Consider the following 72,089-nt stretch of genomic DNA (forward strand, 5'->3'; position numbering starts at 1 on the left):
AAAGCACCAGAATGTTGACCCAAGATTTGGCCAACTGACACGGAGTCAAAATATGCTTGATATAAATGAATATGTAGAGAAGAAATTAATGACAAAAAGTAGTAACAACACGATATTTTTATAGTGGTTCGGCCCCAGGATCTGGTAATAACCTACGTCCACTTAGATTGTTATTGATATGAGAATCAATGGAGTGATCAAAGAACAAGGGTTCAATGAGTTTCACTAACCTCTCAGGAACAATACAATATCACTAGGAGAAGTACTATAGTCTCAAATGATTCAAAAGTCAAAAGTCCCTTCCTTGAGCTATCTCTTGCTATTTATAGGCTCAAGGGGGATTACAAAAGATTGTTACAGATATTCTTTCCTGAATTATCGGATACTCAGGAGATTGTGTGAGTTAAATTAAGGATTTACAAAGATCTTCTCATTAATGTTGCTTTGTATGCGGAACTATCCACCAGACTGGTCGCAGGTAAGACCAGGCCACTTACTGCTCCTAATGCGTCTTCTGGTCGATACTCTAGCAGAACTTTTCCAGGTGTCAGCCACGTGTCCAGGGACCACTTGCCACGTCATCAATGCTAATTTTTTGGATAACACATTTGTTTTCTAAATAATTATTCTAAATAAAAACATATTATTAAATACAAAAATAAATCAAATGAATAAGAAATTTAGTAATACATTAATATTAAATTCAGATTAATAAAAATGATTATCACAAACACATTTTTTAAGATTCATACAATCTTAAATAATCAAATACAACTCCAAAACATTATTATCAACCATAAACTCATATACATTATCAATATATTATCAAAAAATATAAAATATCTGAAATAATATATATAAAAAAAAATCATGTAAACATCTATTTAACGATCAATATATAGTACAAACCTCAAAACTTTGTATAGAAGCTAAAAATCCATTGAAAAACCTAAACAAAATGGGTTTTTCTAACCACCACATGTCACCATTGTCAAGACACCATTTTTTTTTCCACTCAAAACTGAAAATAACCAAGTTTCTATGATATATTTGAGTTTTCTAGCAATATTGATGGAAGAAAATGAGGGGAAATGGTGTTAAATGGCGAAACTCTCATTTTTCTCACAATGGAAATGGAGGCTTTTGCTCTCTGATTGGGGGGTTTCAGCGTTTCGGAAATGAGGGAGAAGCCGAAGGGCTTTGAATATAAGCACCTTTAACTTCAGTTTTTAGCAAAAAAATCGTAGTTAAACGGTTCCGTCATTTTTTCTTGCAAAATTGCCCCTTCGCCTATTACCCTTTAACTTCACTTTACGTAAATAACCGAAGTAATAGCTTAATTGCTATGAGCGCCAAACGAAAAGGCGAAGTTAAAAGTCTTTTAAAAGCCTTAAGTTCGCTTTTTATGTATTTCCCAATATCCTTCTGTATAAAAACCGAAGTTAAAACCTATTTTTGTTATAGTGAAAACTAAACACAACTAGCACAACCCTAGCCACATGCATGCCCCCCGAACTGTGACCTATACATTATTGTGCCCCCTAAATTTTTTCGGGTCGTTAAAAATTCCCCCCAAACTATTAATACTGATGTAAAGTGAGACTTCTGTTCAGTTTTATGGCTAATATGGCGATTCACTCGCTGATGTGTCATTGTCACATCAGCGCCACATGTGTGATTCAATTTTTTTTTTTTAAAAATCTATTTTCTTATTATAAATTAATAAATGAAAGTCGAAAAACAAAAAAAAAAACCTTTACAATATATTTCAATTTGAAATCCCTTGCCACATAATTAAAAAGAATTAAAAAAAATCTATTTTCTTTATAAACTTAAAATAATTATAAAAATACATTTAAAAACAAAACTAAAAAAACCCTAATTATTTTCTTCCTCTTCTCCCATTCTTCTTCTTCCTCTTCTCTCGATGTTCTTCTTCTTTTTCTCTTCCTGATCTTCTCTCTTCTTTCCCAGATCTCTTCTTCTTCGCAAGTGACACCAATAGAATGGTCAGCTCTTGTAATGACCCAACTATTTCTAAGACCTTGGATCATTAAAACTACTAGACATAACTACTATTTTGGGAAAACATACATTATAATTAACAATAACTTTATTTAAAACCCAAAATATTGTACCAATACAGGATAAGGTAAATCTATAAAATAAAATGTGATATGGTATGGGATCCCATTGTTTATAAAACATAAACTTTAATTGTTTAAATACTAAATTGGGAAATACATAAAGACATAAATAAAAGACTAAAGAAAACATCATCTTCGGTCGTCACGCAGTCCATTCAATCCATTCATCCTCAACACACAAGCCAAGTTGTCATGAATCTTTCCACCTTTCATATCATTTCCCTGCAACAAGAAAAAAATAAAGGAATGAGCCTAATGCCCGGCAAGGAAAATCTACTAACAACATACATTATAAACATAAGACTATGACATAAACATATACTATAGAACATATGACTATAAAAACATGTAACATATATAGGACTAAAATATTGATGGCCATTAACTCATTAACATGGCATGTGATAAAACCATCTAGGTCCTCTGTCTACTAATCGAGGTAGTTTAGATCACATGCATGTATATGATAACCCATCTAGGTCCTCTGTCTACTAATCGAGGTAGGGTAAATCATAACTCTAAACCATGAAAATGATAAAAATTCTTGGGGCTTGCTATCTAAGCAAATCATATGCCCAATGACTACAATACATAATTATACATATTCATATTATAGCATAAAACACATCATAACATACACATATAAGCACATATAATCTATCTTATGGAGACAAGAACGGGATTGGAATACTCCTAAAAACCAACAGTAAAACCATGAGTATTTCTAAAGAATGAAGATGAAAAGAGAACTAAACCATCAAGAAAAAACTTAACGAAGAAGAACCTTAAGTTTCAAGAAACTTAAATACCTAATCAAGAGTCATAAACAAGAGTTAGGATCCAAGAAGAAAATAAAAGAAAACTAAAGAACTATAAAGAACTGAACTTAGGGATAAGAATACCTTGAATGATCTTATGAATTGATCTAAACTTCGATACTGAAATCTCACTATATCTCACTTCCCAAGTGTTTAGAAAAGCTTAGAATGATAAAGCTTTTAACCCAAAAACCCAAGTGTTTCTCTCTATAGTAACACTAGCAACTTGGGGGCTCTGAAGACTACTTGAAGAAAGGTTGAGTACTAGGTCCTATTTATAGATTTCAAGGAGTGAAACTAACCCCCTTTAATTTGAATAAATAAATGAATATAAAATGAAAAAGATTTGAATTTTCGTTCAACAGACGCCCAGAACTCAGTCAAAATCGTTCAAAGGCAGGTCTAAGTGGTTAAGGCTATTTTTAAATTTTAAAATCACAAACTTTCAAAAATGAAAGTTGGAGCCGATATATTGCCCCCCTATAGGTGATATATCACCTCCCTCATATTCCCGAGCCCCGTTCGATTGTTCGTCCGAAGTTGACGTGTTTTCCGTATCTTCCGTAGGCGATATATCAACCCCTATAGCTGCGATATATCGACATACGTTGATATATCAAACACGTATTTGCACTTTTTCAACATATTTTGAATTGATAAAACAGTTTTGACTAAGTCTAAACTTGATCCTAACAGTTTCTGGAAGGTTCTAGAGCTTCTAGATCTTTCTTTTATTTAAACTATTCATCAAAAATACTTAAATCTTTAATAAACATGATTATGACAAGTGTCATATTCTTAATAATTCTATCTAAACCTTAGGCTATAATAAATATATTTCTAGGACTAGCAATATTAATCAAACCTTATGTTATAATTAATATTTCTAAACTATAGGTTAAACTTATAAAATCCATAATTGTTGCTATGAGTTTCCAACTAAGTCCCGGCTTGAACCAAAATCTACGGAAACTTAACTACTACTACTACTACTACTACTACTACTACTAGATGATGAATGGGCTTCGGGGTGACGAGATTGAGGGATTTGGGTACGAAAGCACTTGGGTCCTGCTGGGTGACGAAGATGGCTTGGAAAATGCAATTTTTCAGGAAGGTAGTTGGAAGAAGGGCGGAAAGATGGCGATCTATGTTGTTAAAAGATTTGAGTTTTTGTTTTCCAAATATGAACTTTTTTTCTTCAGATTTGGGTTTTGTTTATTGATTTTTGGATTTGGTTTTTGTATTTTGGTGAGATTTGTAGATTTTTTTTACCATTGTATATCTAGATTTGAGAGATTTTGACTGAAAATCAATATATATGAGTTTATTGTGTTGAACATTTTGAATGGATCTAGAGTAATGTTTATTTATAATTCATTGGAAGAAAATGATGAATATTTTTTTTAAAATTGGTCGAATGTTTTTACATGTTCTTCATTTTTTTCAAATTTAGTTTTTTAAATTAATTAAAATATGATTTAAGTTTTAATAATTGTAATAGCACGGTTGAATGGTTTTTTAAAAAAATTGTTTTATTTTTTTATATTAATTTTTGTATATCAAAACTTTGATTTAATATTAATTTTAGTTTATTTTTAGGGATTTTAATTAGTTAGGTTTATTTTAATAATCTAAATGATAATGTTTATTAAATCATATATCATTGGGATTTATAAGAATTTTTTTAATTTTTAATTTAAGCATATTTTTTTTAATTTAAAATTATTGTTTATTTTAAATTATACGTGTGGCGTTGACGTGACAATGAAACATCAATGACTAAAGAGTCACATCAGCATTCTGTTAGCCACATGGATGAAACTTAACAGAAGTCCCACTTTACAAGATAGAATATTTCAGGGGTAATTTTTAACGACCCGAAAAAATCAGGGGCACAATAGCGTATAGTTCATAGTTCAGGGGGAAAAAATCCTAATTAGCCTAAAATAAACTTCAAAAACCAACAAAATAACCTATACAACCAGATCTAACATCAATAATAAAAAACAACTCAAAAACCAACCAAAAACTCTACCTTTGTACTTCTAGCTTGGAGATGAGATTCTTAGCTTTTCAAACTTCCTCCTTGGATTCTATACACTCAAACCGATCCCCAAAGGTTCAACATGAAGATTTTTAAAAGAGTATTTGGGTAGAAGATGGAGATGAGTAGAAAAATTACCAAAACTCTAAAATCCATTCCTTTGTTCTCACTAAAACATCAAAAAGATTCAAATCTTGAGATCTTCTTAGAACAACATCCCTTTAGATCTAGAACACAAGATCCCTGTCATGCTTGGATATTAGAATCACATGCATGCATAGTAAAACCCCTTAGGATTTCGGGTTTAAAAAAAAAAGGAAAATGAATGTACTAGGTTCGAAACTTACACTTGCCTAGATATCTCTTGAGTTTCTTCCTTCTTCAATGGGGAGAGAGTGTTCTTGCTCTTGGAGAGAAAATGGAAACAATGGAGCGTGAGGAGGGACTAGGGCTTCAGTTAAGGGGAGTGTTATCCAGATTTCCGGATAGCGTTTAGATTGATGTCCTCGGGGAAGCAGAATTATCGATGTCTTTCACGGTAGGTGACCAGAGCTCGCGGATGGACAGAAAGGCTTCGCCTCTCCTGTTTAGTGTCCGGATTACTCTTCCAAGCAAACACAACACGGAAACTCGTCAACTCTCCCGGACTCCCGAAGGGGTATCCTTCGGGGAAGCCCCTTCCAGGAGAAGCTCTTCGAGTGGTCTCCGCAGAAACAGTTCCGTGCCTCGCACGGAACAAAACCAAACGGTCGAGTCCTGGAGGAGGCATATTTGGAATGATATCCGCCTGACACAGGATCCCGCCTGACGCGCCCGTCAGGTCAAAGCCGCACACATCCCAGCACGCCTAAGGTTACCTTTTCGCCTACTGTTCCGCTGACAACTTGGAAAAGACGGCTGACTTTGTGTGTTCCCCATACTTTCACGTAAATATACCCACATAGAGTCTTGTAGCCATGCTACTACAGTAATTGTATCCCCTATTTATGGCTGGTGTAATTAAGACTCATATACGTAGAGAAAAACCCTAATCCGAAACCCTAGCTATAAAGACCCCTTCATTTTACAAGAAGAGGGAGGGCCAACAGATCACATAGCAAAAACTCTACTAAAATCTCTCTAGCCTCATCTTCTTCAAGAGAACCCGAGAGAAACACTGTGAGTGTGTGAAGTTCTTGTACACCAGCCATCTTACTGTAACCTTTTCCAAGTATAATAACATCGACTCGTGGACTAGGGCTTGTTAACGCCTGAACCACGTAAAAACACTGTTTGTTTAGTTACATTTCAGCACTTCTACAGTTCTTATCTTTTTATTATTCTGTTTGTATTCGTTTCCGAAAAACTCAGTAAACATTTTGGTGCTTTCATTGAGAGCTGTAGGAAGTTGTTAGTCAGCTCTTTTTCTGTGTACGTTTTTTGTATTCACTTCGTGCTAAAGAGATGGTGACTACGAGAAAATCCGTTGTTGACAAAAATGCTACGGTCAACCCCGATACCGTGATGGAAGATGCGGTACAAAACGAACCCTTGGACTACCAAGGTGAAGGCCCGACGTCCCGCCAGGATCGGGTCAGTACTGAAGATACGACATACTTAGAAGACGAAGAAGAGTATGTCCAAGACGGTTATTACAAGGACGGCTGCTACTATGAGAAGGACCCAGAACTGGTCCAAGTAGCCGAAGAACTGGAGGTCACCAAAGCCAAGCTTGCTGAGCAGGAGCGCCTCTCCGAAAAAATGCAGCGCATGATGGAGCGCCTCCAAAGCAAGTTCGGAGACCTAGGCGACTCGGACGAGGACGCCTCTGTTTTAGGTGGTGCTGATGCCGCTATGCCGGATCCAGCCGCTGCTGGACCATCCAAAGCCGCCCCTAACAAGGGCAAAGAAAAAGTTGGAGAGCCTGTACGCGCTGACGCCCCTGCACCTCCTAAAGGCGTGAATCACCAGGCCGACTGCCCCCCCCCCCCCCCGCGCGCAGAAGGTCTCTGGCTCTCCTAAGCCCAGACGTCCTTCAGCCCCAAGGGGGCACTCCGTGCCTAAAGGGCCCGGTGCTAAGACACCCAGGCCTAGGGGAAGGAACAACCGCCCCAGTGATTCCGTCAACCAGGACGGTCGGGCTGCGAACTCGCACTCCGAAGATAGCTGGTCCACGGTGGACCTAAGAAGAAGGTTGGAGGCCAAGTATGAAAAGGCCAAAGGAGAAAAGGCCCGGCCTCACGGAGATGACCTCCGAAATCATATTAATGACAAGCTCCAGGGACGTGACCTCCCGGAGAGTGATACGAAGAGGCTCGAGGAACAGATTGCTGCCTTGACCAAGCTGGTCCGGAAGCAAAGTGGGGCCCTGTCGGACTCTGAGGAGGAAGACCCGGAACCATGTATTCGGAGGATCGCGGAAACGTCCCTCCCGGATAACTTCAAAATGCCTCACATAGAATTGTATGATGGGAGGACAGACCCGCGTACCCACCTAGCTAAATACAACAAAATGATGCAAGTGGCGCGTGTCAGTGAGGACGCCAAATGCATGTGCTTCTCACTCACCCTTACCAAGTCCGCGGAGGACTGGTGGAACAGATTAGCTCCCGGATCAATCCACAGTTGGAAGGAGCTACAGTCCGCGTTTAGGAGGCAGTTCATTGCCGCCCGCGACCACGACATCGAGGTTGGTTCCTTAACCAACATCAAGCAGCAGCCCAATGAGAACCTCAAAGCTTTCATTCAGAGAATGATGGAAGCTGCTGCAAAGACCAAGGTCAGCGATGACATGAAGCTGATCGCCCTTCAATCGGGCATTACTGTCGGCTCCCTGCTATGGGGGGAAATGCAAAGGAGACGGGCAGAAACGCTGTCCGAATTCATGTCAAAAGCTCAGGGAATCATCAACCTCGAGGATGCCTACCAGCAGGCCTTTGGAGTTCCCCCGGCTCCAACGCCTTCCGTGACTGCGCCGAGCTTTGCTTCGCAAGCTCCCGCACCAGCCCTCACGCTTCCAGGAGCCCAATTCACTCAAAGTGTGTATGGGCCTTCTGCGTCTGCTCAGACGCCGAGTCAAACCCATTTCTCTGGGTACGGAGCTGTACAATCCGGATGTAGTATCGCTCCTGGCATGCCGCAGCCGCAAGCGGAAGGCCCAGAACGAAATTTGAGCCAATCGCGGAGCAAACGAAGCGGAAGAAACTCCAACCGGGGAGACCATTCAAAGAAACCCCGGAACGACTATGAGCCCAAGTTCACAGAATATACCAGTTTGATAGACTCGCGAGAGAATGTCTATCGGGCGACCTGTAATATGGTCAACTACAGGAAGCCCCCGAAAGTGTCTCACGGAGGAAGGCGTCCGCGAGACTCCAATAAGAGGTGTGAGTTCCACGGAGACGTGGGGCACACCACGAATGAGTGCCTTCAGCTGAAGGATGAGATCGAGTCCCTGGCAAGAGCGGGACACCTCGGTCAGTGGGTGAGGATACCCATTATCTATCCCGGACAGGGGGTAGTTCACGGAGCTGCATATTCCCCGGGACAGAGGGGGACCGCTAGCGCTCCTGGAGCCGGTCACCCCTAAGCTCTCGGGTCTCAGTTCCCAGCGCTTCCTGCTCCACCCGCTCCGGCACCCATTGCCTTGTTGGCTCCAGGACCGGGCAACCCATATCCGCCCGGCCTTGCTCCGCCACCCGTTGACACACACGTAGCCACCATTTTCGGAGGACCGCACCTTGCCGGAAGCACCCGCAACTCCCAGAAGAGGTACTTGAGGGAGTTAGAACACACCGGGGAGATGTGCGCCTTGGTTCAATCACCTGCTCAACGTCCCCGAATGATGGACCTTCCCATCACCTTCACGAAGGACGACGCTCGACATGTGCACTTCCCCCACAACGATCCCCTCGTGGTGGAAGCCCAGATTGCCAATAAGAAGGTCTCACGGATCTTGGTCGATAACGGAAGCTCCGTAAACATCCTCTTCAAAGCGGCCTTCCAAGCGATCGGATTAACCGAGACAGACCTGGCCCCATGCCCCATCCAGCTTCAAGGGTTCAATGGGGACACACTCATGCCATTAGGAAAAATTCAACTTCCAGTCACCCTCAGAGGAGAAAGCGACGCTTGTGCTTTCAAGCACAGCACATTCGTGGTGGTCGACTGCCCCACGGCCTATAATGCCATCTTAGGCCGACCGGTCCTAATCGATTGTGGGGTCATAACCTCGATACGCCACTTATGCTTGAAGTTTCCATGCGACGATGGGCGTATTGGCACCCTCCGAGGAGACCAACGAAGTGCACGGAGCTATTATAACGTCTCCGTCCGATCCGTCTACACGGTCCAGGAGACGTTTGCTGCCATTTCTTTGGCAGAAGAATTACCAGAAACTCTGGGTGCTCAGGAGGCATACTTTGACGAACTCGACCCAAGAGTGGGAATCGAGAAAGCAATAGAGCCGATGGAGGAAGTCGAAGAGGTGATCCTCAACCCGGGAGAACCCACCAAAGTCATTCAGGTGGGGAAAAACCTGCCATCGGCCATTCGAGATAAAATCGTGGCCACTGTGAAGAATAATCAGGATATCCTGGCATGGTGCCACGCTGATATGACGGGGATTAATCCTAATGTTGCGTGCCATGCACTCAACATAGACCCATCTGCAACTCCAATTCACCAAAAGAGGAGGCCGTTAGACCCAGTGAGGGCCGAAGCCGTCAAAGCTGAAGTGGACAAGTTAATGTCCATAGGCTTTCTCCAGGAGTCGCACTATCCCGTGTGGTTGGCCAACCCAGTTCTGGTCCCGAAACCCGATGGGTCCTGGAGAATGTGCATTGACGTCACGGACCTAAACAAGGCCTGCCCGAAAGATTGTTTCCCTCTTCCGCGAATCGATCAGATGGTAGACGCTACTTCTGGGTATGAACTCTTATCCTTCATGGATGCGTACTCCGGATACAACCAGATCAAGATGCATGTCGCGGACCAGGAACACACCAGCTTCCTCACGGACAAGGGTGTCTACTGTTACGTGGTCATGCCTTTCGGTTTGAAGAATGCTGGGGCGACGTACCAGCGTCTAGTAAACAGAATGTTCAAGGACCAACTGGGGAGGAACATGGAGGTGTACGTGGACGACATGTTGGTAAAGTCCAAGACCTCCAGGGACCACAGTGACGACCTTGAGGAAGCTTTCGCCGTGATCCGAAAGTACGGGATGAAACTGAATCCAAAGAAATGTACTTTCGGGGTCTCGTCTGGGAAGTTCCTCGGTTTCATTGTCAGCTCCCGCGGAGTGGAAGCCAACCCTGAGAAAATAAAGGCATTCATAGATATGCCTTCCCCCCGGAAACATAAGGATGTCCAGAGCGTTACCGGAAGGATAGCTGCTCTCAGCCGCTTCGTATCCAAGGCCACTGACAAGTGTATCCCCTTCTTCAATGTGTTGCAAGGAAACAAGAAGTTCGAGTGGACCCCCGAATGCGAAGCAGCCTTCCAACACCTCAAAGAACATTTAACCCGGGCTCCCATTCTGTCCAAACCTGTCGACGGAGAGGCGTTGTTCTTGTACTTAGCTGTGACAGAGCACGCAGTGAGTGCCGCTCTTGTCCGGGAAGATGGCCGTATCCAGCTCCCTGTGTATTACGTAAGCAAGAGGTTATTGGACGCCGAGTCCAGATATTCACTGATCGAAAAACTCTCCCTCTGCTTTCTAATTGCTTCGCGGAAGCTGAGGCCATATTTCCAGGCGCACACCATCAAAGTACCCACCAATCACCATCTCCGACAAGTCTTGCAAAAACCCGAATCTTCTGGCAGATTGCTTAAGTGGGTCATGGAACTGAGCCAGTTCGACATCCATTACCAACCACGTGTTTCCATAAAAGGTCAAGCTCTCGCGGACTTTATCGTGGAATGCTCGGGAATGAATGACCTCCCGAAAGATCCTGTCCCAGAACTTCCCACCTGGAAGGTCTATCTAGACGGAGCCTCAAATGAAAAAGGAGCAGGAGCAGGGGTCATCCTAATATCCCCCCAAGGGCACCAGCTCCAGAGCGCCATCCGTTTCGCGTTCCCAGCATCCAACAACGAGGCAGAACACGAAGCCATGATAGCTGGATTACGACTGGCCAGAGAAGTCGGAGCCCAAAAAATCGAAGTATACAGCGACTCCCTACTTGTGGTGAACCAAATATCCGGGGAATACCAGACGAAGGGCGAAAAAATGGCTGCCTACGTGTCTCTCTCCCGCGGCCTACTGCAGCATTTCAAAGGCTACCAAATCCGCCAGGTCCCCCGGGACCAGAACTCACTCGCGGACACGCTGGCCAAGCTTGCAACGGACCCGGAGATTGAACAGTATGGCCTAGTCCCCATCGGGCACTTAGAAGCCCCCAGTACTGAGACACGAAGGATAAACGCCATCATCGACCATTCCCACTCCTGGATAGGACCCATCCTCAGATTTCTCACCACCGGAGAGCTCCCCACTGATAAAGCTGACGCAAGGAAGCTCCAATATCAAGCTCCCCGATACGTGGTTATGGATGGAAAGCTTTACCGCAGGGGGTTGTCCATACCCTTCCTTAGGTGTGTTGCCGGAACCGAAGTCAACACCATCATCCATGAGGTTCATGGAGGCTTCTGTGGCGATCATACCTCCGGGCTGAGCCTCTCCAAAAAGATCCTTCGACAAGGATACTTCTGGCCCACCATGAAGAAGGATTGTGTGGATTATGTCAGGAAATGTGAGCAGTGCCAGAGGTACGCCAAGGTTCCGCGAGCGCCGCCTACAGAAATTACCCTAATGACCAGCCCCTGGCCATTCGCCATTTGGGGCATTGACCTAGTAGGTTCCCTCCCAACTGGAAAGGGTGGAGTGAAGTATGCCATAGTCGCGGTAGACTACTTCACCAAATGGGCTGAAGCTGAACCTATGAACACGGTCACATCTAAAAAAGCACTGGACTTTGTAATCAGGAATATAGTGTGTCATTTTGGGCTTCCACGAAAAATTGTGTCCGACAACGGAAAGCAATTTGACAGTGAACACTTCACGAACTTCTGTGCTTCGCATGGAATTATCAAAAGCTTTTCCGCAGTCGCCAGACCCCAGGCTAATGGGAAAGTGGAGGCTGTAAACAAAATATTAAAGACCACGTTGAAGAAAAAACTCCAAGCCTGCAAGGCTCACTGGCCGGAAGAACTTCCGCGAGTACTTTGGGCCTATCGCACAACAGAGAGAACTTCGACGGGGCACACGCCTTATTCCATGACCTTCGGTTGCGAGGCCGTTATCCCAGTAGAAACTATGATCCCCTCTCACAGGCAAGATACCTACGACCCTACCCGGAACCATGCCCTTCTCCAGGAGTCCTTGGACATGATGAGGGACTAGGGCTTCAGTTAAGGGGAGAAACAATGGAGAGAGCTATTTTCTTGAGGAAAATAAAATATTAAAAAAAAAATAATTGGATGTGTAAGAGGGAAATGATTGGGGGTTTAGCCAATGGATGGGTAGGTCTCTTACTCTTCCTAGGGTCGGTGTAGATGCTTGAGTACACTAAGGCATAGCCTAGCCATCCATCACACCCTCTCTGACCTTTGGAAATTACTAAAATGCCCTTGTTCCTTTTAACTCACTTCTAATGCACTGAAGGGCCCTTTGGTAATTTCACTCTCTAAATTTAACCAAAATTTTACCCTATAGTTTTCAAATATCTCCAAGCTAAATTAAATAAAATAGATGTGACCAAAAATAAAATTTTGTCACATAACACATAATTTTGGTAATTTACTTAAATTGACCAAAATACCCTTAGAGGCTCAAGCAAGAATTTCCATTCTTAAGCCCGGTTGATTGGAATTAAATCCTCAATCAATTTTTCTTAATTTTATTGGCTTAACTATACAATCCCAGTTGCCAAATATTTTTATGCCATAGTATTCCTCATTTTACCTAATCCAAGATTTCTTTACCGTTATTAGGGTTTGCCCCTCGGTCCAAGACCAATTTTCTTTGCAAAGGTCTAAACCCTTTTCCAAATTAACACAATGGCTATAAAATTCACGAAATAACATAATTTCACATATTATTATTTATCGAAATAATATTTCACATAATTCTTCACTGGCTACTAATGGGTGTTCAAAACATGGGATGTTACAGTGGGTACATAAAGAACATGGGTTTGTAATTTTGGAATCACAAGTATTTCTCAACACATGAGAACTTGGATTATGGTCTGAGAATGACTAGAATAAAGAAAAAGAAGAAGAAGAAGAAGAAAGTTTTTTTCTGACAAAAAATCTGAGAACTATTCTGAATTGTGTATTGTGATGTTATTATTCTTCTTATTAATCTATAATATATATAGATTTCTATAACCTTATTATTCCTAATAATAATAGTAATATAATAATAATATCATAATGATGATAGGATTTTATTTAGGTAAATATCTAACTTACCGAATTTGAAAAAACTATTTTCAAATTATTAATTAATTAAATAAATAAAATAAAAACAACACTGATACAATATCAGTGCAGTTGGTACACACATGGCACAATCATTGGACTGTGTCATGCGTGTACTGCTATATAAATTTCAACCATATTGCATTTTTCTTTTATTTATTTATTTAACTAAATCAATGTCCCACAAAATAAGGTATTTATCTTTTTAAGGAAAAGATGACAACCATATTTCAAAATATAAATTCAAAATTCAAATTGATGATCATCACTATCATCATCTTTTAAAATTCAATAAATCAAAAATTATTTTTGACTTTCCAATTTTATTTTCTCCCACTCAAATAAAATAAGTAATTTCAAAATATTTATTTATTTATATATATATATAAATGAATTTCAAAAATTATATATTTAAATTAATAAATATATTTTTCAAAAATTAATAATTAATTATTCAGCCTCAATTATCATATAATTGTATACATGACCCGAAGAATAAAATTCTTCTCAAATTCCCAAATAACAGTTTTACTCTTGTATCAACTCTTACCTTGATATGGTGTTGATAGAGCCACTCTGAGGACCTATGGACCTATAATATCAAGCTCCAATAAATATTAGATTATTAATCAAAACGTTTTGATTAAATAATCATATCTATTAATCTCATGATTACTCCACTATAAATATGAGATTGAACTCTTGATAATTATAGACATATTGTTGACGGTGAAATCTCGTCAACGAAATTAGATCGGAAAACTCAAAGGTAAGTCAGGTGATGTTTATATCAGAACTAAGAATAAACTTTAAGGAAAAGTAAACACAGATAAACAATGGAGCAAGCCTTGGTATATTTCTCAATAGCCTCTACATATACTGAATTTTCCAACCCCTCATTATGAGGGGTCAAGCTCCTTTTATAGCTGGGCTCTAATGGCCCCTTATACATGGTGGTCCCTTGGGACAAATTAGTACATAAGTACACTGTCAGGGGAGTGGCTTCAGAGGTTGTGGTCGTACATCCAGTACAGGAGCAGATGTCAGGAGGATGTCTCCACTACTTGTCTATACCCATGTCTGATGAGTGGTGGCAGGCATAGTGGCGTAGGTGATAGTGGTGTCGACTCTGACCTTTGGCCGTAGACGTACGGGCCATAACTCTTATCCCAGCAGTCCCACTGGTACTGGTGTCCGTACTCAGTACCAGGTCGTACAAGTATGTCCCATTCGACTCGTACTGGAGCCTCTAAGCATAGGGGTCTCAAGGTGTAAGGAATGGGACCTTCGGTGCATGGCTCCACTCACGTGGCCACTAGGTGACGTAGCTCTCATTACTTCGCGAGGCCCCCTTGGAAGGCTTATTGATGGCGCGGCTCTGTTGGCTGTTCAAGAGGCTGAGTGTGCTGCGGATGTGACCCCCATGAGGCCATGGGCGAGGCCACCATGGGGCCTAGATGGCGAGGCCACCACGGGACCTAGATGGAGAGGCCACTCCGTGGGCGTGGGCGAGGCCACCACGGGGCCTAGATGGCGAGGCCACTCCGTGGGCATGGGCGAGGCCACCACGGGGCCTAGATGGCGAGGCCACTTCGTGGGCATGGACGAGGCCACCACGGGGCCTAGATGGCGAGGCCACCACGTGGGCATGGACGAGGCCACCACGGGGCCTAGATGGCAAGGCCACTCCGTGGGCATGGATGAGGCCACCACGGGGCCTAGATGTCGAGGCCACTTGGTGCGCACGGGCGTGGCCGAGCGAGGCCGCCAGGTGCGCGCGGGCGTGGCCGCCAGGTGCGTGCGGGCGTGGCCAAGCGAGGCCATCAGGGGTGCGTGGGCGTGGCCGAGCGAGGCCGTCAGGTGCGCGCGGGCATGGCCGAGCGAGGCCGTCAGGTGCGCGCGGGCGTGGCCGAGCGAGGCCGTCAGTTGCGCGCGGGCGTGGCCGAGCGAGGCCGCCAGGTGTGCGCGGGCATGGCCGAGCGAGGCCGCCAGGTGCGCGCGGGCGTGGCCGGGCGAGGCCACCTGGTGCGCGCGGGGCGTGGCCGAGCGAGTCCAATAGTGTCCGTGCCTGACTGGTCGAGCGAGGCCATGGCTTCTATGTCGTGTAAATGGGGGCTTCATGGCGTTGATCTCATATTTTCCCTTGGTGAGATTTTGAGCCTTCTCATGAGACAATCTCCTGTATTCAAAAAGGGCCTACAGGCTCGAGTCCAATTGCTTGATTAAGTGGCCTTTATCCCTCTGTTCTAATCAAGGACTAGAGATTTCTTATTTGGTGGATTTTTGGCATCCACACTTGCCTCCCAGTCTATAGGGAGGCCTTTAGGCGTTCTTGTAGACTCTTCCGTTCCCTTTTATTATTCTCTTATTCTTCTTCTTCTTCTTCTTCTTCTTCTTCTTTTTTTATCATGTTCGAGGTCCTTTGGAACCCACACAAAAGGGGGTTTGGTAGGTCTCTCTGTGGTGCGCCTTAGTTGCACCTATAAGGATATATTGACCCCTTGGGTTCTAGTTATCCTTTTATATATCTTCGCGCGCGCTTATTATATCTTGCGAGAAGCGTCCTTCTCGTCATTAGGCATAGTACTATTTTTGCAAGCGTCTTCTTTGAGACCCTTTTTGCAAGCGTCTTCTTTGAGACCCTTTTCAGAAGCATCTACTTTGAGACCCTTTTGGATAACGTCTACTTTTGAGAGCCTTTTTGCAAGCGTCTACTTTGGAGACCCTTTTTGGTGGCGTCTACTTGGGAGACCCTTTTTGGAGGCATCTACTTTGGAGACCCTTTTTGAAGGTGTCTACTTTGGAGACCCTTTTTGGAGGTGTCTACTTTGGAGACCCCTTTTGGTGGCGTCTACTTTGGAGACCCTTTTTGGAGGCGTCTACTTTGGAGACCCTTTTTGGAGGCGTCTACTTTGGAGACCCTTTTTGGAGGCGTCTACTTTGGAGACCCTTTTTGGAGGTGTCTACTTTGGAGACCCCTTTTGGTGGCGTCTACTTTGGAGACCCTTTTTGGAGGCGTCTACTTTGGAGACCCTTTTTGGAGGCGTCTACTTTGGAGACCCTTTTTGGAGGCGTCTACTTTGGAGACCCTTTTAGGAGGCGTCTACTTTGGAGACCCCTTTTGGTGGCGTCTACTTTGGAGACCCTTTTTGGAGGCGTTTACTTTGGAGACCCTTTTTGGAGGCGTCTACTTTGGAGACCCTTTTTGGAGGTGTCTACTTTGGAGACCCTTTTTGGAGGTGTCTACTTTGGAGACCCTTTTTGGAGGTGTCTACTTTGGAGACCCCTTTTGGTGGCGTCTACTTTGGAGACCCTTTTTGGAGGCGTCTACTTTGGAGACCCTTTTTGGAGGCGTCTACTTTTGAGGTGATTTCCCCTCGGGTGGGGACTTTCATGGCTTGAGGGTCTTCGTTCGATCTCAAACATGGTCCGCGACCCCTCTAGCATGAGGCCCCCTTCTATATGAAATCTCCAGACGTATTGGTAGTATGGCCACTAGAGGAAGGTTCGCTTTCTTCGACATGGAAGTTCTTATGGCCTTCTTCCACACGTATGTACTTCTGTGCTCTCTCGAAGAAGTCATCCAAATTCGAAACTTCTCTTTTGAGCATGCTCCCCCATAACTTGCTTCCTGGACGAACTCCGGCTGTAATAGCCATCTTGAGCTCCACTTTGGTTAAATCTCCCACCTTTGTTGCCTCCATACTGAACCTATGGACGTAGTCCTTCAGACTTTCATTCTCGCCTTGTTTTATGTTAGCGAGGTTGGTAGTTGGCATGACATAATCACAGGCTGCATGGTGCTATTGAAGAAATTCATCAGAGAATTGTTGCCATGACTCGATTGTTCCTGGCCCTAACCTCTTGAACCACTTGTACGCCACTCCTTTAAGTGTAACGACAAAGAAATGACACTTTGCCCTGTTGTTGACCCCTCTTAACCTCATCAAGTTATTGAAGGAGTCTATGTGATATTTTGGGTCTGTCGTACCCTCGTACGAAGTCATGCGAGGCTCTCTGAAGCTAGTGGGCACTTGCTCAGCCTGAATCTCCCTTGTGAAGGGTGAGTCACGGTCGAATTCTTCGTCATCCATGTGCCCCCCAAGCGCAGTGGTGATCTTGCCCCGAGGGCTTCGCATTTTGGTGTCTAGTCCCCTCCTCTTTTTGCATAAGGAGTCTTGCGGGTTCTTGGGATGATCCCTTGCCTTGGTCGTGTTCCTTGGGGGAACCGCGGGGGGTGCATGTCTTACTTCTGACCTCTTCCCATGGAGCTCTTTTCTTAGGCCAGGGGGTGCCTCTTTTGAGGGGACTTCGGCCTCGTTCTTACGACCATCATCTTCTCTCTGCCTATGCTCCTGGGGACATTTCGTCAGCCTAGGTCCCCCATGGTATTTTGCATGGGGGGTTTTACTGGTGGAAAGTTGGGTTCCCCCATCGTCTATGGGGACAGTGTTTTCCCCTTTTTCATACTCCTTCCATTTACGCTTTGGGAGGGGTATGCTTGACTTCCCTCGCAGTAGGTCGTTTAAAACCTCCTGCATGTTCTCTATCATGGTTTCCAGCCTTCTAGTCTTTTTATGCAACTCGTGAATCTCATCCTTGTAGAAGCGCGTCCTTGAGCTGGAGCTTACCAAGCGTACCCCGGGACCCTTGCCTGGCCAGTACGTCGAGGGACCGGGGTCCTGGTGGCCTGAGCGTGGGGTCAACGGGGGCCGGTTAAGTGGATACACTAGTGGCTCTGAATGACCTCCGTCGGGCTGGATAGCTAGGGGCGATGCTTCCCTCTCCTCCCCTGGGGGAAGAGGTTCTTCTGGCCCACCTCCATGCTCGGGCGGAGGGGGGTCTTTCTTGGAGGCCCTCCGCTCTACTTCGTCTCGGTGAACCTCAACCTCTTGTATTTGCCGTGGGCGTTTTGAACGTCTTAGCATCTTTCTTTGTTGGAATTGATGGAAGAACACTGGCTTGATGCTTGTCCTTCCCACAGACGGCGCCAAACTGTTGACGGTGAAATCTCGTCAACGAAATTAGATCGGAAAACTCAAAGGTAAGTCAGGTGATGTTTATATCAAAACTAAGAATAAATTTTAAGGAAAAGTAAACACAGATAAACAATGGAGCAAGCCTTGGTATATTTCTCAATAGCCTCTACATACAATGAATTTTCCAACCTCTCATTCTGAGGGGTCAAGCTCCTTTTATAGTTGGGCTCTAATGGCCCCTTATACATGGTGTTCCCTTGGGACAAATTAGTACATAAGTACACTGTCAGGGGAGTGGCTTCAGAGGTTGTGGTCGTACATCCAGTACAGGAGCAGATGTCAGGAGGATGTCTCCACTACTTGTCTGTACCCATGTCTGATGAGTGGTGGCAGGCATAGTGGCTCAGGTGATAGTGGTGTCAACTCTGACCTTTGGCCATAGACGTACGAGCCATAACTCTTATCCCAGCAGTCCCACTGGTAAAGGTGTCCGTACTCAGTACCAGGTCGTACAAGTATGTCCCATTCGACTCGTACTAGAGCCTCTAAGCATAGGGGTCTCAAGGTGTAAGGAATGGGACCTTCGGTGAATGGCTCTACTCACGTGGCCACTAGGTGACGTAGCTCTCATTACTTCGCGAGGCCCCCTTGGAAGGCTTATTGATGGCGCGGCTCTGTTGGCTGTTCAAGAGGCCGAGTGTGCTGCGGATGTGACCCTCATGAGGCCATGGGCGAGGCCACCATGGGACCTAGATGGCGAGGCCACCACAGGGCCTAGATGGAGAGGCCACCACGGGGCCTAGATGGCGAGGCCACTCCGTGGGCATGGGCGAGGCCACCACGGGGCCTAGATGGCGAGGCCACTCCGTGGGCATGGACGAGGCCACCACGGGGCCTAGATGGCGAGGCCACCACGGGGCCTAGATGGCGAGGCCACTCCGTGGGCATGGACGAGGCCACCACGGGGCCTAGATGTCGAGGCTACTTGGTGCGCGCGGGCATGGCCGAGCGAGGCCGCCAGGTGCGCGCGAGCGTGGCCAAGCGAGGCCGTCAGGGGTGCGCGGGCGTGGCCGAGCGAGGCCGTCAGGTGCACGCGGGCGTGGCCGAGTGAGGCCGTCAGGTGCGCGCGGGCGTGGCCGAGCGAGGCCATTAGTTGCGCGCGGGTGTGGCCGAGCGAGGCGGCCAGGAGCGCGCGGGCGTGGTCGAGCGAGGCGGCCAGGTGCGCGCGGGCATGGCCGGGCGAGGCCACCTAGTGCGCGCGGGGCGTGGCCGAGCGAGGCCAATAGTGTCCGTGCCTGACTGGTCGAGCGAGGCCATGGCTTCTATGTCGTGTAAATGGGGGCTTCATGGCGTTGATCTCATATTTTCCCTTGGTGAGATTTTGAGCCTTCTCATGAGACAATCTCCTGTATTCAAAAAGGGCCTACAGGCTCGAGTCCAATTGCATGATTGAGTGGCCTTTATCCCTCTGTTCTCATCAGGGACTAGAGATTTCTTATTTGGTGGATTTTTGGCATCCACACATATATTTACTGAGTACTTTATTAAAGAATAAAGTCTCCATTGATATAATTATTACATACAACGTTAATCCTCTATTAATGGCTCATAATTAAAAGGGAATAAAATTACCGTTTTACCCTTTTAGCTATATCTTTTTCCTAGAGTGCCATTGAATTTACTAGTCAATCAAAGGATCAGGTGACATATATAGGATTTCATAGCAATCTCATATTAAGATCATCGTTTGATGTATTTGATTTATACAATGAAACGATGTTTAAACAAGTATTAACAAATCACATCTGCTCCAGTTCTATATATCACTATATGTAAAGCACATTCACTAAAGTGTCCTACTACACTAGTGACCCGGATCTAGGTGGCTTGTTTTCATAATACTAGCTAAACATACTAGCAGTAATTAATCTAAAGATTCCATAACTTTATTTTACTACGAACTGTTTTTAAGTTTATTATGTTAATCTCGATCCTCTCATATCAATATGAGATTATGACCACTTAGATAAACTTTGGAATTTTCTAATATTCAATTAATATTATCAATATAATATTAGATATAGTCGATATATATATAATAATTCAATTCAATTATTTATTTCATTTAAAGCATTGGTCTACTACAATTGCTTAAGGGCATTATTCCCAACAGCTACCTCGACGGGCCTCGATGGGCCAAACCAAGCAATGAGCATAGCGACCTCAATGAGCCTCAATGCTACCTCAATGGGCCTCGACGGACCTCAATGGGCCTCGATGGTACCTCGACAGACCTTGAGTCCCCATCGAGGCATGTTGAGGCCCATTGATTTCCGTCAAGGTAGACAGGGAAAAATTTGCTTAGTTTTTTTTCATTAAGATCAAAACCAAGAAAATAACAGTAGAAGAACCTGAATGAAATAACAGCAATATCCCAGTGACATCAATACATACACGAGAAGTTTTCATGTAACAAAATAACAACACATTGATAGGACAATGTTTAAAGCCTAGCATTACATGACTTCCTATTGTGCCTACTACCACCACATATGCTACATTTATGTGGCTTGATGACCTTTTCCCCACAAAAAGGATAGCGGTTGTTCTTAGGCCTACCCAATTTCTTCTTCTTCGGCCGTCCTACAGGATTTTTCTCAACAGGGACATCGACTACCAAATCTCTGATGTGATTAAGGATCACCCATTCATCCTCGTTACCAACAAGGTAAATAGTTTCCTTATAAGTTTCTCTCCATGACTCGATTCTGTAGTAAGGGGAACACAATGAGTAGATGCTTACGCTCCTTTTTCTGGTTGCAGTAAATGCATGGACACATGATATCTCAATGGTTTGGAACATGCAACGGGAGTATGATTTAGTGGCCAAGTTCACCTTACCATCACCATCACCATCAACCACAAGAAATTCATGATGGCCAAGGACTTGGACATTTAGAAAATTTGCTTTCAGACCCATTTGCTTCAAATCTACCTCAATGAATTAGCTTAATTTTTTCAAAGAATTTGTGAAATTCTATCTTTCGATACGCATACGCTGCACACCTCATGATGTCTTGACAGTGGCCGGTTTTGAATTTTTCCACCACATTCATACAGATGTGGTGGTAACAAGCACTATGGTAGGCATCTGTGAACACAACCTCCAAAGCATGAGTAATGTTGACATGCCTGCCTGATACAAAGGCTAGGATTTCAACGTCCCTACGGCTTCCTTCAATTTTCTCATGAAATAAGTCCAAGAGTTATGGTTCTCACTGTCCACCAGTCCAAACGCAATTGGAAACAAATGGTTGTTTGCATCCAACGCAACAGCACAGAGCATGTGACCACCATACTTGTTCTTCAAGAATGTGTCGTCCACACAAATGGCAGGATGACAATACTATAATACCCTTCTTGAAACACCAAGGGAAAAGAAGCAATACAAGAAATGACCATCTTCAGCTAAAAAATCAGTAATTCTACCTAGATTCTTCTGCTCCGACTGACACAAGTATCCAAGTAACTTGGCATATGAATCCTCACATGTGCCTCCAACATACATAAGTGCCTTTTCTCTGCATCTCCATGCCTTCGCATAGCTCATTTCGACCCCAAAATGGTGCTTCATGTCCTCCCTTATTTTTTTTTCCATGTACCGAGTAACATCGGTAGCAAATTTCCTCTTGATTAGGTGGCCAACGATGCATGGTGCTACTTGAGGGTGGTCCTTCTCTCGAATTTCTTGTGAGCAAATGTGTACATCATTGTAGATAGTAATCTCAAACATTTTAGACCACATTTTTTTTCTTTCCCCTTAGTCTCCAACCATAATCAGGATCCTTGCAAGTAATGTACCACACATCAATACCCGCTTTCTTCACCATAAACTCAAAATTATTCTTCATCGCAAAGATGGCCGCCTTAGTTTTCAATTCGAGCTTATTCTGAAAGAACTTGTCAGGGTGTAATTCTCCTAAATATGTGCCAGTTGCGGAAGGATGATATCGATGTGAGGCCTCTATATCTTCTTTGGTAAACATGAGAGCACTCTAAGTTCTACGATCTTCATCTAAGTCCAAAGGAGAACTCCATATATTGTTGCTATCTTCAGTTCTACCTGGACATGGATGACTACTGCTGGTCTCAGGTGTTTTCCGATCTTCTCTTCTGCGCTCCTCAACTACCATAACATCTTAACTCTGCATTGGCAAATCTACCCCAATATCTAGCCCATCAACTACTATTGTATCAACAACTGGGTCGTCATTGACATGAGGATCATAGCCATAGGTATCGTACTCTGCTGTGTCAAGAACATGTGGCAGAGCTCTGACAGGGATATCATCATGGACAATAACGTATGGATTGGTCTCTGGAACAAATGTCCCAACCTCACTTTGAGTTCCCCTGAAACCATGACATGGGGGAGAAATGTTCTCTTCAAATCAAACTTCTTTATTAACGTTGGGAGAGGCTGAAGCATTTCCTAAACAATCCTTCTTAACCAATGTTACGCAAGGAGGAATCATCTTCTCAACAGATTTCGATGTTAAGCCCATGAATGCACGAACATGCCTATCATTTTTCATAACTGTTGGTTAGAAGGGTTGTGAGAAGCATATGTACGGGACCTCAAGTTTCAAGTCGTACACAAATTTATCCACTTCAAGCTCATCATACAAAATTTCAACAAGTTGCTCATACGTCACACTCTTCTCCAAAAGGAGAACTTGATTTTCAGCATCTCAGAAAATCCAATCCTTATATTCCAGTTGCCAAACACCATTGTATGCAACAAATATAGAAATAGTCGAATTTGTATTGACAAAAAAAAAACAAATCAAAAAGGTCAAAAATTTAATAACATAAAAAAAAACTGCAAAATATCAAGTTCCATCGAGGTCCATCGAGAACCATCAAATATAATCGAGGTGGCAAAGTATGGGAAATTTTGTCTAAATGTCGAGGTCCATCGAAGACCATCGTGGTTCATCGAGGTGGTCATCTATAGGACACTGCAGGTCCTTATCAAGGTCCATCGAGGACAATCGAGCCTAATTGAGAAGGCCACGTATGAGAAATTTTCTCTACATATCGAGGTCTATCAAGGACCATCGAGGTTAATCAAGGTGGTCATCTATAGTACACTATGTTATGATTGGTTAAATACAAATGATAAGTGTTAAAATACAAGCAAGGTATAAACACTTGGTAAAATTCACATAATGAAGATGTGAATTTGAGTTTCAAATGTAGGCACTTATAAAATGAAAATTTGGGTCCAAAGTGATACATGAGAGTATCTAAGGGTTCTTAAAAAGTTTGGTGGCATTTAGAGAAATTTTGGGACCTTTGGAAGTGTCCAAAGTCATAGAGGGTGGCAATACGTCACCACTCAAGAGGCGAGACATCGCCTGAAAGCTAGGGTTTCCAGAAACCCTAACATGCGATGTGTTGCCTAGTGTATTACGTGAAATATTGTAAATGCTCTAAATGACATGTTTTTCAAGTCTAATTATATTGGTTAGACATAATGACGATGCCCACTGTATATATAATGGTAAAAAATATTGTTTTGGGGGACTTGATCACTCTCTCCAATCTATCTCTACCCCATCTCTCTCTCTCTAGCTCCAAGAATCTCTAAGTTTTCTCCAAGAACTCTCCAAGAAAGTGCTTGACTTTGAGAGTTGAAGGCTTGTTCAACCTCAATCCTCATTTCCTCTAGAGAAGGCCTCAAGCATCAATGGTGGCTGGGAAATAAAGTATTAGGACAACGTTTTCCAATGTGTATAAGCCTTGGTTTGTGTTTGGTTGGCTCAAAGGATTGCTTAAAGGATTTGTTCAAAATAGTGGTCTTTCCTAGGGTTTTGAAGCTTCATCAAAGTTGAAGAACAACATTGTTCCACTTGGGTTTGCATGTTCTTTCTCAATCTTTTTAAGTCTTTGTCAATCCAAATTTTGTGTAGATTCTATTTCTAGTGGTGGTGTTATCTCACTCTCCCCCAACATTCTAATACTCTATAATCTGAGATACCATATCATGGAAGAATCTAACTCTCTTTCGGCATTAAAATTCATAACTCAAGACTTTGTTAGATTAGAATGGTTTGATGGTGTTAACTTTATTCGTTGGCAAGATAAGATTAGATTCTTCCTCACTACTTTGAAAGATTTCTATGCCTTGGATAAAGACCTAAAGGCCTTGGAAGACCCCAAGGAAGATGATACACAAGAAGTTGACAAAGAAAGGAAGAAGCGCGAAGAAGATGAGTTAATTTGTAGGGGTCACATCCTCAATGCCCTCTCAGATAGGCTATACGATCTCTACACCAAGACCAATACCTCCAAGGAAATTTGGGAGGCCTTGGAAAAGAAGTACAAAGCGGAAGAGGAAGGTACTAAGAAATTCCTTATTACTCAATATATGGAATTTAAATTTTATGATGATAAACCCTATTTATCCAAAAAATGGTTTTTGATGACGTGGCAAAGATTATTTACATGTTGATTGACACGTGGCGGAATTAAAAGGCAAAGGGACTGTTCGACTATCGACCAGAAGCGCGCCTCAAATTTTTGATACGACCAGGCTGGTCGTGAAGCCCGATTTATTTCCTTCTTAAGTTGTAATCTAATATTAACTGCATTTGAATATTTCCTCATAATGATCCTTGATACGTGAATGTTAAGGAAAGATAGGACACATTAGCATGGGTAACGCTCCTTGAGCCTATAAATATGCATGAAATAGCTCAAGGAAGAGACTTTTGGTATTGATTAGCTTTTTTGCTTAATATTAAGAGAGAAAGAGCTATAGTGATTGTTGATCATTCTATTGTAATCCTTCCAAGGTTTGTGAAACTCAAAGAACCCTAGTTTTTTTATCACAGCTTTGAAGTTCAATAATAACAATACACTAAGTGGACGTAGGTCATTACCAATCACTGGGGCCGAACCACTATAATTTCTTGGTGTTTTTTCCTTTCCATTAGATTATCTTTTCAAGCATCGTTCTATATCCTGTCGTATATTTGACTCCGTGTCGTTGGCTAAATCGAGGGTCAACATTCTGGTGCTTTCATTGAGAGCTTGTGAAAGAATCTAATGGCGAAAACATCCAAGAGGCCAGGACAGGCCGCTGGCGCTGCATCATCCCAGCCTCCTCCTCCAAATGTGGCTGAGGACGAACCACACTTGGATTTTGATGAGGAAGAGTTAGATTCTGAAACCTTGAAGGCAACGCTGGGGGTGTTGCAGGATGAATTGGCCAATCTGAGGATCAATCAAGAGAATGTTGTAGAGATAATGGCATCGCATCAAAGAGAAATAGAATGCCAGCGTCAAGAGCTGAGCGAGCGGCAGGCTGAGATGGATCGTCGGCAAAGGGATGCCATGGCCGCCCTTGAAGCAGCTATCCAACTGGCTAGGAATCAGGCTACGCCAGCCTCCCAGCCAGATTAGCCACCAAACGGGCCGCCTCAAAGGGGTCCCAATCCTAGTCCTCCGCTCCAGCCTATAAGCCCACAAAGGCCGGAGTAGCCTCCTGTGGCTCAGGATGATGTCCCACCTAGGGATCCTGAGCAGCAGCCTCCATCTCAGGCTGGTCGAGGCAATCCCCCGCGCCCGAGGCAGAATAGGGCCGGGCAACCGCCCTGCAGCCCTAGACGCCCAGGGGATGAAGAGTCGAATCTACCGAGCAGGGGGCAGCTTCCTTCTGCCAATAGGAGGAACTCCGAGACAGGCTCTATGGTCAAGGGCCCCCCACGGCATAACAATGAACGGGGACCCACTGACCAGCGCAGGCCTCCCCCTAATGCTCGGGAAATGCCAGCCCAAGGAGGCAACAAAGTGAATAGCCGGTCACACCATAGTTAACCATGATTCAGAGATGGCCACGACTACAATGAAGCCGATTCCAACAGAAGAAATGCTGGTCGGAGGAATGAAGAAAGAGGTTGAGGCAAAATTCCACCACCTTGAGAGGACCGACCAGCAGGCCATAACGCTGAAGAGCAGCCCAGGCAGCAGAACATCTTTAGTCGGCTGGGAGCCAGCGAGCAGCGACGAAGAGACGATGATCTGAGGGACATACTTAACAACCATTGGGAAAGGCACGATGAGTACGTTCCCCCGGCACCAGTGGCCCCAGCAATCCCAAAAGCTGTTCAGGCCCAGATCGATGCCTTGAACCAGGCGGTACAGCAACTGGTCGGCGGGCAAACATCCCACATTGAGTACGATTGGAGGAGAGGCACCCCTTTCATACAGAGGATTGTTGTGGATGAAACCCCCAGTAAATTCAAGATGCCAACACTACCAAATTTTGACGGGGATGGAGACCCAGTATCTCACGTTAATAAGTTTGAGATACAAATGGATATACAAAAGGTGTCAGAAGATGCCCGTTGCCGCATCTTCCCTGCAACGCTGTCTGACACCGCCCAGGAGTGGTTCTTTAAGTTCCTGCCTGCTAGTATAGTATCATGGGAAATGTTCGTAAAGGAGTTTTACGGACAGTTCTATGCAGATCGCGTGCACCCCACTGAGGCCAACTAGCTGGTCGAAATACGCCAGAAAGTGGGAGAGCCTTTGAAGGAGTATGTTCAACACTTCATGCGAGCTGCAGCTGGAGCCAAGACTGTGGGCGATGAAGGTAAGATGATGGCCTTAACTACTGGGGTTAGATGCCATTCACCCCTCTGGAGCAGCCTTAGAAAGAATGGGGTAAGGAGCACCCAAGAGTTCTTAGATCGAGCAGATCGGTACATCAAGCTCGAAGACGCGATTGCCAACGAAGGGAAATCGCCAACAAAAGACAAGGGGCCCAAGGAAGATCCCGCCAAATCCGCCAATGGGTCGGAAAAACCCAATGGCAATGGCAATGGCAGTGGGAATAGCAATGATAGAAATGGTGGAAAGCGGGCGAACAATGAACCCTCGACCTCCGAGAGTAAGCGCCCCAAAGGCAGTCGCTATGAACCGAGATTCACCAACTACACTGCCCTTGTCGAAAGCCGAGCTGAGGTCTATCAGGCGACTAGCTCAAACGTGCCCTACAAACGACCCGCACCCATAAGGAAAGATATCTCCAAGAGAGATACAACAAAGTTCTGTCGTTTTCACAATGACTACGGGCATGACACAAACAAGTGTAACCAGCTGAAGGATGAGATTGAGTTCCTGATAAGGCAGGGACATTTAAGAAGATATGTGCGAGCCACAGGAGATTCTCAATGAGAGGCTCAAGGTGGCAACGAGCAGGCACCTGCACACCACCTTTACAGCTAGCTCCTGTGGCAGGCACTCTAATCACCATCTGCGGAGGCCCGCATCTTGCAGGAGATAGTGGGAAGTCAAGGGAATGATATGCTCGAACCCTGCGCCACGACCAGGACATCGAGATGATGAGTGTCGAGGATCGAGCACCTAAAAAGGCTCGAACAGAGGAAGAACTGATAACCTTCTCTGACGACGACGCCCAGCACGTGCAGATTGCAAACATGATGGTGAAGAGGGTATTGATCGATATAGGAAGTTCGGTCAATATCCTATACAAGTCTTCGCTGGAAAGAATGAAGTTGTTTGTAAAGGACCTGGAGCCATACAACCAAACCATTTATGGTTTTTCCGGAGAAGGGCTCGCCCTAACAGGGTCAATTAGACTCCCAATTACAGCAGGCACCGCTCCTGCTAATAGGACATTACTCACTACTTTTATAGTAGTTGATTGTCCTTCGACATACAATGCTGTAATTGGGAGACCAATTTTAGTCGACCTGCGAGCCGTCACCTCGCCATGAAATTCCCAACAGACGCCGGGATAGGTTGCGTATTGGGAAACCAGAGGGAGGCGAGGGAGTGCTATAATGCCTCGATCACCAAAGCGAATAAGGGTGTATCAAGAGATGCTACCGAAAGGGAGTTGCAAATGGCGATTGATGTTCAGACCCACTCAGGTGATAATGTCACCAAATAGGGTGTTGCCCAAAGTGAGGATAGGGATTTGGATCCTCACTTTGGGGATTTTGAAGAAGAAGTGGGACCCATCGAGGACCTTGAAGAGGTCCAACTCGATGAAGAAAATCATACCAGAGTTGTGAAAGTCGGTAAAAACTTAGGGACAACAACAAAACAAGCACTGGTGGAGTTTTTGAGGAGAAACCAGGAGGTCTTTGCCTGGTCGCACAAAGACATGGTCGGGATAGATCCTGCAGTCATCAGCCATGTCCTAAACATCGACAAGAGTTTTCCACCAGTGCAACAAAAAATAAGGCTGCTGGACAAAGATAGATCAATGACCTTAAAAGAAGAAGTCAAGAAGCTGAGAATGGGTTCATCAGGGTGGCATTTTATCCATCGTGGGTCTCTAATCCAATACTAGTGCCCAAGCCGAACGGCAAATGGCTTACGTACGTGGATTTTACAGACATAAATAAAGCCTTCCCCAAAGATTGTTTCCCACTCCCAAGGATCGACCAGCTGGTCGATGCCACTGCAGGACATGAGATCCTCTCATTCATGGATGCATACTCCGGGTATAACCAAATTAGTATGCATCCCCCTGATGAAGATCACACTAGCTTTCGGACTGATACAGGGCTCTACTGTTACAAAGTGATGCCCTTCAGTTTGAAAAACGCTGGTGCGACTTACCAAAGACTCATCAACCACATGTTTAAGGAGCTGATCGGCACAAACATGGAGGTCTATATTGACGACATTCTGGTCAAGTCGAAGAAAGCAGAAGAGAATGTAAGGGATTTGCAGGAATGCTTCAATGTCATGAATAAATATCGGATGAAGTTAAATCCCCTAAAATGCTCCTTCGGAATGGGATCAGGGAAGTTTTTGGGATTTATAGTTAACTCGAGAGGAATTGAAGTCAATCCCAAGAAAATTAAAGCCCTGATCGATATGAAGTCACCAGCAAAGGTCAAGGATGTTCAGAGCTTAACCGGGAGAATTGCCACTCTTAGTAGATTTATTTCAAAGTCAACAGATAAGTGTGTCCCATTCTTCAATCTACTTAGAGGCAATAAGAAGTTCGATTGGACAGAGGAATGCGAATGGGCCTTTCAAGCACTTAAAACACATATGGCGCAACCACCCATCCTGTCAAAGTCGGTCGATAAAGAAACTTTGTTCATCTACCTGGCAATCACGGAATACGCCGCTAGTGTCGTTTTAGTAAGAGAAGAAGAAGGCGTGCAAGAAGGTTGTCTACTACATAAGCAAAAGGCTGATTGGAGCAGAACAGCGGTACCCGCCCATCGAGAAACTAGCCTATTGCCTAGTTTTGGCCTCCAGGAAGTTACGGCCTTACTTTCAAGCTCATCCAATAACGGTCTTGACCAACCAGCCTCTTCGACAAGTCCTGCAAAAACCAGAGGCTGCAGGTAGACTGCTAAAATGGGCAGTCGAACTCGAGCAGTTTGACATATCTTATTTACCGTGAGCAGCAATAAAAGGGCAAGCCTTGGCTGACTTCATTGCGGAATTCACTGAACTTGCGAATGGTGAGCTGACTGAAGGGCCTAACGAGCCTGAATGTCAGATCCAAGCACCCACGTGGAAATTATTTACAGACGGTTCTTTTAACGAGTGCCACGCTGGGGCAGGAGTGATATTGATAACGCCAGAGGGACATCGGTTTCACTACCCAATCAGATTTGACTTCACTACTTCTAACAATGAGGTCGAATATGAAGCATTACTCATTGGGTTGCGGTTAGCTAGGGATATGAATACAAAAGTGCTCGACATCTATAGTGATTCTCAGCTAATGGTGAATCAAGTCACGGGAGAGTACCAAGCGTGAGGTTTAAAGATGGTTACCTATCTTAAAAAAACAAAGGATCTCTTGGCTCAGTTCGACAAATATAGTCTCCAGCAAGTACCTCGCAATCAGAATTCCAACACGGACGCTTTGGCCAAATTAGCAAGTGCGAAGGATGCTGATACTCTGAACATAGTACTAGTCGAATGACTATCTGTACCAAGCATCCAAGCAGAGGAAACTAATCTAGTAATCCAGATAGCAGTTACGTGGATGGCGCCATATGTAGAGTATCTGACGCAAGGCGTGTTACCAACGAATGGAAACAAAGCCAGGAACCTTCAGCGGCAAGCTGCTAGGTATATCCTGGTCAATGGAATTTTGTACCGAAGGGGATACTCAATGCCACTCCTCAGATGTGTTACAAAGGAGAAAGCCAGAGAATTGATGAAAGAGGTGCACGAAGGTTTTTGTGGAGACCACGCTGGGGGGCAGAGTTTGTCAAAAAAGATCCTGAGGCAAGGATATTTCTGACCCACAATGAATGAAGATTTGATGGAGTTTATGCGAAAGTGTGACAAATGTCAGAGATCCTCCAAAATCCCATAGGCAACCCCTAATGAGCTTAAACAGATGCAAAGCCCGTGGCCGTTTGCAGTTTGGGGTATCGACCTAATCGGATCTTTGCCCACGGGAAAAGGCGATGTCAAATATGTTGTGGTTGTCGTCGACTACTTCACCAAATGGGCCAAAGATGAACCACTTGCAACCATAACGACCAAGAAGGTGCTGGATTTTGTGATCAAAAACATCATTTGTCGCTATGGATTGCCAGGGAAGATCGTCTCGGATAATGGCACCCAGTTTGAAAGTGATTTATTCACAGATTTCTACGAGCGACATGGTATTATCAAGAGCTTCTCTTCAGTTGCTCATCCCCAAGTGAACGGACAAGTTGAAGCAGTCAACAAAATGTTCAAGGATACACTGAAGAAAATGCTAGAAGAAGCTATGGGGGCGTGGCCAGAGCAATTGCCTGAAGTACTTTGGTCGTACAGAACTTCCCACTGAACAGCAACGGGTCATACTCCATTCTCTTTGGCTTATGGATATGAAGCTATGTTGCCTGTTGAGTTAGATCCGCCTTTGCATCAAAGAATAACATATGATCAAGACTCGAACAACCAGCTATTGATGGAATCCCTGGACTCAATCGATGAGAAACATGAACAAGCCCAACTCCGAGTAGTTGCGTACTAACAGAAGGTCGCACAGTATTTCAACTCTAAAGTGTGAGAAATATAGTTCAGCGCTGGAGACCTTGTACTCCGAAGATTTTTTCTAAACACCCACGACCAAGCTGCTGGAGTACTCGGACCTAATTGGGAAGGGCCATACCAGATTGAAGAAGTCCGTCACCCGGGCACCTATAAACTTGCACGCTTAAACGGAGATCTCGTTCCTCGCTATTGGAATGGAGAACACCTGCGCAAGTATTACCAATAAACAATTTTTCTTAAAGAATTGGCTTGTATTAATTTTACTTTTTATAAGTTTTTAAAAAAGGTTGGTCATTTTATGTGACCAATCGCTTATAAGTGTAAGATTTTATTGATCACTCGTACAGACATGTTTCATCCATTTATTACGAGAAATATAAGGGACTGTGCGCAACTAGTCATTTCTTGCCAATTATTGTATTTATTACAAGTATTTGCTCATTATGTGTGTTGTTTTGCTGTATTATAATTCTAATTATATTTCTACGAGTAATAATGTTCGAACAGGTTCTGGTCAAGGCAAGTGACCAAGGACCTAAAGCTCCTCGATCACTTGGGGGGCATATAAGGTACAAGTAAGCAAAGCATATTGTTAAAAGGTATGTAAACACATGAGCAAAATAAGTGAAAGCATGCTAAGGTACTTAGAGTATTTTTCAAAATTTTGTTATTTTGTTAAATCAAACCAAAGTGTTATGCTAAGTTCGGTCATGCGAACAAGATATTATAATAAAATAAAAAGATGTTATAATATCAAAAATGAATTACTTTACACCACGAGCAGTATTACTTGGATGTAATTGTCTGATTAAAAGGAAAATAGCTGCCCGTGCAGCAATAAAAAATTAGTGTCTTTACATCCCGACCAGGAGGTCGTGTAATTAAACTATCAAGAAAAAAAAAAGGGAAAAAGACTAAGGGGCTGGAGGATCTTGAGGAACGTCCTGGTCGACAGCTGCGCCAACTTCGTTGTCTGCACCATCTATCCCTATTGCCAGAGAAATCTCCGGGGAAGCAGGTACTTTAGCCCTCTCTTCTTCCTCCAGGCGAATGGCACACTGAGACATTAGAGTCCGACTCAGGCGTTCTGATAGATAGTTGAAGTTAGCCTCCCAATTGTGCTTCCAGAACTCGTAGAAGCAAAGATGAGTGGCTTCCTTGTACTTCTCCAAGTTCTTTGCTTCAGCTTCCTCAAGCGCTTCTCCAGCTCCTCCATCTCCTGCCTACTCGCAATCAAATCAAGCTCGAGTTGTACGACTTGTTGATAGTTGAGTTTGGCACTTTCCCTGAACTTTTCCTTGTCTTCGTTGGATTTCTTCAAGCCATCCCGAACCTCCAGCAGCTCCTTGGTCAGAGTGGCTTTTTGCTCGAGCAGTTCCTCCTTCTGCTTAGACAGCTCCGTACTCTTCTCGAGCAACTCATTGTTCTATTTAGTTAGCTCATTGTTCTTCTCGAGAAACTCAGCATTTTTTTCTTCGAGTGCTTTCTTAGCCTCAGAGAGCCTGGTGTCGAAATTTTTGGCCCGAGACACCATCGCCCCAGCACGGCGCCAGCCAGCGATTATGGTCAGTAGTCCCTATAATCAAATAAAAAAGGATAAAGTGATGGCAGAGAATCGAAAATAAATTATCCAGCATCAGGAAGTGACTTACACTAACTATCTCGTTCAGCCCTCGGTTGAGTATTTAGTCAGGCTCCATGGAAATGGTTTCAGTAATAGCCTCCTGACTGTGTCTATGTTTGGAGAGCTTGTATATCCTCTCCCTGGTTGAGCTGACCATGATGCTGGACAAGGAGCCTTCGGGCTGATTACGCTGTGTTTGGCTGCTAGGGGCCTGAGAAGTAGGCTGCTGGTTGACAAGTGTTGGAGGATTAGAATGTTAGTCGACTAGAGGAGTTGAGGCCGGATGCTCGAGTGGTGATGGAGGTGGTGTGTTCTCCTTCGAAGGGACGGTGGCTGGAGGGTCATCAGTTCGGGCCTTCTTTGAGGCGATTTTACTGCTCTCCCCTCGAGCCCTCTTGCTGTCCTTTTTCTTGCTAGAAGATGCGGCAGCAGCTTTATAATGCTCGAACATGTCCTCAGAGTCCATATCTGCACAAAAGGAAACAACACGAGCAGTGAGACAAGGTATTTATATGGGGCTAAAAGTGAAAGTGAAGAGATTATAAGTAAAGTACCCGTGCTACAACTATTGGTCGCTACATTACTTACTGAACAGCTTACTGCCTGGAAGAAATCTGAACTTAAGATTGGAGTATACTTAAAGTTACCGTCCCCGTCAAATAGATGACAGGGAATTGGAAAACTATCTAAAAGCGAAAGATTAGTATTGTTCTCATCGGAAGACTCGTCGATAGGAGCAGGGGGTTCAGTGGTCTTCTATTTTCCTTTTCCCTTTGGGGCGGAGGGAGCAGCAGCCCACGGAGTGCTGGAAGGTTCCCTGATTATTACTCTAGTGGCCCTCCTCGGAAGAGGTTGTTCCACGGCTGGGTGCTGCTCGGGAACCTCTCCGCCAGTAGCACTCCCCGCTGTTGACTCCCTCACATCCTGATGAGGGGCCAAAAGGCCGACCAGCCTAAGGTTAGCCTCTGTGACCAGATGCTTGACGTTTTTTTCCACGTCAGTCATACTGGCCAAGAGGGCTGATCTTAACTCCATGTCTGGAGTGGGGTCTCGTCGCAACCATGGGCCTGAAAGGCACTAAAAATCTAAGAAAATGAGAAAAAATTAAAGAAAAACTAACAATCAGTGGTACAAGGGCATTACCTCCTTGCGTGAAGGCCAGGTTGTTCGCAACCATGTCGGTCGTGAGGAAGTACTCCTGGTAGTACCTCCCCACATTCGATATATGGGTGGTGTCGGTCAGGAAGGTGCGCCCAGTTTCCTAATGACAGAAATGAAAGAACCCCGTACCTTCTTGGTTGGGGTTAGATTTGAGGTCAAACAAGTAATTAACCTCATGGGGTGTTGGCACATGCCATTTTTTGTGGCTATATAGGATATAGAGTGCGGCGAGCATTCTATACCCGTTGGGGGTTATTGGGAAAGGGGCGACCCCAAAGTAGTTGACTACCCCTTGGAAGAATCGATGAAGAGGCAAGGTAGCCCCTGCCTCAATATGGTATCTCGACCAGGTGTTGAAGGCACCTCCAGGCAAGTTCGCCCATTGGTCTTGGTTGGGTCGAACTAATGTCACCCCCGGGAGTCCATATTTCCTACTGTAGTTGGCGATCATCCTGATCGTCACCCGGCTTTCAGGGCCAACATACCATTCAACATCTAGTTGAATGGCATTTCGGGGCTGAGCATGAGTTTGGATATTGGGGTCAGGAGTATTTTTTGCTCGACCACTGGTCGAGGGAATTTCAGCCCGAGGAGCAGGCTGATTTGAAGGATTGGGAGTTTTCTTTTTCTGGGTTGTAGTTTTTGTTCGAGCCATATTATGAATAAGAGTAGATGGAGTGTTTGTAGTGGCACGAGAAAAAAGGATGTAAGGTATTAGCGATGATGGTTGCTCCTCGTCCTCAAGCAGCTGAGCCAATAAGTGGTCATCGATGGGTCTTCTCCTCCCCACGGATCTTGCATGAAAGCTGTGAATAGAGAAATGGGGAGATAAGACGTAAAGCTTAAAAGCTTGTGTTGAGAGTTGGAATAACGTTGCTCGCGTACACGACCAGCAACATTCTAACAGAAACACTAAGTTCTATACGAGTAGTTTGAAAAGCAGATTGAAAAGCGAAAGTAAAAATTTGTTGGGAAAAAGCTTTTTCGACTCCGAAGGGGCGGGAAAAACCCAGTTTTTCACCTAGTTTAAAAATCAAATTTTTACTTCGATTTTACGCCCTAAATCTACAATCTCGATTACCAAACTAGCTCCTAACTCCTACGGAACAATATTTCACTACCCTATTAATCATCTATCAACATGCAAACATTCCCCATACATTTTCAGCCAAGAACACAAAAGGGTTCAAAGATGAAGGCAAGCATGAAGCGGTTAAATATGGTAACTTAAAAAACAAGAAAGTTCATAAAACTTACTCAGGTAAAGAGTAAAGTCTGAAGGTGAAAGCTTTAAACGTCCGCGTGTAGATGTTTGAAAATTTCTGGGCTCTGGAACACGAGTTCTTCAATGTTCTTCAGGAAGGCAAAAGTACGTAAAATTTGAAAAATGATTCTGAAGGGTCATATATACTAGCCGAGGAGCAGTTACCAATATAATCATTAAAGGTAATTTTTCAAGGAGTGGGGAAGCGTGATAGCCGTCGGACACATTCTTGGGAAACTGAAAGGACTTGATTAGAACTGATTGGTCATGTTTTTTGAGAAGGCATGGGCGGTTCTGACAGAATTCGTGGGGTATTTGAAGAGTCGGTTTCCTAAGTTTACTTATTGTTGGTCGCAATAAGTAAACTTGGGGGGCAAATGTTTACCCAAAAATGGTTTTTGATGACGTGGCATAGATTATTTACACGTGGATTGACACGTGGTAGAATTAAAAGGCAAAGGGGTTGTTCGACTATCGACCAGAAGCGCGCCTCAAATTTTTTATACGACCAGGCTAGTCGTGAAGCCCGATTTATTTCCTTCTTAAGTTGTAATCTAATATTAATTGCATTTGAATATTTCCTCATAATGATCCTTGATACGCGATTGTTAAGGAAAGATAGGATATGTTAGAATGGGTAACCCTCCTTGAGCCTATAAATATGCATGAAATAGCTCAAGGAAGGGACTTTTGGTATTGATTATCTTTTTTGCTTGATATTAAGAGAGAAAGAGCTATAGTGATTGTTGATCATTCTATTGTAATCCTTCCAAGGTTTGTGAAACTCAAAGAACCCTAGTTTTTTTATCACATCTTTGAAGTTCAATAATAACAATACACTAAGTGGACGTAGGTCATTACCAATCACTGGGGCCGAACCACTATAATTTCTTGGTGTTTTTTCCTTTCCATTAGATTGTCTTTTCAAGCGTCGTTCTATATCCTGTCGTATATTTGACTCCGTGTCGTTGGCTAAATCGAGGGTCAACAAACCTCTTCTCCCTCAAATTCATGAGCTGCAAATTATTGTGAATAAATTGTCTACTCTTAAAATTGTATTGTCGGAACAATTTCTTGTAGGTGCCATTATAGCCAAGTTAACTCCTTCATGGAGAGTCTATAGGAAAAATATTCTCCATAAAAATGAAGAGATTTATTTGGAGGAAATTCTCAAACACTTGAGAATTGAGATGGAATCTTTCTCTAGAGATATGAATGAAGAGAAGTCCAATGGAGAGACTTTTAAGGCCAATGTTGTGACAAATCCTCCTAACAAGGGCAAAAGAAATGGCAAGAACAAGGGCAAGGGTCAAAAACCCTTGAGGCCCAAGAAGAATGAGGGACAACTCAAAAGTTCCAAGGGACCTTGCTTTGTGTGTGGCAAGAATGGTTACTTTGCTAGAGATTGTAGGTTCATGAGGAGCCATAACAATGAGGCAAGAGTCAACTCAGCCCAAGAGGATCGAGTGGCAACACTAAGTGAGGTTAATGCCATACATGGAAATGTGAGTGGGTGGTGGTATGATACTTATGCCACCATTCATGTTACCTATGATAGAACTATATTCAAGAAATTTGAATCTTCAAAGGAAGGGCGTGAAATCCAAATGGGCAATGAGAAAAGGTCCAAGGTTGAAGGAAAGGGAACCATTGACTTGTTCTTCACTTCTACCAAGAAGGGTTCTACTCACTAATATTTTGTATGTACCAAAAATGAGTAGAAACCTTGAGGGTGACAATTTACTTGGAAAATCAGGAATCAAGGTTGTGATAGATTCCGGAAAGCTTATTTTATCTAACGACAATGTTTTTGTGGGAAAGGGATATGCTTGTGATGACATGTTCAAATTTTTTACTTTTATTGACAATGTGAACAATAAAGTTTCTTCTTCTTCTTGTTATATTCTTGACTCAAATTCTATTACTTTGTGGCATGTTAGACTTGCACATATAGGATTTAGCACAATTAAAAGGGTTGTCAAATGTTGATTAATTGATTGTGATAATTTTGAGCATGAAAAATGTGAATTATGTGTTAAATCTAAAATAGTAAAGAAACTTTTTCCTAGTGTTGAAAGAAACTCTAAGTTGCTAGATTTGATACATAGTGATTTAGGTGAACTTAATGGGATGTTGACTAGAGAAGGAAGTAGATATTTTATTACTTTCATTGATGATTTCTCTAGGTTCACATATGTATATTTGCTTTAAAATAAAGATGAAACATTTGATGTGTTTAAGTTATATAAAGCAGAAGTTGAAAATCAACTTGAAAGGAAAATTAAAATACTTAGAAGTGATAGGGGCAGTAAATATTTCTCAAATGAATTAACTTGTTTTGTGAATAACATGGAATAATTAATGAATGTACAACCCCCTATACTCCACACAAAAAAAATGGCATAGCGGAAAGAAAGAATAAAACATTTATTGAGATGATTAATGCATGTTATTACACTCTAAATTGAATTTTAGTTTGTGGGGTGAAGCGTTGATATCCACTTGTCATACTTTGAATCGTATTCCCATGAAGAAAAATAATATATCTCCATATGAGTTATGGAAAGAAAAGAAACCAAACATTGGTTATCTTAAAGTGTGAGGGTGTCTTGCTTATTGCAAGAGCACCGATCCAAAAAGGACAAAGTTGGGTCCAAGAGCTATAAGATGTGCATTTGTGGGTTATGCCCCAAAATAGCAAAGCTTATAGATTATTAGACTTGGAGTCTAATGTAATAATTGAATCTAGAGAGGTTGAATTCTTTGAGAACATCTCATGCAATGAAAACAAGTTAGAGACAACTCAAACTAGAGAGCCTCAAGAGGAGACTCCTATAATAATTGGTGAGCAACCCCAATTGCCTGAAGGAGCCAAAGGCTCAAAGATTTGGGATCAAGTGAGAAGTGTTCTCCAATAGAGACATTATACCTAGTTGAAGGTGATAATGAGGAAGTTACTTGGAAACATCCAATAGTACTTCAAATAGAAGATGATTCCAAAACCTTCTAGGAAGTAATGTCCTCAAGGGACTCTGCTTCTTGGAAGAAGGCAATTAATGATGAAATGGATTTAATTATGTCAAACCACACTTGGGAATTGGTTAACCTTCCAAAGGGGTCCAGACCAATTGGGTGCAAATGGGTATTTAGAAAGAAATACCATACCGATGGCACCATACAAACCTTCAAGGCTAGGCTAGTATCTAAAGGATTCAAACAAAGAGAGGGAATATATTACTTTGACACATATGCACCGGTAGCAAGAAATACTTCTATAAGGTTGTTGTTTTCCTTAACATCTATATACAACCTTTGTGTTCACCAAATGGATGTCAAAATGACATTCCTAAATGAGGATCTCGAGGAGGAGGTCTATATGGAACAACCGGAAGGTTTTGTTCTTCAAGTAAATGAACATAAAGTTTGTAGACTTTTCAAATCATTATGTGGTTTGAAACAAGCTTCAAAACAATGGCATGAGAAGTTTGATAAAGTCATTGTTTCTAATGGATTTAGACACAACAATGCAGACAAGTGCTTATACTCTAAGACTTGTGGTGACTATGTCATACTTGTGTGTCTATATGTAGATGATATGTTGATTTTGAGTAATGACATGAAAGGAATAATGGAAACAAAGATGTTTCTATCTTCTAACTTTAAAATGAAAGACCTTGGAGAGGTGGGTACCATTCTAGGTATCAAAGTTAGAAGGAATAGTGGGGGTTTTGTATTAAGTCAAACCCACTATGTTGAGAAAATGCTCGAAAAATTCAGTCATCTCAAAATCAAAGAGGCACATACACCATTTGATTCAAACATTAAGTTTGAAAAGAATAAAGGAAGACCAGTGGGTCAATTGGAATATGAAAGTGCAATAGGTAGCCTAATGTACGCCGCTCATTGCACAAGAGCGAATATTGCATATGCGGTTAGTAAACTTAGTAGGTTTACTAGCAATCCAAATATCAAGCATTGGAAAGCTATTGAGAGAACTCTTGGCTATCTTAAGGGGACCAAAGATTATAGTCTTCACTATACAAACTTTCCAAAGATACTTGAAGGATATTCTGATGCTAATTGGACATCGGGAGTAGGAGAAAATCTCTCCACCACCGGTTGGGTGTTTACTCTTGGAGGAGGTGCAATCTCATGGGGCTACAAGAAGCAAACGTGTATATTACACTCAACTATGGAAGCAGAGTTTATAGCTTTAGCGACAACCGACAAAGAGGCCAAGTTGCTTAGGAATCTTATGATGGATATTCCTTTAACCTCGTACATGGTATCAAAAGCTTCAATACATTGCAAATATGCTCTTGATAGAGCATATAATAGTGTGTACAATGGAAAGTCTAGACATATTAGTCTAAGACATGAATATGTGAGACAATCGATTCAAGGTGGAATCATATCGACCTCATATGTTAAGACAAGTGAGAACTTAGCAGATCCATTTACAAAACCTCTTGTGAGAAGGTTAGTAAGTTCTACTTCAAATGGGATGGGATTGAAACTCCTAGAAGAATAGATTCACCAATGATGAAACCCAACTCTCAACTTGTATAAATAAAGGGAAAGAGTTCAATTGGTAAGAACAAGTCATTGATAAGTGAATAGTTTCAACACTAAAATTTATGATGAGTTCCATCCGAGATGGTTAGTGTTGGTTGCTACCGAGTTAGGGTTAAGCCTAGGGCTTTTAATGAAGTTATGTTGAGTGTAACAAGCATCTATAAAGGTAGCAAAGATGCTGTAAGAACTTCACCTATGTGGACTTAGATGTGGTGCCGCCTCTCATGGGAGTTGGAGTTTCTCCCCGGAAAGTCCATGAAGAAATGAGAACATGGCCATGATAGTGCTAAGTGAGAAAGTGGGAAAACAAAAGATGTGGTGGAGGTGTGTGAGGTATCACCAATGTTATCATATAGAATACTTGGTTTAAACTTTAAGCAACTAATGATTTCGATAAGACATTTGGGTATTTTCACTAAGGTAAAGTTCAAATCGAAAGGCACTTTATTTTATGCACCAAAACTGTTTATGCTAGAGAATGTTGCTTGTATTTAACCAAGTGGGGGATTGTTATTGTTTACCGAGGTTTTCGGAAACGAATACGAATGGAATAATAAAAAGACAAGAGCTATAGAAATGCAGAAATGTAAATAAACAAACAGTGTTTTTACGTGGTTCAGGCGTTAACGAGCCCTAGTCCACGAGTCGATGTTATTATACTTGTAGAGAATAACAGTCAAACAGCTGGTGTATAAGGAACTCACAACCTCACAGTGTTTCTCTCGGGTTCTCTTGGAGAAGATGAAGCTAGAGCGATTTTAGTAGAGTTCTTGCTATGTGATTTTTTTGGCCGTCCCCCCTATTGTAAAATGAGGGGGTCTTTATAGCTAGGGCTTTGGATTAGGGTTTTTCTCTACTCACATGAGTCTTAATTACACCAGCCATAAATAGGGGATACAATTACCGTAGTCACCTGGCTACCAGGCTCTATGTGGGTATATTTACGTGAAAGTATGGGGAATGCACAAAGGCAGCCGTCTTTTCCAAGTTTTCAGCGGAACAGTAGGCGAAATAGTACTTTTAGGCGTGCTGGGATGTGTGCGGCTTTGACCTGTCGGGCGTGTCAGGCGGGATTCTGTGTCAGGCGGATATCATTCCAACTATGCCTCCTCCATGACTCGACCCCCTGGTCTTGTTCCATGCGAGGCACGGAACTGTTTCCGCGAAGACCACTTGAAGAGCTTCTCCTGGAAGGAGCTTCCCCGAAGGATACCCCTTCGGGAGCGGACACTAAACGGGAGAGGCGAAGCCTTTCTGTCCATCCGCGAGCTCTGGTCACCTACCGTGAAAGACATTGATAATTCTGCTTCCCCGAGGATATTCATCTAAACGCTATCCGGAAATCTGGATAACATTTACCCCCCAAGGTCACGGAGCTTTGAGAGATCCGGGAGCTTGTACAGTCCTCCGGGTATTCCGGTTTCTTAGACTAGGCGAGGGGCCACCTCCTGTGTTCCTGGAAGGGTTCCTCTTTCCCGCTTGAGTGATAGTATGAAAAAGAAAGGAAATTTCTTCTGTTTGAACTCAAGTACTCAAGCGCGGCAAGGGCCACGCGTCATGCCGGGAATGGCTCTGCGACCAAGACGTGTGCGTGAGGCGACCGGCTGAGTATGCGTGCGTCAGGCATCTGAGTAATGATTTGATGGTTTTTAATGGTACACCGGGCCCGAGGTGGTATAATGATGGGAAATAAATACTTTATTCCCATCCGAGGAGTCATAAATAGGATCGTCGCTTCATCTCCAGCCGTTGGATCCGATGCACACGGAATGGGAAGATCGGTACCGTCCACTTGAGGAATTCGAAACGACTTCTTTCCTGCTATAAAAATGAGGGAACGGACCTTTCTTCCTCTTTACGCTTTCAAATTCTCTATCTTTCGGATTTTCAGATTCCCAAACCTTCGAACTCTCAGGCTTCCAAGCTTCCATTCCTTCGAACTTGCCACTTCTTTTGGTAAGGAATTTAGAAACTTTTCTTTTGATTTGGCAGTGGGTTTATTCGCCGAAGTTCAGGGTTGGAATCGCCGTTCATTTTTGCAGCTTTTACTTCTCGCGATCGTGCTGTGCAATGATCCGGTTACTCCTTCAACCTTCAACTACCCGAATACCAGTAAGTATTTCTACTTTGCTCTTTCCTCCCAAACCTAAGGTTGTTGGTAGCTGTTAGAGTTGAGTTTTCTGCTAGTATCGCCTATGTGCATGCGTGAATAGGGCTTTGATAGGCATGCGATTGATGTGAGTCGATAAGTAATCTCTTTGCATGCTTTGACGATTTGCGTTTGGAAAGTCGTTCCTTGTCTTGCTTGCGCTGTTCTGGTTTGCTGTTTTAGGGCATAAGCATGAACGCCTTTAGGGTGTCTTTCTCTGGAAAAACACTTCTCTCGGTGGGCTTAGGCTCGGAGTCTGAGTTTGGTTCCTTGCTGCCCTTCGGGTGGCATGGTGCCAACCCTTCGGCAAGCTCGGTGGGAGCCTCTCCAAGCAGTTTTCGGGGAGGGTCTCCCCGACGCCTTTGATACCACTAGGGTATGACAAGGGTACTGACTGCTTAGAGTGTTTTCTTCTTTGTTTCTTTTGTTCAGTGACGAACATCTCAAAGGAACAACTCATCGCTGTGGTAGAGGCTGATTCTGCCCAGAAGAAGGGTTCTCCTGTCGCCGGCGCAAAGGGGAAAGGAAAGACAAAAGTGGTCGCGGCTAGCCCACCGTCTACCAATAGTTCAATCTGGGAGATGGACCAGAAGCCGAACCTGTTCAGGAACTACGGCATGCTGGAGCTGTACTCCTCGGAGGCAGGTCTGAAGAACATCCCAGGCCTGATGTGGCACCGTCTGTCGGTGCTGGGCGAGTCGGCTAGTCAGAGCCACGAGGGTTTTGGTGCCTGGAGCTGGGCACACATAGTGTGTGGGGCGCACTTGCCCCTAAGAAGTTACTTTGCCAATTTCTGTGTGAAGGCGGGGATTGCCCCCTTCCAGTTGATTCCCCCCAGCTACAAGCTCCTAGCGGGGTGGTTCATCTTTTGCAAGTCCCGGAACCTGGAGGCTCCTACCCCAGAGGAGGTGCTGTACTTCTACGGGTTGAAATCTCAGCCCATGAGAGGTCATCCAGACAAGGTGGGATTTTACAGGCTGGAGAGGCACCCGGACGTGATGTGTCCCACCTGTCATACCGCAAGGGTTCCAGACCTCCGGGAGTATTGGTTCCTGACGACTGGCTTCCCACTGAAGAGGGTGCTAGCCCTATCTTTGGACTTCAAAGTCCCTGGTAAGTGCTCCTTCCTCTCCTTTTCAACTTTGTTTCTTTACATTTGATTCGCCTTTCGGGAGGATCTCAAATTCTTGTATTTGGATTTTGCAGAAGTCGTTCCGCGTACACCTCGCTTTGCAGAGATGATAAGGAGGTCAAAGTTCTACGAAGGGCTCTCGGAGGAAGAGTTGAAAGTGGAGGGACTTGTGACCTCTGAATCTTTGAGGGAGTATGGGCTACTCGCTTCTTTCCAAAACATCGAGCCAGTGAGTGGCAGGGGGCAAAGTCAGGTGTCAGCTGACACCCGGGAGCAGATTGCCCTGGAGTTGTCCAAGGTGATCAGCCAAGCAGCCCGGGACGAGAATACTTTATCCCCTAGTTGGGCGGAGAGGTTCCCCGACCCCCAGCCGGAGGAAGAGGAGATCGAGGCTCGCCACGCCGCAGCTTACCCCAACGAAGGGACTCCGGGGGCTGGTACCTCCAGGAGAGGTAAGACTAGTTTTCGATTGATCCACACCCCCAGCCTGTCTGAGGTTTCCCGGACCTCTCAGATGGGGTTCGATCCCCGCTTCCTTAGGCTAGATCCGCGTAGGATACCCTTTGACAGATATTGCGATAGGGTAGATGAGCTCCTCGGGTGTCTGAGTGACGGTAGTCTGCCAGAAGGTGTCACCATGGTTGACCCTTCTTCCCTCAGCATGTCATTCCCGGACTTCAAGGAGTACGGGAGCTTCCTGGAGCAGGAAGCGGTGTTTTGTTTTGCTCGGGGAAGGCCATCCACGTTTCTCGTGCATGGTCGTCCCTTTCAAACTTTTCTTTTTCTTGTTCCTTGTTCCCTGCTGGCGGACTTGCTTGTGCTTTTATGTTGCTGATTGTCTTGTCTTCTGCTTATCTTCTTTCTCATTGCTTGCTGGTTCGTTAACCTTGCTTCGTACGTCTCTTGCAGAATTTCCCGAAGTCAAGATGTTGGGGAGAGTTACCTTACTCATCAAGAAAGCCGCCACCAGCCAAGATCCGTCCAAGGGGAAAGGACGAAAAGCCGGAGCCGGTAGGGGAGGTAAAGCTGCCACATCCCAGAAGACAGGTGGCGAGGCGCATGCGTCTTCGGCGGTGGAGAGATCTCCTGCCAAGGGGCCTTCCGAGTCCATGGAGAACTCGAGTAGTAGCAGCGACGGGGAAGGGCTTGTGTTCCCCGTGAAGACGACTGGGGTGAGCAAACGTCCCGGAGGGGATGCTGAGGGCGCCGAGAAGAAACGCCTTAGACACTCTTCTCCCGGTCGAAGGCAACAACAACAGCAACGACAGCAACCACAACTACAACAACAGCAGCAACAAGAACAACAGAGACAATCACCAACGCCACAGCGGCAACAACAACAACATCCAAACCAGCAGCAACAACAGAGGCAATTACTTCCGCTGCCGCAGCAGCAAAAGCAACAACAACAACAAAGGGAGTCACTTCCGCCACCGCAGCAGCAAAAACAACAGAAACACCAGAAACAACAACAGACCGGGGCCTTAATACCCCGTCTGCCTCCTCCTCCAGCCCAAAGGGAGTCCACCCTTTCGGGGTCTCCTTCTTCTCAGCAAACAAACCTTGCTCTGCCTGGCCTGAAGTTCCACTTCCCGCAGAAACCAACCCGTTTCCCCGCTGCCCTCCTGGAGGGTGTAAGACGGGCCGATAATTTTTTGAAGAGGCGGTTGGAGGCTGAGAAGGCTGTTACTCAGGGAAGGGCAGACAACTTGTATGCCCTGAAGAGAGCTGAGTTGGCCGAGGGGGTGAGGTCTCTTCACCCGGCTGGAGCGGTTTTGGATGGCCCAGCCTTGGAGAAGAGGCTGGTGCCTAGGATCGGACGTGCATTGGCGCCGTTCGGGGCGGAGATGATGGAGGACATGGCCCTGAGCTTGTGCGAGCTCAATTCTGAGAAATGGGCCATCAGTAGCAGTAAAGATCCGCTATTGCTGACACATGCCGTGAAGCAACAATTGTCCGGGGTAAGCCGTCAGTTATGCTTTGGGATCATCTGTCTTAGCACATTTGGTTCTGCTTAACTCATTCTGTTGTCTTTCCATGCAGGCCTCTCTGATCGCGGAACGCTCGTTCCGGGAGGTGGGTGCAGTTCTGGTTCAGCTGGAGGAGAGCCAGGTGGCTCGCCAGGCCTTGGAGGCGGAGAAGCAGAAACTGACCCAACAGGTCGAGAGCACAAGGGGGGAGGCTTCGGAGAAGATTGACCAGGCCCGGCGCACGGCTGAGGAAGAGGCGGAGAAGAAATATCTTGCCAAATACCGGGAGTACCGGGTCAGCGCAGAGACTGAGTTCAAACAGCGGTCGGATGACTTGAAGGCCGAAAACTCCAAGCTCCGGGAAGAGCTATCCCAAACCAGGGTGGAGAAGGATACCTTGGAAGCCCGCTTGCAATCGAAAAATGATCTCCTCCTTAAGCGGCAAGAGGAATATGCCACTCTTCAGAACAAGCTGCATGAGGAGGAGCAATTTCATAAGAGGAGTAGGGATCTCGTGTCTATGCTGGAGTTGGGGCTCGCCGAGAAGGATAAAGAGATCAGAGCCTTGCAATTCACCGCCAGGGGGCATGTGACCGAGAAGCAATCCGTGCTGAACCAGAATAAGATGCAGCGCAAGGAGATTGATTCTCTTAAGGGAGAGCGGGATGCATCCAAGACCGAGGTGGAAAAACTGAAAGATCAATTAGCTATCGCGGAGGCAAAGCTGGCAACTTCCGAGGCGGAGCGTTTGAAGGAGAAGGAGGATGCCGAGGTGGTACTGAACAGGACGATTAATATATCGCACGTGGTCCTCATGCATCAACTCTGGAAAATGAACCCGGAGGTACTAGGCTATCTGGGAGAGGATGCCGACGCCATGAGGGAGAAGCTACAGGTGTGGGATCAAGGCCCGGAGGTGTACGTCCAAACTTACAACATTGACGAACTTGCTGGAGCCCCTGAGGCAGGAGATCCCGGAGAGGCGGGGACCTCTGAACCTGCCCGTGATGACGTTCCGCCTTCCAATGAGCCGACTCCGCCAGCCCCAGTTGAAACCGCCGACCTCGAGGCCTTGGATGCGGACACTACTGCCACCCCCAATGCTTGAAGGGGCCTTATCTTTAATTATTTTTCATTTGAGTTTTTCTTTGGGGCGAAGCTCCTTGTACTCTTTTCTCATTGCAGACATATTTGCCATAATTATAGCATTCTCCTTTCTTTTCTGCCGAGTTCTTTATTTATCTTTGCATTTAGGGTAGACTTTTATACGGTAGAAACTGTTGTAGGGGCGCATGAGGTTTTGGTTCCAACGGCCAGAACCTATGCACTTCCAACTTGAAGCTCGAACGGCTGATGTCTTTTCCCACGTAGTTTCTAGGTTACGAAGGTTTCCTGGTTCCAACGGCCAGACTCCTTTCACCGTATTTTAGCTTTCCTAAGGCAAATAGCCAATCCCGGGACTTGTAGTCATACTGTTCGCTGGGATTGCTAAGGTGAGCCGTTCTATGGCTCGGAATGGGAGTTCTTTTGGTGAGCGTCGCTAGACTTAAGGTTAGATCTTTGCGAAGCAAAACTAACTGTCGTTGCAAACCTCATGGTGGCTGAATTCAGGGACCTGGCATGGAGCCCTGCGAGGCAAGGCTCGTTGCTGTCGGGGAAATTGTCACGCCCACCAGGTGTGATCCCGGAGCAGGGGCTTTGCGAAGCAAGGCCTGCTGTGAGTGGGGGATCGACCATGTTTGCTCCTGGAGCTGAAACTTGCAGTGGTCGAGGAGCTCGCCATGCATTATTTTGTGAGATCCGGAGCTGAAGCCTGCGAAGCAAGGCTTACAACGGTCGCGGATCTTGCCATCTTTCGCCTAGCGGGACCCGGAGCTGGAGCTTGCGAAGCAAAGCTCTACAGCGGTCGCGGAGTATTCTGCAAAGGACTTGTCAGAGAGTTGGGGGTGTTTCGGCATAGCTCTCTGAATGTGCCCCAACCCCCAGTCCTGTTCATCACTGGGCTACAGGAGATAATTTTCATGATGCATAATGGCAGGCATTTCAATGGCAATTTTCACAAAAACACATAATGCGCACATGACACGCAATGCAAGTATGTTTATGGCAAAAACACATAATGCGCACATGACACGTATTGCAAGTATGTTTATGGCAAAAACACATAATGCGCACATGACACGTAATGCAAGTATGTTTATGGCAATAACAAATTAACCTAAGCTTAACAATTTAAAAAATGCTAGCATACGAGTGGTATTCTGCGTATATTTTGTTCAAGGGGTGTATGGCTATGCCTTAGCCATGTATACCCCCCTCCAAGTGAGAGTGGGGTCCGGACGTCTCCAGACCGCGTGGTCACTTGTTGAAACGCAGCCTTGAACACAGGGATAAAAAATGCAGTAAAAGCGGAGTGAACCTCTCCGTGTTTCATTAAATTAGCCTGAGGCATGTGTTTTACAGCGGGGAGGATTATCTCCACATTTTACACTTTTGCTACGTCCACCAAGGACTTTCGACTAGATAGTCCGGGGCCTACTGATAGTAACGGCGGAGGTGCTCCGCGTTCCAGGCGCGCGGGACTTTAGATCCGTCGAGTCTCTTTAAGTGATACGTCCCATGGCCCACTTTTTCTTGGACTTCATAGAGGCCTTCCCAATTGGGTCCGAGGACTCCCACTCCCGGATCCTGCGTAGCAGGAAATACTCTTCGTAGGACAAGATCCCCAACTTCGAATGTACGGCTCTTGACTCTTGTGTTAAAGTGTCGGGCTATCTTGCCTTGGTACATTTTTAGTTGGACCTGCGACTGCTCCCGGAGCTCTTCGATCATGTCCAGGGATTCCTGGAGAAGGGCATGGTTCCGGGTAGGATCGTAGGTATCCTGCCTGTGAGAGGGGATCATAGTTTCTACTGGGATGACGGCCTCGCAACCGAAGGTCATGGAATAAGGCGTGTGCCCCGTCGAAGTTCTCTCTCTTGTGCGATAGGCCCAAAGTACTCGCGGAAGTTCTTCCGGCCAGTGAGCCTTGCAGGCTTGGAGTTTTTTCTTCAACGTGGTCTTTAAGATTTTGTTTACTGCCTCCACTTGCCCATTAGCTTGGGGTCTGGCAACTGCGGAAAAGCTTTTGATAATTCCATGCGAAGCACAGAAGTTCGTGAAATGTTCACTATCAAATTGCTTTCCGTTGTCGGACACAATTTTTCTTGGAAGCCCAAAACGACACACTATATTCCTGATGACAAAGTCCAGTGCCTTCTTAGACGTGACCGTGTTCATAGGTTCAGCTTCAACCCATTTGGTGAAGTAGTCTACCGCGACTATGGCATACTTCACTCCGCCTCTTCCAGTTGGAAGGGAACCTACTAGGTCAATGCCCCAGACGGCGAACGGCCAGGGGCTGGTCATTAAGGTAATTTCTGTAGAAGGCGCTCGCGGAACCTTGGCGTACCTCTGGCATTGCTCACATTTTCTGACATAATCCAGACAATCCTTCTTCATGGTGGGCCAGGAGTATCCTTGTCGAAGGATCGTTTTGGAGAGGCTCAGCCCGGAGGTATGGTCGCCACAGAAGCCTCCGTGAACCTCATGGATGATGGCGCTGACTTCGGTTCCGGCAACACATCTAAGGAAGGGTATGGACAACCCCCTGCGGTAAAGCTTTCCATCCATAACCACGTATCGGGGAGCTTGATACTGGAGCTTTCTCACGTCAGCTTTATCAGTGGGGAGCTCTCCGGTGGTGAGAAATATGAGGATGGGTCCTATCCAGGAATGGGAATGGTCGATGATGGCATTTACCCTCTGTGTCTCGGTACTAGGTGCTTCTAAGTGCCCGATGGGCACTAGGCCATATTGTTCAATCTCCGGGTCTGTTGCAAGCTTGGCCAGCGTGTCCGCGAGTGAGTTCTGGTCCCGGGGGACCTGGCGGATTTGGTAGCCTTTGAAATGCTGCAGGAGGCCGCGGGAGAGAAACACGTAGGCAGCCATCTTTTCGCCTTTCGTCTGGTATTCCCCGGATATTTGGTTTACCACAAGTAGGGAGTCGCTGTATACCTCGATTTTTTGGGCTCCGACTTCTCTGGCCAGTTGTAATCTAGCCAACATGGCTTCGTGTTCTGCCTCATTGTTGGACGCTGGGAATGCGAAACGGATGGCGCTCTGGAGCTGATGTCCTTGGGGAGATATTAGGATGACCCCTGCTCCAGCTCCTTTTTCATTTGAGGCTCCGTCTACGTAGACCTTCCATGCGGGAAGTTCCGGGACAGGATCTTCCGGGAGGTCATTCATTCCTGAGCATTCCACAATAAAGTCTGCGAGAGCTTGTCCTTTTATGGAAACACGTGGCTGGTAGTGGATGTCAAATTGGCTTAGTTCCATGGCCCATTTAAGCAATCTTCCAGAAGACTCGGGCTTCTGCAAGACTTGTCGGAGAGGGTGGTTGGTGAGTACTTTGATGGTGTGCGCCTGGAAATATGGCCTTAGCTTCCGCGAAGCAATTAGCAAGCAAAGGGGGAGTTTTTCGATCATTGAATATCTGGACTCGGCGTCCAGTAACCTCTTGCTTACGTAATACACAGGGAGCTGGATACGGCCATCTTCCCGGACGAGAGCGGCACTCACTGCGTGCTCTGTCACAGCTAAGTATAAGAACAACGCCTCTCCTTCGACAGGTTTGGACAGAATGGGAGCTCGGGTTAAATGTTCCTTGAGGTGTTGGAAGGCTGCTTCGCATTCGGGGGTCCACTCGAACTTCTTGTTTCCTCGCAACACATTGAAGAAGGGGATACACTTGTCAGTGGCCTTGGATACGAAGCGGCTGAGAGCAGCTATCCTTCTGGTAACACTTTGGACGTCCTTATGCTTTCGGGGAGAAGGCATATCCATGAATGCTTTAATTTTCTCAGGGTTGGCCTCCACTCCGCGGGAGCTGACAATGAAACCGAGGAACTTCCCAGACGAGACCCCGAAAGTACATTTCTTCGGATTCAGTTTCATTTCGTACTTTCGGATCACGGCGAAAGCTTCCTCAAGGTCGTCACTGTGGTCCCCAGAGGTCTTGGATTTTACCAACATGTCGTCCACGTACACCTCCATGTTCCTCCCCAGTTGGTCCTTGAACATCCTGTTTACTAGACGCTGGTACGTCGCCCCAGCATTCTTCAAACCGAAGGGCATGACCACGTAACAGTAGACACCCTTGTCCATGAAGAAGCTGGTGTGTTCCTGGTCCGCGACATGCATCTTGATCTGGTTGTATCCGGAGTACGCATCCATGAAGGATAAGAGTTCATACCCAGAAGTAGCGTCTACCATCTGATCGATTCGCGGAAGAGGGAAACAATCTTTCGGGCAGGCTTTGTTTAGGTCCGTGAAGTCAATGCACATTCTCCAGGACCCATCGGGTTTCGGGACCAGAACTGGGTTGGCCAACCACACGGGATAGTGTGACTCCTGGAGAAAACCTATGGACATCAGCTTGTCCACTTCAGCTTTGACGGCTTCGGCCCTCACTGGGTCTAACGGCCTCCTCTTTTGGCGAACTGGAGTTGCAGATGGGTCTATGTTGAGTGCGTGGCACGCAACATTAGGATTAATCCCCGTCATATCAGCGTGGCACCATGCCAGGATATCCTGATTATTCTTCACAGTGGCCACGATCTTATCTCGAATGGCCGACGGCAGGTTTTTCCCCACCTGAATGACTTTGGTGGGATCTCCCGGGTTGAGGATCACCTCTTCGACCTCCTCCATCGGCTCTATCGCTTTCTCGATTCCCACTCTTGGGTCGAGTTCGTCAAAGTATGCCTCTTGAGCACCCCCAGTTTCTGGTAATTTTTCCGCCAAAGGAATGGCAGCAACCGTCTCCTGGACCGTGTAGACGGATCGGACGGAGACGTTATAACAGCTTCGTGCACTTCATTGGTCTCCTCGGAGGGTGCCGATACGCCCATCGTCGCATGGAAACTTCAAGCATAATTGGCGTATCGAGGTTATGGCCCCACAATCTATTAGGACCGGTCGGCCTAGGATGGCATTATACGCCGTGGGGCAGTCGACCACCACGAATGTGCTGTGCTTGAAGGCACAAGCGTCGCTTTCTCCTCTGAGGGTGACTGGAAGTTGAATTTTGCCTAATGGCATGAGTGCATCCCCATTGAACCCTTGAAGCTGGATGGGGCATGGGGTCAGGTCTGTCTCGGTTAATCCGATCGCGTGGAAGGCCGCTTTGAAGAGGATGTTTACGGAGCTTCCGTTATCGACCAAGATCCGTGAGACTTTCTTATTGGCAATCTGGGCTTCCACCACGAGGGGATCGTTGTGGGGGAAGTGCACATGTCGGGCGTCGTCCTCCGTGAAGGTGATGGGAAGGTCCATCATTCGGGGACGTTGAGCAGGTGATTGAACCAAGGCGCACATCTCCCCGGTGTGTTCTAACTCCCTCAAGTACCTTTTCTGGGAGTTGCGGGTGCTTCCGGCAGGGTGCGGTCCTCCGGAAATGGTGGCTACGTGTCCGTCAACGGGTGGCGGAGCAAGGCCGGGCGGATATGGGTTGCCAGGTCCTGGAGCCAACAAGGCAATGGGTGCCGGAGCGGTTGGAGCAGGAAGCGCTGGGAACTGAGACCCGGGAGCTTGGGGGTGACCGGCTCCAGGAGCGCTAGCGATCCCCCTTTGTCCCGGAGAATATGCAGCTCCGTGAACTACTCCCTGTCCGGGATAGATTATGGGTATCCTCACCCACTGACCGAGGTGTCCCGCTCTTGCCAGGGACTCGATCTCATCCTTCAGCTGAAGGCACTCGTTCGTGGTGTGCCCCACGTCTCCGTGGAACTCACACCTCTTATTGGAGTCTCGCGGACGCCTTCCTCCGTGAGACACTTTCGAGGGCTTCCTGTAGTTGACCATATTACAGGTCGCCCGATAGACATTCTCTCGCGAGTCTATCAAACTGGTATACTCCGTGAACTTGGGCTCATAGTCCTTCCGGGGTTTCTTTGAATGGTCTCCCCGGTTGGAGTTTCTTCCGCTTCGTTTACTCCGCGATTGGCTCAAATTTCGTTCTGGGCCTTCCGCTGACGGCTGCGGCAGGCCAGGAGCGATACTACATCCGGTTTGTACAGCTCCGTACCCAGAGAAATGGGTTTGACTCGGCATCTGAGCAGACGCGGAAGGCCCATACACACTTGGAGTGAATTGGGCTCCTGGAAGCGTGAGGGCTGGTGCGGGAGCTTGCGAAGCAAAGCTCGGCGCAGTCACGGAAGGCGTCGGAGCTGGGGGAACTCTAAAGGCCTGCTGGTAGACATCCTCAAGGTTGATGATTCCCTGAGCTTTTGACATGAATTCGGACAGCGTTTCTGCCCGTCTCCTTTGCATTTCCCCCCATAGCAGGGAGCCGACAGTAAGGCCCGATTGAAGGGCGATCAGCTTCATGTCATCGCTGACCTTGGTCTTTGCAGCAGCTTCCATCATTCTCTGAATGAAAGCTTTGAGGTTCTCATTGTATAGCTGCTTGATGTTGGTTAAGGAACCAACTTCCATGTCGTGGTCTCGGGCAGCAATGAACTGCCTTCTGAATGCGGACTGTAGCTCCTTCCAACTGTGGATGGATCCGGGAGCTAATCTTTTCCACCAGTCCTCCGCGGACTTGGTAAGGGTGAGTGAGAAGCACATGCATTTGGCATCTTCACTGACGCGCGCCACTTGCATCATTTTGTTGTATTTAGCTAGATGGGTGCGCGGGTCTGTCCTCCCGTCATATAATTCTATGTGGGGCATTTTGAAGTTATCCGGGAGGGACGTCTCCGCGATCCTCCGAATACATGGTTCCGGGTCCTCCTCCTCGGAGCTAACAGGGCCCCGCTTTGCTTCCGGACCAGCTTGGTCAAGGCAGCGATCTGTTCCTCGAGCCTCTTTGTATCACTCTCCGGGAGGTCACATCCCCGGACCTTGTCATTAAGATGATTTCGCAGGTCATCTCCGCGAGGCCGGGCCTTTTCTCCTTTGGCCTTTTCATACTTGGCCTCCAACCTTCTTCTTAGATCCACCGTGGACCAGCTATCTTCGGAGTGCGTTTCCGCAGCCCGACCGTCCTGGTTGACGGAATCACTGGGGCGGTTGTTCCTTCCCCTAGGCCTGGGTGCCTTAGCACCGGGCCCTTTAGGCACAGAGTGCCCCCTTGGGGCTGAAGGACGTCTGGGCTAAGAAGCGCCAGAGACCTTCTGCGCGCGGGGGGGGGGGGGGCAGTCGGCCTGGTGATCCACGCCTTTAGGAGGTGCAGGGGCGTTAGTGCGTGCAGGCTCCCCAACCTTTTCTTTGCCCTTGTTAGGGGCGGTTTTGGATGGTCCAGCGGCGGCTGGATCCGGCATGGTGGCATCAGCACCACCTGGAACAAAGGCATCCTCGTCCGAGTCGCCTAGGTCTCCGAACTTGCTCTGGAGGCGCTCCATCATGCGCTGCATTTTTTCGAAGACGCGCTCCTGCTCAGCAAGCTTGGCCTTAGTGACCACCAGTTCTTCGGCTACTTGGACCAGTTCTGGATCCTTCTCGTAGTAGTAGCCGTCTTTGTAGTAACCGTCTCGGACATACTCTTCCTCGCTTTCTAGGTATGTCGTATCTTCAGTGCTGACCCGATCCTGGCGGGATGTCGGGTCTTCACCGTGGTGGTCCAAGGGTTCGTTTTGTACCACATCTTCCATCATAGTATCGGGGTCGACCCTAGCACTTTTGTCAACCGCAGATTTTCTCGTAGTCACCATCTTTTCAATACATAGAAAAAGAGCTGACTAACAACTTCCTACAGCTCTCAATGAAAGCACCAAAATGTTTACCGAGGTTTTCGGAAACGAATACGAACGGAATAATAAAAAGACAAGAGCTATAGAGATGTAGAAATGTAAATAAACAAACAGTGTTTTTACGTGGTTCAGGCGTTAACGAGCCCTAGTCCACGAGTCGATGTTATTATACTTGTAGAGAATAACAGTCAAACAGCTGGTGTATAAGGAACTCACAACCTCACAGTGTTTCTCTCGGGTTCTCTTGGAGAAGATGAAGCTAGAGCGATTTTAGTAGAGTTCTTGCTATGTGATTTTTTTGGCCGTCCCCCCTATTGTAAAATGAGGGGGTCTTTATAGCTAGGGCTTTGGATTAGGGTTTTTCTCTACTCACATGAGTCTTAATTACACCAGCCATAAATAGGGGATACAATTACCGTAGTCACCTGGCTACCAGGCTCTATGTGGGTATATTTACGTGAAAGTATGGGGAATGCACAAAGGCAGCCGTCTTTTCCAAGTTTTCAGCGGAACAGTAGGCGAAATAGTACTTTTAGGCGTGCTGGGATGTGTGCGGCTTTGACCTGTCGGGCGTGTCAGGCGGGATTCTATGTCAGGCGGATATCATTCCAACTATGCCTCCTCCATGACTCGACCCCCTGGTCTTGTTCCATGCGAGGCACGGAACTGTTTCCGCGAAGACCACTTGAAGAGCTTCTCCTGGAAGGAGCTTCCCCGAAGGATACCCCTTCGGGAGCGGACACTAAACGGGAGAGGCGAAGCCTTTCTGTCCATCCGCGAGCTCTGGTCACCTACCGTGAAAGACATTGATAATTCTGATTCCCCAAGGATATTCATCTAAACGCTATCCGGAAATCTGGATAACAGTAATGATTGGCTAAATACAAATGATAAGTGTTAAAATACAAGCAAGGTATAAAAACTTGGTAAAATTCACATAATGAAGATGTGAATTTGAGTTTCAATTGTAAGCACTTATAAAATGCAAATTTTTGTCCAAAGTTATACATGAGAGTATCTAAGGGTTCCCAAAAAGTTAGGTGGCATTTAGAGAAATTCTGGGACCTTTGGAAGTGTACAAAGTCAGAGAGGGTGGCAATACATCGCCACCCAAGAGGCGAGACATCGCCTGAAAGCTAGGGTTTCCAGAAACCCTAACAGGCGATGCATCACCTGCTGTATTACATGAAATATCGTAAATGCTCTAAATGACATGTTTTTCAAGTCTAATTCTATTGGTTAGGCATAATGACGTTGCCTACTATATATAATGGTCAAAAATAGTGTTTTGGGGGACTTGATCACTCTCTTTAATCTCTCTCTACCCTCTTTCTCTCTCTCTAGCTCCAAGAATCTCTAAGTTTTCTCCAAGAACTCTCCAATAAAGTGCTTGACTTTGAGAGTTGAAGGCTTGTTCAATCTCAATCCTCATTTCCTCTATAGAAGGCCTCAATCATCAATGGTGGATGGGAAATAGATGTTGTGGTTTTATGCCCTAATTAAAACCCAATTTCTTTGTAATCTCATTTATTATCAATAAAATAATATAAATCATTTTTTAACTTGGTCAATCACTTTGATCACATGTTTTATTTTCATGATTATTTATTTAATATAAAATTCTATTAAATCCCGAGCATATAGCTAATCGTATTTATAGTGACGTAATTACAGTGGAATATAAATATGATTATATGTTCAAAATAAGTTAGGCCTAAGATTAGTCAGTGCACAGGATTTACACTGACTTGCCAATCTACGATATAATCTACTTACACATTACAGTGTTATGTTCTTTCCAGAACATTAGCAAAGTAGATAAGATCGGATGTATTTGTTACATTGGACTGGACCGATATTGACAGAAGATAAGATAAGTAAACATATCATTATTATCTATTCTAGTCATATCATATAGTTGACCATAGGTCAATTCAATCTCAATTCTGAGTGGTTGGTACTCTAACTAATTGTATTATTTGAGTTCTTTAACTTGTTCATTAACAGCTTACCCTACGGACTAACCCATACTTACATCTTGGGAACTCGATAGTATAATTGATTGGGAGTGTTAATCATAGATATGAACATCTATAGCTTTTGTTGAAGAAGTGAAATGATGGTTTCCTTTTAGTTTGGTTCAAGGTGTTAAATGGTATAGATCTCATTTCAGTAATTCATATTAGTTTACTGAAATATCATTTACAAGGAACTAAGTGTTTTAAGGATAAAATACAATGAGGGGTAAATTGGTATTTTAGTCTCATCTCATTGTAGACCGTCTATAGAGGATTGAGTGACAATTATGGTTGTAACAATAGATAATTAATAACATATCTCTATTGCTTATAGAGCGTTCTATGAATTCAAGAGTGCAATTCTGAGTCTTTAGTGGAGTCACAAGGAATTAATAAGTTAGCAAATTTATTTGTTAGATTTATGATAACTTATTGGAGCTTGATTTCATAGGCCCATGGTCCCCATTGTACCTTTGATAAAATCATCTAGATAGTGTCAATTAATTGATTTAATTATCAATTAGAATTATCAAAGTTGACCAGGTCAATTTTGAATAATTTCACAGAGTTATGTAATTTAGAGAAGAAAAGAGAAATAATGGCAGATTTATTAATCAAGATAAATTGGTATCTAAATTAATAAATAAGTTTAAATCAAGGTTCAAATTATAAATAATTAATTTGATAAAGGATTTAAATAATTATTTAATTAAATTAATCAATAGAAAATAATACAGGCCTTGATTTTAAGTTCAACGGGCTTATAATTAAATGGGAAATTTCACGGGCCTAAAGCCCATGAGAATTTCGACCTAGGGCTGTTAATTGGATATTATTTTATTGATTTTTTAATTAAATAAATGACTTAATTGAGTCTATAAAAGGAATGCTAAGTGATAGTTAAAAACAAATGACAAACACTAGTTTTCTCATAGTTTTTAGATTCTCTCTATAAACATAAGTCATTTTCTAAGCCTCATTATTCTTTTCTCTTCTTCTCTCTGTATCTATCTCATATGTTGAGAATTTTCCACCCTAGTCTAGGTGATTCTAAGGATACTTTGGAAGACTGTGAAGATAATTGAAGAATGGCTTAGTTTATTGGTAATACTCTGCGACAAAAAGGATACAAGGGTAAGAGAAACTGAAGAAATGACTCTTTCATTCCGCTGCGTATAATATAAGTATTCTTATCATTATTTCTCTTTGAATTCAATTTTATAAACATATTCTAGGTTGTCTCATATTAACTTGTTTAATATTAGATCTACATGAAAATAAATAAAGATCTTGTATAAGTTTTCCCAACAATAGAGTATTAGGACAGCGTTTTGCAACGTGTATAAGTCTTGGTTTGTGTGTGGTTGGATCAAATGATTGCTTAAAGGATTTTTTCGAAGTAGTGGTCTTGCCTAGGGTTTTGAAGCTTCATCAAAGTTGAAGAACACCATTGTTCTACTTGGGTTTGCATGTTCTTTCTCAATCTTTTTTAAGTCTCTGTTAATCCAAATTTTGTGTAGATTCTATTTTTAGTGGTGGTGTTATCTCACTCTCCCCCAACAGACTATGGGTCCCTATCGAGGTCCATCGAGGACAATCGAGGCTAATCAAGGTAGCCAAGTATGGATAATTTTGTCTACATATCGAGGTTCATCGAGGTCCTTCGAGGTGGTCATCTATAGGACACTATGGGTCTCTATCGAGGTCCATCGAGGTGTTTAATTACAATCTACATTGAGGCATGTCGAGGTACATCGAGGACCATCGAGGCATGTCAAGTTTTATCAAAACTTATCGAGACAGACAAAGAACCTAGAAAAAAATGCAGAAAAACTCAGTTCTAATCTGACCATTTCACAGTAAAAAAAATCCAAAAATGCAGACACAGATCTGTTCAAAACAGTGAAAGCAATGTAAATAAACAAGTTTCATCACTACATATAAGAAAATATACTTACCCATAAGATTTGTGCAACTAGATCCCAAACCCAAAATGGAGTTTCTTGCCTTGATAGGATTCAAAACTTGCCCAAAGAACAACTTTAAAACTCATATTAGATGAGCTCCAAAATTATTATAGATCAAGAGAATACATGGTGGTTGCCTTGTTTTTTTGAGTGAAAGAGCTTGTGAGAAGGGAAAACGTGAGAGATAGAGAGAGAAGACAATATCAGAAAAAGCGATAGCAATTTATGTTGGGGGTATTTTGGGAATCTAGGAGAATACTAGCATAAAAGGATGGTATTTAATTAGCATGGAATAATTTTGTTATAGGACCCCTTTTATGCATCAATAGTCAAATTTTCCATTTGCTAATGGGGACTTAAGTGAAGAAAAAATAATAATTTGGAGACTTAAGTGATAAAAAAAATTACATAAGGACTTAAGTGATAGATTATGCAAAGAATGGGGAGTGTACCTGATATGACTTTTTTATTCATTTTCTTTTTTCTAAATTATGAGTAATGTAACGACTACAAACTTAGGAATAACATAACCGAAATGGTTATTGTCATCCAACTCGTAAGAAAATCCCAAATACTACTTTGCATGAAGCAATGAGACCAACTCTATGAAACTACATGAAAATTTGTAAGAGCATTCGATGAAAAGACATGATTAAATGTAAATTCACAATCATAAACACGAAAGTCCATCATAGCAGGAAAAAAGTGTTAGAGATGTATATTTATATTATGCTCATAGAAAATGGTAAACCCAAATATACAATTCTATACAAAAAATTTAAACAGACAAGATGATAGATAAATAAGTATTACAACTCTATTACAAAAATACAAGTAAATAGATAATAGAAGAAGAGAAGACAAAAGTAATAGTAGAAATAAGAAATAACAAGAACAATAAAATAGCTCAAGCATTGGGGATTACCAACTTGAACAAGGTTTACAACCTTTGTCCAAAAATTTATTTCTCATATCTAAAGCATTAAGGGATTCTCTCAATATTTGAAATAGCTCTCTGAAATAATCAAGCATTTTGGTGTATTTCTAACTAAGTGCTCTAGTAGATAAAAAATGGTGTGTCTTGCAAGTGAGCATTAAGCTCCTATTTATAAAGTTTGAGATATCCTTTGAATTTCAAATTCCACCAACCCCATAATTGTTACGTACCAATGTTTAATTGGAAGTTTATTGAATTAAAATTGAGATTTATGAGTTACTTTGGATGTTAGAACAGTTCAAATTAGAAAAAAGTGAAAAAATAAATTGGATGTTAACTTCACAGTCCGCGCCCAGGAGTATCAGCGGCCGCGGCCATTGGCCTCTATCCCCCAGGGCGCGGCCAGGGAATATCAGTGGCTGCGGCCACATCCCATTTTCAGCATCCAAAATTTCAGTTTTTCCAAAGCGTCTCAAACTCTTTCCCACGTGATTGTGTAACCTTCATACACCTAATGAGAGTTAAGAACATGTCTCCAACAGCCATATTTCATAATGACTTTGTTAAATCCAAACTAAAATGTGTAATATATAATCTACACATTATTGAGTAATATTTGAGAGTTACAAATTTGTAACTAATTTTGTAAAGCCAAAATATGTAATATTTAGGCACACACGTGTTCAATTTTGTAACTCTCAACAATATATTATAAAGTGTGACAAATAACATTTATGTGACTAATCACATTATGTTATATTATTTAATATAATGTTATATTATTTAAAATAATATAACAAAAAGCATAAAAAACAATGAAGTTTTTGACGAAGAGCTTGTCAGCGTTTCTGACCATTACTTGACGAGCCAATCATATGTTTATTAGGTTATTTTATGATGAAAATGAAGTAAATTTGGGGCCAATTATGCATGATTGACCAACTATTCTAATCTGACATTTGTGCATGTTGGAACCAATTTTTTTATTAAATACTCAAAAACAAATGAGAGCACTTACCATTAATCCAATGATATAATTTAGTCATTCCACATCTGACTTTAAGCACTATCCACATATAGTGAAGCCAAAAAGATGACAATTTCTTTACTTAAGAGCGCAAAACATGGAGACTGGTAAACAGGAAAAGTCCTTTATTTTTTCTTTTCATTCTTGTTGAATGTAATGTATTTATACACATATATCTTTCAAGAAATGAGGGTCAACTCATTTAAATTTAGGAAGCTCTTATAGCTAAGATTTGTCTTGGATAAAAAATTTTTAGAGAAAGAAAGTAACATCCACAGTAAGAAAATTTTAATATGCAAGAGGGAATAAAGGAAGAGAATAAAGGACAGTCATTTTTATGACCAAGGTCACCTACCCTTAAATTTTTCTATAACATTTTTGCGTTTCTTTTAAGCTCAACACAATGCTTTTGGAGCTGTTAAAATATCCTTTACTATTCTCATTGCTCTGCTTAGCGATACTCATAGCCACATCGATGGTGCTCCAAAATTACCAGAATGCACTGCATGAATTCTGCACTCTTCAAAACTAGGAGAGCAAAGGAAGGGGCAAAACGGACACTACACTTACAAATACATTATACAAAAATTTAACACAGATACAATTGCAAAAAGGAATCAATGAAAGTAAACCTCAGCGTTTTTTAAGTCTCAAAAGACTCTCTTTGTCTTTTCAAGTGGGGCTGGCATCAAATATAGTTCTTTTTACAGAATTGTGGAATTTCGACAACTACACACCATTGTGTTCTTTATGCTTTGTGCTCTATATTATTGTCAAAGCCTAAACAAACTAATGTGTTTTTTTTTATTAAAGCAGATTCCTTTTTCCACCATTCTTCTACACATAATAAACAATTTTCCTTGTTTATTATGGTAATAATATGGGTTTTAATATTCTCAAAAGATATTGATATCTTTGGTTCATGATAAACCGACTAAAAAGGTAATATGAAGCTTGTAGTGAAAGTGGTAGGAGGTTACAATGCAAACCCAAACAAAAAAAAAATTAAAAAGAGAAGCGTCCTTTAACTTTGGCTGTAGAAGTTTAGCATTGGAAACCAGACCTTTCATAACAGTCTGTACTCGACTCTTGCATTTTCCTTTTTCCAACCTCAAAGGTCCAAAGTTCCTCGAAATGACTATAAAGATTATATAACAAAAGCGAAAAAGTTCAAGCTTTTGTTGTATGCAGAGGGGAACCAAATATATGTACTTGCTCTTCTTTCATATTTCCACTACTAACATTAGTTACTACTTTTTTCTCAGGAAGTAGTGGTGGAAAAAGAAACTACTTCAAGTATTACTTTTCTTCTAAGCTTGAATTCTCATTGCTCTTTCAGTAGCTAACTTATTGAACAGGCTTTTTCTTCCTCACCACAATGAGTTCACCGGCTGCTGCAAGTCGTGCGGAGGACTATAAGCTAAAGGACACCAAACCACAGCTGGGGGAACGATGGCCTCATGGAGGACTGCGTGGAGGAGGCGGGTGGATAAGCAGCGAGAGAGCTACTAGCACTTATGATCTCGTTGAGCAGATGTTCTATCTCTATGTTCGAGTGGTGAAAGCCAAAGATCTACCCACAAACCCTGTAACAGGAAACTGCGATCCCTACGTTGAAGTCAAGGTTGGAAACTACAAGGGCAAAACAAGACACTTCGAGAAGAAAACAAACCCTTTATGGAACCAGGTTTTTGCTTTCTCAAAAGAAAAAATTCAATCCTCAGCTGTCGAAGTTTTTGTTCGAGACAAAGAAATGGTGGCCAGAGATGATTACATAGGGAAGGTCGTCTTTGACATGCATGAAGTACCCACCAGAGTCCCACCAGACAGCCCTTTGGCTCCTCAGTGGTACAGATTAGAGCACCGCCATAGGGAGATCAAAGTTAGAGGAGAGGTAATGTTAGCAGTCTGGATGGGAACACAAGCTGACGAAGCTTTCCCTGAGTCATGGCACTCGGACGCAGCCTCAGTTCATGGTGAAGCAGTTTACAACATTCGATCAAAAGTTTACGTCTCACCAAAACTATGGTACCTAAGGGTCAACGTCATTGAAGCTCAGGATGTTGAGCCACGAGACAGAAGTCAACCACCCCAAGCTTTTGTTAAAGCCCAAGTGGGAAACCAAATTCTGAAGACAAAGCTCTCCCAAACCAGAACCACAAACCCAATGTGGAATGAAGATTTGCTCTTTGTTGCAGCTGAGCCATTTGAAGAGCACCTAGTACTCACAGTAGAAAACAAAGTAACCTCTGCTAAAGACGAAGTAATGGGACAAACTACTATAACTCTAGACAGCTTCGAGCGAAGATTGGATCACCGGCCAGTCCATTCTCATTGGTTTAACCTGGAAAGGTTTGGCTTTGGAGTAATTGAAGCAGATAAAAGGCATGAGCTTAAATTCTCAAGCAGACTTCATCTCAGAGTGTGCCTAGAAGGAGCCTACCATGTGCTAGACGAGTCAACAATGTACATAAGCGATGTTAGACCAACAGCTCGGCAGCTATGGAAGCAACCAATTGGGATTCTCGAAGTGGGCATTTTGAGCGCTCAAGGACTTCTCCAAATGAAAACCAAAGACGGCAAAGGAACTACGGATGCCTATTGTGTAGCCAAATATGGCCAAAAATGGGTCCGAACCAGAACAATCACTGAAAGTTTCAATCCCAAATGGAATGAACAATACACTTGGGAGGTTTATGATCCTTGTACTGTCATCACCATTGGGGTATTCGACAATTGCCATCTTGGTGGAAACGACAAACTGGCTGATGCAAGAATCGGGAAAGTAAGAATTCGACTTTCAACTCTTGAAATGGATCGAATTTATACCAACTCTTATCCACTTCTGGTTCTGCAACCATCTGGTTTGAAGAAAATGGGTGAGCTTCAATTGGCCGTTAGATTCACATGTCTCTCATTGGCCAACATAATCTATTTATACGGACACCCTTTATTGCCCAAAATGCATTACCTTCATCCATTTACAGTGAATCAATTGGATAGTCTGAGATATCAGGCCATGACCATTGTGGCAGTGAGACTTGGCCGAGCTGAGCCACCATTGAGGAAAGAGGTAGTGGAGTACATGTTAGATGTGGATTCACACATGTGGAGTATGAGAAGAAGCAAGGCCAACTTCTTCAGAATTGTTTCGTTTTTCTCTGGTGCTATCTCCATGAGTAAATGGCTTGGCGAGGTTTGTCAATGGCGTAACCCAGTGACAACTATTCTGGTTCATATCTTGTTCTTCATATTGATTTGTTACCCAGAGTTGATTCTTCCCACCATGTTTCTTTACATGTTTCTGATCGGAATATGGAACTTCCGGTGCCGGCCAAGGCATCCTCCTCACATGGATACCAAGCTTTCATGGGCAGAAGCTGTTCATCCAGACGAACTTGATGAGGAATTTGATACCTTCCCAACTTCCAAGCAACAAGATGTCGCTCGGATGAGATACGACAGGCTAAGAAGTGTGGCTGGGAGGATTCAGACTGTGGTGGGAGATATTGCAACTCAGGGGGAGAGGTTTCAGTCTCTGCTTAGTTGGAGAGATCCAAGGGCCACCAGTCTGTACATAATCTTCTGTTTGATCATAGCCATTATTCTTTATGTGACACCATTTCAGATGATTGCTCTGGTTGCTGGGATATTTTGGCTTCGTCATCCTAGATTTCGAAGTAAGTTGCCTTCAGTCCCGAGCAACTTCTTCAGAAGACTGCCATCTCGTGCTGATAGCATGCTCTGAGATCGGCTCAAAATTAATTGTTTTAGCCGAGTTTAACTCTGGCTTTTTTATTTGTTTTTTATTTTTCCTCTAGTATTTTGTTTTTTTGGTTGGTGTGTATGAGAATAAAAAGCTCTAGAAATAATTGTAATGAACCATGTTTATCATCTATGGAGTTGGATTGATCACATATTATATCACATGATAAGAACCAACACCACTTGAGTGTACTTCATTTGTGAATGATATATCTAGGTGATGTGAAAGATTATCCAATGTGGTCGTGAGTCACAAAATAATAGGATTGCAAGAAAAATACATATCCGAATATATAGATTGATCAAAGTCACGAACAATAAATAATTTCCTCCCGATCAATACAAAAACTTTGTGCGCACTTATAATTTAAATCCAACTAGTCCAACACAGAAAATTGTCCTCTATGAGAAATACCCTCTAACCTAAAAGACAAGCTCATGGGGCTTCATGCCTGACTTGAGTGAAAACCTGGCTGCCAAGTAGGTTTTCAGTTCTGGTACTGCTTCGATTGATTTTATCAGTGCAGCATCCACAGACTTCTGATCGTCCTTCTTTTGTTGTGGAAGCTGGTTCTTTTCCTGTGAAGACATGAATTGAAAAGACATAAGAATAGAACAGATTCAATGGAAAACGGGCTACGGATAATATATGATAAAAGCAAAGAAAAATAAAAATCATGGCAGGAAATGTTGTAGTGAATTCAAGTCCATGCAAATACTAGTAAAGGCTGACGGAAACTACAACTGACCTCTTTATCTGCCTCGAAAAACTCTCCTTCTCCCTTCTTCTTCTTCTTTTCAGCTTCCTTGGCAAAGTACTTATCATCTAACTTATCGAAGCTGACCCCAGAAATGTCGACCTCTATGGAAGTTCCAATCACATAGGACTGATTCACACGTCTCAATGGAACTCCATTTAATTTGAATGGCCCTGCGTTCACAAAACATGAATAAAAAAGGGTCTATCACAAACATCAAATGTGAGTGAAATAGTAAACGAAACGTTTACAAACACTACTCAATTGCATGCAATGTGTAGCCACAAATATCATAAAAAGAGAGAAACTACATTATCATAAAAAAAAAATATCCCATCTTAATTCTTTTCTTACGAGTTGTTTGTAATGGGAAATTAGAAGTAAATATATAACAGTTAGCCAAACCTCACAAGCTGTGAGCGTAATACGCACATTCAGGGTAAGGATGATCTACTAAAAGATATCAGTTTGACATTCTTAATTAATACTACTACTGCCACAAGCAATAAAATCGTGAAAATGGATCACAGAAAACTCAATGTTTGACAGCATTGCTTTCTAAAATATTATACGATAAATATCCTATTTTCAAACAAATACTTGATTCATCTAACATTATAAAAACACAAAGAAGATACAGAACAAGGTATAACCAATTATGCCTTCTTATCAATTACTGTTACACAGGCCCAAGTCACAAGCCCAATAGAGCTGGATACTGGCTTGGCCCACGAAGGTGTGAGAGGATGGTTAGACCTTGCAACCCGAGAAGCCCAGGAAGCAGAAGATCATATCACTCGTGAAGACATTCAACCAGAACAAGAGAAAGAAGAGATAATCGGCAATGCAGAAGAGAAGGGTGAAGCGCGTAAGCCACGTAAGCGCGTGAGACCTCGATGGCTGGAGGATTTCGTTGGACACTTCGGACGTTGAGCTGAGAGGAGTTTTGCAACCATATTCGGTTATGCTTCCAATTTGTAATTTCTGACTTTTGGTTGTAAGTATATATTTGGAACAATGTATTTTTCTGGGTATCCTTTTCTTGAATGAAATACTGAGTATTGTGGGAGTTTGGCACTGACTCAAAGAGTGCAGAATTGCTATTATTTGGTGCTTTCATTGTTTTCTTTTTTCACCATGAAAAATGAAGAGATTGCTGCCATGTTACAGGCCCTGGAAGCTACTTTCAAACAGCATTCGGAGTCACAATTGGAGAAGTTTACCACCTTGTTGGACCAACATATGGCGAAGACTGAGGAACGACTTTCCCAAGGACCACCACCACCGTCGCCAGGCTTGACGGGCGAAAATAGTGCGATGAGGGAATCGGGTCGCACCCCAAGTCGACGTTCACACTCTGAACCAGAAGCTTCTGACGTCAATTCCATTTTGAAAACACTGAGGGTCAAGGTACCCAAGTTCGATGGGACTAATGTGGAGGATTGGGTATATAAGATCAATAAGTTCTTTGATCTGCATCGAGTGGAAAATCACATTCGTCTGACCATTGTGCCGTTCCATCTGGAAGGAGTCTCTTGCACCTGGTTCCAATGGATGGAGAAGAGTGGGTCGTTCACTGACTGGGAATCGTTTTTGCGTGCTCTGCAGCAACGTTTTGGGACGTCCATATACGATGACCCCTTAGGCCGCATCTCCAAACTCACGCAGAAAGGAAGAGTGTCCGATTACAGAGCTGAATTTGAGGCTCTCATGCCTTGTATCACTGGAGTGCCGGAATCGATGTTCCTGAATTTCTTCATTTGGGGTCTGAAGGTGGAGATTCGCCGTGAGCTTCTCATGCTTCCCCCTAAGGATTTGGCTGATGCAATGGCGAAGGCGCAGTTATTTGAAGATCGTCATGATGATTGGGTTTCTCGACCTCGAGGGGAGGTTACTAAAGCTCCGTGGTCCAATCGTACAACTACCCCGCACCAGGGAATGAACTCGGTACAGTTGCCCAAACCGGGACCGTTCGCTTCAGGTACTTCTATATCGGCCCCCACAGGTTCTCCCTTGCCGATTAAAAAGCTATCACCAACTGAGTTGAAGGAGAGACGTGATAAGGGTCTCTGTTTTACTTGCGATGAGAAATTTCATTTTGGTCATAAGTGCAAAAATCGAATGCTTATTCTGTGTGGTTATGATGATGAGGAGATGGGTACCATGGTGGACAGTGAGTCGCATGAAGAGGCTGAAGAGACTGAAGAAGAAGTTAGCTTGAATTCGTTATCCAATTCAATGAACCCTCGTATTTTTCGGATTATGGCTACACATGGGTCCGAAGCGGTCGAAGTGCTCATTCATACGGGCAGTCACAATAACTTCATTCAAGAGGCGTTGGTCACACAGTTGCACTTGGAGTGTGAGGATACCAAACGATTCAAAGTCTATATGGGCAATGGGAACTTTCTGCTGTGTTCCAAGATATGTAAAGGGGTCGAACTCATTTTGCAGGGCCATAGTTTCCTTGTTGATCTGTATGTATTACCCATATGTGGTTTGGACATTGTTTTGGGGATGCAGTGGCTGCAAACGTTGGGTCCGTGTATTCATGATCATAAAGCGCTCACAATGGAATTTACTTGGCAAGGTACGGTTATCAAGCTGGCGGGATCGAAGGAATTGGCAGCTCACCAATTATCTTTTACTCAGTTTCATGCGATGCTTCAAGAAGGAGAGGTTAAGGATATCTATCGCCTCTCAGCAGTTTTGGACAGGACCGAGAGTAAACAGCCGCCTTTTGACGCATTGGCAGCTCAATTTCCTTCTAATGCACAGGAACTTCTGACTGAATTTGAGGATATTTTTCAGGAGCCCGATCAACTACCGCCGCATAGAGGGACTGACCATCGCATATTTCTACAGCCGGGTTCCACACCGGTTAATGTTCGCCCATATCGGTACCCGTATTTTCAGAAGGATTTGATTGAGCAATTGGTCAAGGAGATGCTGGCTGTGGGTTTTATTCGTCCAAGCACTAGCCCTTATTCTTCACCCGTTTTGTTGGTTAAAAAGAAAGACGGTACATGGCGCTTTTGTGTGGACTATCGGGCTCTTAATGGGATCACCGTTAAAGACCGCTTTCCTATTCCTACGATTGATGAACTACTTGATGAATTGGGCAGTGCTAGAGTATTCTCTAAACTTGACTTGCGGGCGGGGTATCATCAAATCCGCATGGATCATAGAGACATTCACAAAACAGCCTTCCGGACTCACGAAGGCCACTATGAATTTGTGGTTATGCCGTTCGGCCTCACCAATGCTCCCTCCACTTTTCAAGCGACAATGAATCAGCTCTTTCGCCCCTTTTTGCGGCATTTTGTGACTGTTTTTTTTTATGATATCTTAGTATACAGCAGGAGTGAAGAGGAGCATTGTCACCACTTGAAGCTAGTGCTACAGTTACTGCGGCAACATAAGTTTTACGCTAAGGGCAGCAAGTGTTTGTTCTTCCAGAAATCGATAGAATATTTGGGTCACTTGGTATCTTCTCAAGGTGTACGGGCCGACCCTTCCAAAATACAAGCCATGGTCGACTGGCCGACCCCACAAACAGCCAAACAACTTCGGGGTTTTCTGGGTTTGACGGGGTATTATCGCCGGTTTGTAGCCCATTATGCAGCGATCACAGCCCCCTTGACTGACCTCTTACACAAGGATGCTAAGTTTACTTGGAATGCAGCAGCAACAGCGGCTTTTGCCACTCTCAAACAAGCAATGACAGCCACTCCGGTACTTCGTCTACCAGATTTTTCTAAGGATTTTATAGTAGAGACAGATGCATCCAACGTGGGTATTGGTGGGGTCTTGATGCAAGATGGGCACCCATTAGCTTTCTTCAGTAAGAAATTGGGACCAAAATTTCTGGGCACTTCGGCACATACAAGGGAAATGAGGGCGATTGTGGAGGCAGTCCATAAATGGCGTCAATACTTGTTGGGTCGCCATTTTATTATTCGAACGGATCACAAGAGCCTAAGGGAGTTACTGACACAAGTGATCCAAACACCCGAGCAACAACAATTTCTTCGGAAACTTTTGGGGTTCCAATTCTCTATTGAGTACAAAGCAGGTTGTCAAAATTCTGCAGCAGATGCCTTATCCAGAAGGGATGAAATACCGGCCTCAACACTTCAGTTAGCTGAGTCGCGGTTGTTTTGATTTTCTGGATGAATTACGCCAAGAAAATACCACTTGCCCCGATTTGAGAGCCCTCCATACGGCCTGGCAGCAAGGTAATCTCGACAGTACTTTGTACTCTATCAAGGATGGCCTGCTCTTGTTCAAACAGCGGCTTCTTATCAGCAAACATTCCAGTTTGAAACAACAGTTGCTCAAGGAATTTCATGAATCTCTAGTGGGCGGTCACGCAGGAGTAGAACGGACTTTTCTTCGTCTTAGTGCAAATTTTTTCTGGCAAGGGATGCGCAAGGATGTTAAGGCTTATGTTCAGGGCTGTCTCACATGCCAAACGGTCAAATACTCACCCACTTCACCTTATGGGCTGCTACAACCTCTTGAAATGCCGGAACGGGTTTGGGAAGATTTGGCAATGGACTTCATTGTGGGTTTACCTAAGTCCAATGGGGCAACAAATATCTTGGTGGTGATTGACAGATTTACCAAATACGCACACTTTGGTGCACTTCCAAACCCTTATACAGCGAGCAAAGTGGCTGAATTGTTCTCTAATATGGTCATTCGTCTTCATGGCATTCCACGAACAATTGTTTCAGACAGGGACCCTCTCTTTACTAGTGCATTTTGGAAGAAGTTATTTGAGCTTATGGGTACCACATTGAAAATGAGCTCCGCCTATCATCCCCAAACCGACGGTCAAACCGAAGTGACCAATAGGTACCTTGAGCAGTACCTTCGAGCTTTTACCACTGAGAACCCGAAGCAATGGAGTAAATTTTTGCAGTGGGCAGAGTACCATTACAACACCAGTGTTCATTCAGCCATTCAGATGACTCCGTTCCAAGCCGTGTATGGTCGACCACCGCCCACGATACCAGCTTATACGCGAGGAGCCACATCGATTCAAGCTGTTGAGGCTGATTTACTTTCGAGAGATGCCATTCTCCTCCGCCTCAAGGAAAACTTGACTCATGCTCGACACAGGATGTTACAGCAAGCGAATAAACATCGCAGGGACCGTCACTTCAAGGTGGGGGACTGGGTATTGGTCAAGCTTCAACCATTCCGTCAGACCACTGTTGCTCACCGTCTGAATTCGAAGCTATCTCGCCGCTATTTCGGCCCATTTGAAATTATTGGTCACGCCGGACCCGTCGCGTATACACTCCAACTTCCACAAGGCAGCCGCATTCACCCCACTTTCCATGTATCTCTGCTGAAGCCTTATTATGGACCCTCTCCGATCAAGAGTTTTCCTCTGCCTGAACTGAGTATCGGTAATAAACCAGTGATGCTTCCTTTGGCAATTCTAGCAACGCGAGTTCAGCAACTCCACAACAAAAGCCAGCGACAGGTTTTAGTTCAATGGTCTTTGAGTTCTCCCGAGGATGCTACGTGGGAAGACTTCGATTTGTTCATGGAGGTGTACAAATTACACAACCTTGCGGACAAGGTTCGTTTTGACGGGGGGGAGTAGTGTTACACAGGCCCAAGTCACAAGCCCAATAGAGCTGGATACTGGCTTGGCCCACGAAGGTGTGAAAGGATGGTTAGACCTTGCAACCCGAGAAGCCCAGGAAGCAGAAGATCATATCACGCGTGAAGACATTCAACCAGAACAAGAGAAAGAAGAGATAATCGGCAATGCAGAAGAGAAGGGTGAAGCGCGTAAGCCACGTAAGCGCGTGAGACCTCGATGGCTGGAGGATTTCGTTGGACACTTCGGACGTTGAGCTGAGAGGAGTTTTGCAACCATATTCGGTTATGCTTCCAATTTGTAATTTCTGACTTTTGGTTGTAAGTATATATTTGGAACAATGTATTTTTCTGGGTATCCTTTTCTTGAATGAAATACTGAGTATTGTGGGAGTTTGGCACTGACTCAAAGAGTGCAGAATTGCTATTAATTACACATCCCACTCCTCAGAAATGGAAGACCAAAAACCAAACTGTTGAAAAAATATCAGATAAAAAAAAATGTCAAAAGCTCACCAGTGACCAGAAGAAGCCCAGATGAGAGTTGCTTGAGGAAAACAACTCGCTTCCCCTTAAAGCGACCAGCAAGAATTATCAACACTGTTCCCGGAGTAATACTTGCCCTGAAAATTCACATAAAACCCAATTCAAAAAAAGACCTAACAAACCAGATGAACCACATAAAATGAGCCAAAAGAAGAACCACAAAAAGACAGCGTTTTGAAGAAAACCTGAGCTTGGTGGGCTTGGGTTTCCGCTTGTTGACAAGCGGCTTCTTGGCATCTTCAGCGGGATAGAACTTCGGAGCCTTCTGGTTCGCGGTCTCGGCAGCGGGTTTGGGGTCGTGGTGAGGAAAAACACCACCGTTTTTTGCCTTAATGGCCCAGAGACCACGCTTGTGGTACATCTTCGACCGGGAATACTTACCCACGCCCCGAATCAGATCGGGGTTTCGGACCTTTTGAGGGTTTCTCGCCTTAGCCGCCATCGGACCTTCACTGCGATCTACTTCGTCTTGCACTACTGATTCAAAGTGTAGAGATAAAACCCTACTACACCAATCCTACGATATTATTTGCCTCGTCAGTGGCATTTTCGTACTTTTTGTTAATAGTTGTTTTCATTATATATGCACGAAAGAATATATAAAGATACCTCATTGCTAAATATTATTTTGATCCTTTCACTTGCAAAACTTACCATTGGAATATCATGATATTGTATTTTGTAAAATGAAACAAAATAATAATTTTTGGTCAAATTTATTTTCAATATAACTAAAATAATTTTGTTTTTTTAAATAATTAATTTGATAATTAAAAATAAAATATTATTAAATTAAAAATCAATAAAAAATTATATTTTAATTAATTAAAATCCAAATACATATTTGTATCAAATTTTTTTTATTAAAACTAAAATTAAATTGTAAATACAAACCCTAACCCTAACTTCTTCCAATTATGTTGCAACAACTTAAAACTAAGCAAATGCCGGAGCGACAATATTAACATATGAACCAATGAAAATTTTATCAAATCAAACTCAGATTTTGTGACAATATTAACATATGAACAAAAAGAAAAAGAAACATCTAAGCAAAATAAAATTCAATAACAACACATACATTATATCAAACTCAGATTATCCAAACTCATAAAATGTAGCCCACAATTAAACTATATTCACAGTCAAACTCAAATTCAAAACCATAAACCTTAGTGAAAACAAAGATCAACAAAAAACAAACAAAACCTAGAAATAAACACAAATCATATCAGTTGAAAACCCAGATCTATTTTACTA

General features: G+C 44.0%; 3 protein-coding genes across 3 annotated transcripts; 1 reads left to right on the forward strand and 2 right to left on the reverse strand.

Moving 5' to 3' along the window:
* Positions 1 to 20,818: 20,818 nt before the first annotated feature.
* Positions 20,819 to 21,437, reverse strand: LOC133825330 (uncharacterized). The gene is made up of 2 exons (XM_062258288.1): positions 20,978 to 21,437; positions 20,819 to 20,868 (listed from the first exon to the last, which is right to left on the reverse strand). The coding sequence occupies exons 1-2, from the start codon at positions 21,435 to 21,437 to the stop codon at positions 20,819 to 20,821; spliced, it is 510 nt and encodes a 169-aa protein (XP_062114272.1).
* A 39,617-nt stretch (positions 21,438 to 61,054) lies between these two features.
* On the forward strand, positions 61,055 to 64,056 carry LOC133823368 (FT-interacting protein 1-like). The gene has a single exon (XM_062256058.1). It carries the CDS (start codon positions 61,520 to 61,522, stop codon positions 63,887 to 63,889), a length of 2,370 nt encoding a protein of 789 aa, XP_062112042.1. The 5' UTR covers positions 61,055 to 61,519; the 3' UTR covers positions 63,890 to 64,056.
* A 116-nt stretch (positions 64,057 to 64,172) lies between these two features.
* On the reverse strand, positions 64,173 to 71,386 carry LOC133823370 (large ribosomal subunit protein eL6-like). Its single transcript, XM_062256061.1, has 4 exons — positions 71,015 to 71,386; positions 70,800 to 70,906; positions 64,656 to 64,837; positions 64,173 to 64,485 (listed from the first exon to the last, which is right to left on the reverse strand). The coding sequence occupies exons 1-4, from the start codon at positions 71,269 to 71,271 to the stop codon at positions 64,330 to 64,332; spliced, it is 702 nt and encodes a 233-aa protein (XP_062112045.1). The 5' UTR covers positions 71,272 to 71,386; the 3' UTR covers positions 64,173 to 64,329.
* Positions 71,387 to 72,089: the final 703 nt, after the last annotated feature.

Source organism: Humulus lupulus, chromosome 3 (assembly GCF_963169125.1).
Source record: "Humulus lupulus chromosome 3, drHumLupu1.1, whole genome shotgun sequence".
NCBI lineage: Eukaryota > Viridiplantae > Streptophyta > Magnoliopsida > Rosales > Cannabaceae > Humulus > Humulus lupulus.

Coding starts and splice junctions, on each gene's coding strand:
- LOC133825330 (XM_062258288.1), bottom strand. CDS start 21,437: ATGGGTCTGAAAGCAAATTTTCTAAATGTCCAAGTCCTTGGCCATCAT. Junction 20,869..20,977: donor TAGGCACAATAGGAAGTCAT/GTAATGCTAGGC, acceptor TATTTCATTCAG/GTTCTTCTACTGTTATTTTC.
- LOC133823368 (XM_062256058.1), top strand. CDS start 61,520: ATGAGTTCACCGGCTGCTGCAAGTCGTGCGGAGGACTATAAGCTAAAG.
- LOC133823370 (XM_062256061.1), bottom strand. CDS start 71,271: ATGGCGGCTAAGGCGAGAAACCCTCAAAAGGTCCGAAACCCCGATCTG. Junction 70,907..71,014: donor CCCAAGCCCACCAAGCTCAG/GTTTTCTTCAAA, acceptor GTGAATTTTCAG/GGCAAGTATTACTCCGGGAA. Junction 64,838..70,799: donor TGGGCTTCTTCTGGTCACTG/GTGAGCTTTTGA, acceptor TTGTGAACGCAG/GGCCATTCAAATTAAATGGA.